At 37.0% G+C, this 65,993-nt stretch overlaps 3 protein-coding genes and 1 non-coding gene across 7 annotated transcripts; 2 read left to right on the forward strand and 2 right to left on the reverse strand.

Annotated features, from left to right (window-relative positions):
- Nucleotides 1-783: 783 nt before the first annotated feature.
- Nucleotides 784-11,628, forward strand: LOC131320124 (putative ABC transporter B family member 8). The gene is made up of 9 exons (XM_058350717.1): nt 784-1,185; nt 1,990-2,044; nt 2,312-2,490; nt 2,654-3,111; nt 6,678-7,218; nt 7,637-7,816; nt 8,416-9,690; nt 10,114-10,520; nt 11,020-11,628. The coding sequence occupies exons 1-9, from the start codon at nt 949-951 to the stop codon at nt 11,372-11,374; spliced, it is 3,687 nt and encodes a 1,228-aa protein (XP_058206700.1). The 5' UTR covers nt 784-948; the 3' UTR covers nt 11,375-11,628.
- Nucleotides 11,629-24,912: 13,284 nt separating this feature from the next.
- On the reverse strand, nt 24,913-32,159 carry LOC131320128 (NADP-dependent malic enzyme). The gene is made up of 19 exons (XM_058350725.1): nt 31,726-32,159; nt 29,619-29,739; nt 29,456-29,530; nt 28,870-29,021; nt 28,683-28,788; nt 28,372-28,437; nt 28,021-28,116; nt 27,852-27,923; nt 27,693-27,776; nt 27,510-27,608; nt 26,988-27,035; nt 26,821-26,874; nt 26,584-26,682; nt 26,413-26,502; nt 26,234-26,311; nt 26,052-26,126; nt 25,874-25,964; nt 25,295-25,423; nt 24,913-25,202 (listed from the first exon to the last, which is right to left on the reverse strand). The coding sequence occupies exons 1-19, from the start codon at nt 31,878-31,880 to the stop codon at nt 25,114-25,116; spliced, it is 1,779 nt and encodes a 592-aa protein (XP_058206708.1). The 5' UTR covers nt 31,881-32,159; the 3' UTR covers nt 24,913-25,113.
- Nucleotides 32,160-35,110: 2,951 nt separating this feature from the next.
- On the reverse strand, nt 35,111-56,039 carry LOC131320125 (probable RNA-dependent RNA polymerase 5). Of its 4 annotated transcripts, none has more exons than XM_058350719.1 (19): nt 55,660-56,039; nt 52,624-52,777; nt 52,321-52,450; nt 49,648-49,722; nt 48,454-48,646; nt 47,515-47,713; nt 47,319-47,406; nt 47,062-47,205; nt 45,912-45,986; nt 45,737-45,808; nt 41,324-41,427; nt 40,300-40,448; nt 39,699-39,924; nt 39,041-39,266; nt 38,754-38,899; nt 38,256-38,418; nt 36,068-36,209; nt 35,682-35,854; nt 35,111-35,604 (listed from the first exon to the last, which is right to left on the reverse strand). In XM_058350719.1, the coding sequence occupies exons 1-19, from the start codon at nt 55,976-55,978 to the stop codon at nt 35,353-35,355; spliced, it is 3,030 nt and encodes a 1,009-aa protein (XP_058206702.1). In that variant the 5' UTR covers nt 55,979-56,039; the 3' UTR covers nt 35,111-35,352. The 4 variants fall into 4 exon arrangements, with proteins under 4 accessions (XP_058206702.1, XP_058206703.1, XP_058206705.1 ...); XM_058350720.1 differs by lacking the exon at nt 55,660-56,039 and adding an exon at nt 54,314-54,734; XM_058350722.1 differs by lacking the exon at nt 55,660-56,039 and adding an exon at nt 54,441-54,569.
- On the forward strand, nt 42,113-42,220 carry LOC131321457 (small nucleolar RNA snoR100). Its single transcript, XR_009198503.1, has one exon. It is a non-coding gene; the product is annotated as a small nucleolar RNA snoR100 (small nucleolar RNA).
- Nucleotides 56,040-65,993: the final 9,954 nt, after the last annotated feature.

A 65,993-nucleotide genomic window follows, 5' to 3' on the forward strand; every position in this document is an offset into this window, starting at 1 on the left:
GTAACCCATCTGATCATGCTGGAACGTACCCTGGATCGATTCCATATTTTTCTTTTCTCTGCAAATAGTTTATACTTTGTTGCTTTGTCCGTTTGATTATGCTCTATACGTTGGTGATGTAATGTGGATTTTCTGATGCTTTGGTCATCTTTTTGGTTGGTGCCATATTTATATAGTGTATATATAGTACCAACAACAATATTGCTCGGGATCGCTGACCACATTTGGTCGGGTGGTATATATATATATGTGGCAAATAAATTGGGATATATTAAGCCAAAAAGTTAATCAAACACAATACCATACGAAACTGTGTCTAGAGTCATTCAATGAACGTGAATTCATGTGCATCAAACGACTCTTAACACAATTGTGTCCAAAATTATGAACATAGACCTATGTGTATCAAACGACTCTGAACACAATTATATCCAAAATTATATTTTAAAATTGTATAATTAGCGTTACTCCTTCTAAAACAGCAATTGCCGTATTACATGGTACACCCGGTCAATATCTATGCTCTCACGGTCACTGTCTTCCCTTTCCCTTTCGAATATATATATATATATATATATAGAGAGAGAGAGAGAGAGAGAGAGAGAGAGAGAGAGAGTCAACTAAGCTTCTGCGTAAGCAAGATTTGGAAAAGGGTTGATGCAGGCAGATTTGTTTCTGAGAATAAAACTCCTATAAAGAAAAAAAAATTGTTAAAGAACTGACAAGATAAACTGCCGAGACACCAATTGGCAATAAATCCTCAGCCACTTGCTCCATACACAAATATATATATACACACAAACAGAGATGTCAATATACTCTCTCATGGGTCATTAACTGTTCGAGCAAACCAAGGCCGGCAATACATACAATCTGCTCCATTTCTCTCTCACCTCTTGCTCTGTTCAGCAAATCGATCAGTTTTCATTTTGCAATTCAGCAAAAAAAATGAGCAAAACGAAAGAAGACGACAAGAAGGGGCCGGGAGACAGCCCGCCCGATAAACCCATAGCAATATCTGTGCTCTTCGGATGCGCTGATTCCACGGACGTTATGCTGATGGTGCTGGGCACTGTGGGAGCTGTCGGAGATGGAGCGTCCTTGCCTACCCTGCTCTTGTTCGTTAGCCACCTTTTCAATAGCTTGGGCCATATAAGTCCTGGGCTCATGCTTAAGGTTGATCAGGTAAGCATGCATTAATCATCTCTCTCTCTCTCTCTCTCTCTCTCTCCTGGGCTCATGCATAAGGTTGATCAGGTAAGCATGCATTAATCATCTCTCTCTCTCTCTCTCTCTCTCTCTCTCTCTCGTAATCTAATGAGCCTGACGATCGGCCTACTCACGGTTCATACATACAATCTGCTCCATGTCATGTAGGAGTACTAATCTTTGTTCCCTAATCTTTTCATAGTATTTTTACAATTTGTATTGGCAAAATCAATGTTGCGTTTCATATGTTATTATAAAACCTTTTGAATGTGTATCCACCCAACCTTGAAATCCTATGTTGTTAAGCTACTCCCCGTTCGACTAAACTTCTTATTTTTTAAGTATTTATTATCATTTTACAAGATAGACCATTCTTTTACAGTACCGCACTTTTAATTTAAAAAATAAGTATTTATTTTAATTTGTAAAACATAAAGAACTTGAAATTAAGCATTTTGGGCTACCTTGTTAGGCTCCACTAAGTTATTGGGCAAGCAAAATCTGGATCCTTAGAAAATGGTGTCAGGGCACAGTTGAGTATGTACGGTGGAAGCTGAGTATTACATCGTGGCCAATCGGAGCAAGGAGAAAATAACAAATTGATATCTATAGCACGTTGGTAGGGTTCGAAGAAGTTTCCATGAAATATGAGGGATCACCCCTTATGATCAAATAACTTGGACAAAATCCGTTTTAATTTGATAGTTATTTTTTTAATTAGGCTTCATTAATAAGTTAATACATCTCAGTAAAGAGTTTTTCCCGTGTGTGCTTTTGCAGATTGCCCTCGACTTAACATACCTAGCCGTTGCTGTCTTGTTCGCGGCATTCATGGGTGAGTATCCTTTTTTTTCCTGGATTTTCTGGGATCAAACCGTTCTTTTTATTTTCAAACTGCACCGAGACACAAAAGAAAATATCACTTTCTCGATCAGATGAGCTCATTCTTGCGAAACCCCGAAATAAATCCAACTTTGGACTGGTATTAGGGCTCCAAAACAAGTTGGGTTTTTGTTCCTTTCTGAGAGGTTGGCCTAATAAATAGGAGTATTTGTTTAACTAATTAAGAAAATTAATAGTAGTAATGAATTTGTGCATGCAGAGGGTTATTGCTGGAGTAAAACCAGCGAGCGACAGGTTTTGAAGATGCGATACAAGTATTTGGAAGCAGTTCTAAGGCAAGAAGTGGCCTTCTTCGACTCCCAAGAAGCAACTACTGCTGAAGTCGTTGATAGCATATCGAAAGATACTGCTCTCATACAAGAAGTTCTCAGTGAGAAGGTATATTAATTAGGATCGATCAACGTGCGCGGATATATATATATGTGTGTGTGTGTGGGTGTGTCTAGGTTTTTTATGTAATTAAGAGAGAGAAGGGCGCGCGGAACTGAATCCGACGAAATTGAACTTATCATGATACGTAGTATATCGTATTTCCTTGCAGATGCCGCTATTTTTGTTTCACACATCACAGTTCTTCTCTGGACTTACATACGCGACCTACTTTGCATGGAGACTGTCTTTAGCAGCATTCCCTGCTCTCATTCTCTTAGCACTTCCTGGAATTGCTTATGGCAAATACCTTCTCCATTTATCCCACAAATCCTTCGCAGAATACAGCAAAGCGAACACCATAGCCGAGCAGGCTCTTAGCTCCATTAAAACTGTATATGCGTCCACTGCGGAGAGGAATATAGTCGAAAGATATGCATCAATCCTCTATCACACAACGAAGCTGGGTACGAAGAAAGGATTGGCAAAGGGCTTCGCGGTTGGGAGCTCGGGGCTTACTTTCGCGATATGGGCGTTAGTTGCTTGGTATGGGAGCCTTTTGATCATGCAACACGGAGCGCAAGGAGGCCAAATTTATGCGGCCGGCCTTTCTATCGTTACGGCTGGACAGTGAGTAAACTCTATTCTTTCTTTTCATCGATTAAGTGCTACAAAAGAACACACACATGCACACTTATTTAGGTGTATAAAGTATACAATCCTTGAATCATTTTTAATTCTTAACATGACTATACATATATAGAGTATACACTCCTTGAACCATTTTTTATTTGTAACATGACTATATATAGAAATTCATTACCTTTGTGTAGAGATTTATAATTTGTGTATAATGAGTTTTCATCGTGATGATATGAAATTTTTATCAAGTGCTATCAATTTCAATTAATGCAAATGTTATGAATTGAAAGTGGTTGTTAATCTTTCAGAAAGTTTGAGGCCACCGCACGCCATGTGGGGCCTACTCCGGACCCCACAAAATACAGAGAAAAAAAAACCCTCATAAATTTTAAAATATTTATTTATGGGACTATATAAAAAATTAGCTCTAACGAATATCGGTAGATATGTTTTCTGAATCGTCGCTTTATGTGTGTTCAATTATTAGAAAAGTTTAAGACCTATAGTTTAAAATTTCTCACTAGAAAATACTTTCTTTCAAAGTAGATCTTGTAAAAGGAACAAGGTCTTAGTTTTTCTACAAAATTTCTTGTTAAGAGACACACAAAAAAATAAGGGAATGACTTCGGTGTCCCCGGTCATTTTGGGGATACCGTAACTTTTGGCATAACAAAATCATTATGAGTATAACCAAAATCCATTACAAGCATAACAGAACCATAACAAAGCATAACCAAAACCACAGTAAGACATAACTTGTTTGTTATGCCTTTGTTGGGTTTAGTTATGCCTTGGTTGGTTTTTTAGATATTCCTTAGTTATGTCTTGTTTGGGTTCTGTTATACTTGTAATGGGTTTTAGTTATACTCATAATGGTAAAATTATATCAAAAATTACGGTGTCCCTAAAATGACCGGAAACACCGTAGCATCATCCAAAAAATAAATTTCATTTGTCTACAACGATTCATGGTTCGGTGGTAAGAAGTTACTGTCTCCCACCTAGGCGTCAGCGATTCGAAACCTGCCATCTACCTTTTGCTTATCCAAATAAATAAATTTTTCTTTACTTCTACCTTCAATTTTTTTTGGAATTCATTTCCCAAACATTTTTTTGTATTACTATAAACGGAGTCTTAGGATTACTATTTAATTATTACTAAAAAATTGGAGACCAATTCTACTTTTCAGATTCGGTTCATCTCAACCATAAAAATTATTGCGGATAGGCTTTTTTATGTTACATAATGACTTTTTTTTGCTCCTGTAAACTATTTATGTGGCCCGGGTGGTATTTTTGTTTGAAATAATGTATCAGGATAGTAACGGATAGCAATAATATGCGCAGAAATTAATTTGAACCCTAGCCTAATTTATGGGGCCGGCTTATAAAAACCCGTATCGTAGGTTTAAGCCCTCTTGCCGTAATTACCCCAGTGAAAGCGAATACCAAATGAACAACAGAGCAGTGGAGAGAGAGAGAGAGGGAGAGAGATGATGATGATGCCCTCGGAGATCGCGAGGTCAAGGATGCGATCTATGCGTGGTTGCGATGGAGATTGGTCTGTTGCAATCGGGTGGCTGGAGGAGGAGGAGGAGACCGTGCGTGATTATAGCAGCGGACGGGCTGTGGTCCTGCGCCCTGACACGGCAGCGAGGGAGGAGAACGGTGGTAGTAATTAAGGTGACACCGGCAAAAAGTGCTACTGGCGGTGCGCCGGAGAGCACAAACTTCTCATGTGCCGTGTACGGAGGGCAGAGAAGAGGGATGCGAAGAGTGCCAAGCTGAGCTTTGTGGTGTTCTAGACGAGTTTGATCATGAGCTTAGCCCGTTTGTAAACGAAAAGAGTCCTTAACAAGCCGACAGCCGAACTTTTCCAAGCTAAGCTGGGCCGAATTTTAGATTATCGAGCTCAACTCGATTATTAAACGAGCGGAGCCAAGCCAAGGTACATAGTTTTGGTGACTCATGTGAAGAACCCTTGCAACAAGTGCACCCCAAGAAACTAGCCTAGCTTGTTTGTTAACCGGATTAGTTTTGGGATTAAATAACAAGAGGGGATAAGAAGAGGATATTGTAGAAGAAGAGATTAATTAAGAGGGAAAAAAACTTTTTATACTTGGTTTGGTTGGTAGTTTATATAAATAATTAAAGTTGGGTGGATGATGCACGAAGTAGATATATTGCGTACTTTCCCTCCAAAGTTTCTTTTGATATCTAAGTTTTGCGGTGGGACGGACAATTGGGAAAGGGGACTAATGGGTATAGTTGTTGGTGGTCATAAATAGTCCTGCTGCAAAAGGACTATTTATTTAGTCTTTGGGATTAAATAGCTCAGGTAGTCAGGTGTGTGCTTACCTGTAACCTTGTTACATGTATCTTTCATTTGGGCTCAAGTACTCATACGAATGTGTTCTACACCGGTATCCTTAAGGTTCAGTTTGGTTTGGTTTACAGAAAAGGAATATCAAATTAGCTAGAAAAGTGATATTTCGAGTATTTCGCATGGACAGGAAATAGCAAAAACATTTTTTTATTAACTTGTGTTTGTGTGTGGGGTTTGTGTGTGAGAGAGAGAAGATGGAAAATTGACGAAGAAGAGATGAGGAAGAAGAATGGCATTTTTATAAATTTCAAGATAGGTTAGGTTATTTCTACCTCGAAATACCTATTCTATTCATTCCCACGCTCAAAAGAGTCGTGAAAGTCTCACTTCCTGTTAACTTGGATCGAAATATAAGCCATGCACTTAGGTCCAACAACCATGGGGTGGTTTTGTGCTGATAATCAAATGTGAGAGGGTGGAACTGCACATGGATCAAACAACTAGGGGTTAAACTGAATTTTTCCGTATGATTTGAGGTAGATAATCTGAAAAAAAATTATGCAATATATGATACACAAGTGTTCAGTACGTGTTCCCGTACCTATACCCAAGTTGGAGACACATATCCCAGTTTCCTAATATTTAAGTTCGGTCTTGCTATTGTCAGCCCACTGGGCTGACGATAAACACACTAAAAGACAAGAAAAACACGTATTTCTGTTCACTTTTTACATCTTTTAATACACATTCACACACCTACTATTGTCAGCCCATTGGGCTGATTTTAGAATTTTCCATTTAAGTTTTAGGAAGGTTCGACATTTGTACTTGCACCCGCAACCGATATTCACAACCGAGTCTACGTAACATAGGTGCTTACCAAACATGGGATTACTAGTTCATGCAAATATTCTATCCAACCAAACAGCTACAATTAGCTCACAGTGCTTTGGATTCATCCCAATCCTCGGGTATTGTAAGATGCTAAGAAGTGAACCAGGCTAAGGGTGTTTCAAACAGGAAGAATCCTTGCTTGCATTCAAAACTTCTTAAAAAACGTCTGATAATCCTACACACTTCTTGAATAACCTCTACTTTCTGCAAATGCATCACAAATCATTTGAACAGCTTCCATTTTCCGTTCTATTATAAGTTGCTTGACTACTATTTTAATCCTTTGCCAATAACTCTTTCCAAAATCAACCAAATTCTACTAACTGTTACGCAGATCCCTTGGAGTGGCCTTCCCTGAAGTTAAGCACTTGGCAGAAGCCTCAATTGCAGCCGCACATATCTTTGATCGAATCAACCGAGTTCCAAAAATTGACGGTCAAGATACAAAGGGAATTATATTAGAAAATATACGTGGAGAAGTAGAATTTGAGCATATCAAATTCACATACCCTTCACGGCCCGATTCCATTGTCCTGAACGATTTCAACCTTAGAATTGAAGCAGGAAAAACCGTTGCTCTTGTTGGTTCAAGTGGGAGTGGAAAATCAACCGCGATCGCCTTGCTCCAGAGGTTTTACGATGCAAATAGTGGAATTGTGCGGATCGATGGTGTTGGTATAAAGGGACTTCAGTTGAAATGGTTGAGAGGACAGATGGGGCTTGTTAGTCAAGACCATGCGCTGTTTGGGACATCAATAAAGGAGAATATCAAGTTTGGGAAACTCAATGCTACGATGGATGAAGTGATGACTGCTGCTATGGCTGCAAATGCCCATGATTTCATTAGGCAGCTTCCAGAAGGGTATGACACCAAGGTATATCAAGGCTTTAGCACCTTTCTGTGGTATAACTATGACTGATGTTCATGAAACTACTAAAGCCTTATTGACATTATTCCAACTAGTTTTCTTTTATCTTTGGTATTGTTTTCTTGCTCATCCCTAAATTATTGACAAGTCCAAACACACTAAACATTTTAGTTATTATACAAAAATTCAAAACATCTTTTTCGACTTTCGTGCTTCCTGGAAGATAAGTTGTTTCCAGAAGATTCCCCAAAGAGAGTTTTTAGCAACAATTCAATAACAATTTATTTGGGTTTTCGACAAACTAAAAGTGGAAAACCAAAAAAAAAAATTGACAACCGTACCGCACAGGTTTAGTAGTGCTTTCTTGAACTTTCGGTTGGTAAAAGTTGGGATTTTGTAGTTTTGATTTGATCAGATGTAACAGGTTGGTGAACGTGGAGCACTCTTATCGGGCGGGCAGAAGCAGAGAATTTCTATTGCAAGAGCCATTATCAAGAACCCTGTCATTCTTCTACTTGACGAAGCAACAAGCGCACTTGACTCGGAATCGGAGGCAATTGTGCAAAGTTCCCTGGAGCAAGCCTCTGTGGGAAGAACCACACTGGTAATGTGCCCCTTTTGCTAGTGAAAAAATGGGTTCTTTGAACAGTAATCCAACGCCTTATGAATCACTTTTTCCATAAGAAGGATACTGTAACGTTGTGTTTGGATCATGGATTTAGGAAAGATGTACGTATAGGTAAACCAACAAATTAGATTTTGCCTCTTTCCTTGTTAATTTCTTTTGCATTTCCGCCATTAATCTCTCCTCTAATCGATGATCCAAAAGACGAGCAAAGTCCAACACATGACCACGCACTCATCCAATATACAAGCCGTATCCCATGCAACGCACAGGAAACAGATAAATAAATCTTTTATAGCGTAGAAATTTATAAACTTAGCTTCTCATATTGGAGAGTGAAATCCCATAATTACGATTCACGTTGTCGAAAAGAAAAACTAATTCTTCGTACCTAACTAGAAAATGTATGATGTTAACTTATCTTTAGTATATAGATTTGAAGTATAGATGTGCTCATGTGCAACTATCCAATTTTGTATTATAACCCATAGCTTAATTACACGATTGATATCTTCATAATCTTTCCCCTTCGGATATTATCAAATCTTCATTCTCTTACTGATATTGAACTTGATCAGGTTGTTGCCCACAAACTTTCTACAGTGAGAAACGCTGATGTCATTGCAGTCATGAGTGCCGGTCGTGTCATTGAAATGGGCTCACACGATGACCTAATCGACAAACCAAATGGGCATTATGCAAATTTGGCGAATCTACAGAATCAGCTCAGCAATGAGGAGCAAGACCAACATCACAATGAATCTCGCTTTTCGTCTGCGGCAAGAAGCAGTGGCAGTAGGATGAGCAATGCGAGCCCATCTGTCTTTGGTACACCGCTCCTTGGTTATCCGGAACCGGATGCCATATCTTACCCTCCACCTTCCTTTACCAGGCTCCTTGGTTTGAACGCTCCAGAATGGAAACAAGGGCTAATTGGAGGCTTCTCTGCTATGGCCTCTGGTTTTATTACACCCATCTATGCCATCACCATCGGTGGCATGATTACTGACTTTTTCATGACTGATCATGGTGAAATGCGCAATGCGATCCGTTCAAAATGTCTAACTTTCGCTTCCCTCTCTGTAATTGCAATGATTATGAGTCCCTTGCAACACTTCAATTTTGCCTACATGGGTGAACACCTGACAAAAAGGGTCAGAATTAAAATGCTCGAGAAAGTCTTGACTTTTGAACCAGCATGGTTCGATGACGAGAAGAACAACAGTGGGGCCTTATGTGGTAGATTGAGCAATGAAGCTGCCTTAGTGAAATCCCTGGTTGCGGACAGAGTTTCCCTTTTAGTCCAGACAATTTCAGCCGTGGTGTTGGCAGTGATCCTGGGATTAGTTGTCGCTTGGAAGCTTGCAGTTGTTATGATCGCTGTGCAACCCCTCACAATCCTATGTTTCTATGGGCGGAAAGTTATATTATCTTCTGTTAACACAAAATTTGTAAGGGCTCAGAATATAAGTACTCAAATAGCTATCGAGGCAGTGTACAACCATAGGATTGTGACTTCATTTGGAAGCGTAAAGAAAGTTCTTGAGATTTTTGACGACGCCCAAAATGAGCCGAGGAAGGAGGGGGACAAGAAGGCGTGGCTAGCTGGAATTGGGATCGGTTCGGCCCAGTGTATAACTTACATGTGTTGGGCATTGGATTTTTGGTATGGTGGGAAGCTAGTGACTGAACAACAGATAACAGGTGGGCAAGTGTTCAAGACTTTCTTTATATTGGTGAGTACTGGAAAAGTTATAGGTGAAGCTGGGAGCATGACTTCTGATCTAGCCAAAGGGGCCACTGCTGTGGCATCTGTGTTCTCTATTCTTGATCGGCGATCACTAATTTGCAGTGTAAGTAAGATTTTTCATTTTTACTTCGTGAGTCTATATTCTTGGGTAGTCACAGTTTAACCCTCATGGTTTGGCACATGACCCTCATCTGATTCAAAGGGGAACATAAAGCTCATATGTTCAATGAACTAAACTAAAGTGCCAAGTCTAACTCCCTCAAGGTTTTCTTTTCCAGAAAGCTCATATTTTCTTCGTTTTATTGGAAGTGAACTAATGTTAAAAGATGATTATTGAAAAGCATTATAATGTAGCATCTAAAATCTCGGTTTTCTTCAGCCATTTTAAGGGTTTTTTTTTTTGGGAGGGGGGGTGGGGGGGCCCATAAGCCGAATGAAGTGGTTGTTCCTAACAGATGTGTCACATGTTACTCGTTATTTTTTTGTTAGTTTTGTTCCCAACATTGGTTTGAATTGTCATGCATAGCCGGAGAACGAAACCGAGTTACAGAAATTGTTCGGTGGCATAGAGATGAAAGGAGTTGATTTCGCATACCCAGGACGGCCCGACAACCTAATATTGTGCCAACTTCGCCTGGAAGTGAAACCTGGGGCAAGCATTGGACTCGTGGGGAACAGTGGGTGCGGGAAATCTACAGTCATATCACTGATTCAGAGATTTTACGATGCTGATAAGGGGACAGTGAAGGTCGATGGGGTCGATATAAGGTCTCTCAATATTGGTTGGTATAGAAGGCAAATGGCGCTTGTTGGCCAAGAACCGGTGCTCTATTCTGGCAGCATTCGTGACAATATTATGTTTGGGAAGCTTGATGCGTCGGAGACTGAGGTTGTGGAAGCTGCCAAGGCTGCCAATGCTCATGATTTCATCTCGTAAGTTTTCCTGTACCACGACTCTACACCCATGTTTTACCACGATGCATACCTATTGGGGATCTGGAACAACCGTAAATTTATTAAAACTCAGTAGCAAAGCCCCTCAAATGCAATTTTAGACATGTTTTGACTCTTTTGTGGTGGGTTCGCCCAGTTTTCTGTATTGAAAATGGGTCTATGAAGCCTTATCAGGGAAGGTCCATTTTCTGTCTGGTTAGCATAGAAATTTACAAAAGTTTAACCGATAAAGTTATATTTGGATATACATTCTCATTTATAGAACATTCATAATTAGTTTTGAAAAGAATAACAGTTTTAAGAAATTTACCTAAATGTATCGGCAGACACAGTTATAAATCACACATCACAACATGTATCGCCTGTTATGGGTGACGACCGAGACTATGTGTTATGTTCAGTTAAAACTATAAGTGCAGGCGAGATGCACTAATCCCAAGCTCATGATATAACTTTTCCTTTTCTTCCTTTGTTGCAGATCACTAAAAGATGGGTATCAAACTGAATGTGGAGAGAGGGGAGTGCAACTATCAGGAGGACAAAAGCAAAGAATTGCCATAGCAAGAGCAATCATCCGAAAACCAACTATTTTGCTACTAGATGAAGCGACTAGTGCTCTTGATGTCCATTCGGAGCAGATAGTGCAAGAAGCGTTGGACCGGATCATGGTCGGAAGGACAACGGTGGTGGTTGCCCACAGGCTCAACACCATCAAGAATCTCGACTCCATCGCTTTTCTTGCCAACGGGAAGGTGCTGGAACGAGGAACCTTTGCTCACCTCAAGAGCAAGCGCGGCGCCTTCTACAACCTTGCCAAGCTCCACGATACCTAGAGGGCGTTTGGCACAGTACCCCTTTCTTGTTTTTCGTCCAAGGATGAGTCTTAATGATAGTTGCATTCACCGGTTTTCGCAATAATAGCGCATGGTCAAGAGCAAATTAACTGCATATTATTTTGGTGAATTTTAGATATTCTGTATTGTAGATTGCCGATCCCGGATTATGAAAAACTTATAACTAGAACTTGTAAAAGTGTTTGGTGAAAGTTTGAAATATAAATCACGAATATGTGTGGTATTTTGAAGTATAATCAAATTACTGAATTGTGGATGAAGATTAGACGATAATGCCAATGGTTCTATATCAAGAAACGTAGTATTATATTTTTGCAGACATTAGAAGAATTATTTAAATTTTACACAATATAAATATATGTACTATTGTGTTTATTTAAATAGTATAGTTATATTACAAATTGATCTAATCTTACAATGCTAATAACCAAATAATACCGCAAAAGATCTCCCTCCTTTTACATTGACAAATAATTAAATACATATAGATATGTGCATGAATATTTAACTACTATTTAAAGAGTGATTCTATTTTAACCCAAAATAAATCTTCCTTTCCACACCCATTTAAAAATATGATGTTATCCTAAAATACCCTCATCTTCAACAAACCCCCAAAACCCTAATTTTGCTAAACTCGTCTCATCCCCATCCACCTCCTCGACATAACCTTAACACCACCATCATATTGAATAAGATCAAGTGAACTCATTAGGAGCCTTAAGTGGATTTTCCTTGTATTATCAAACACAAATGGCGGTGAAATCGAGTCAATAAATCTCTGAAAAATTAGTCCATCTCTAAAAATTTAGATTAATTGGAGTAACTCACAGAATGATCGAGGCAGCGCAATCCCATTTCCTTTTTAGACTATGCACGAGATTTCTACCGGGATTTAAAAATGTAAAGGATCCAAATCAAGTTATTTTCCCTCATTTTAATATGGTTAGATATTTTTAGATACTTTGATATAGTGAATTTTTTATTAAAGCCCTTATTGTTCTTCGGAAAGGAAAAAATAACCTTAATTATTATATCGTTCAAGCACAAGTGTGAACAAATTGTCAACTTGTTAGACTCCAGTAATAAAAAAAAACGACAAAATAACTTCCAGCAAAGCCATGAATTTTTTTTTTTATCGGCAAAAGACATGAATTATTTAATAACTTACACGAGATCAGACAGTGATTTAGGATGTGATATGTCACCTATTATTACTTTTTAAAAGCTGATATTGTCACACGGTTTTCAGAACCGTCCATGCACGATTTTCTAATAAAAAATTTATCGACTTATTACTAATTTCTATATCTACGTTTCTTAACTTACCCAAAAAAAAAAACTCATTCAAAATTTTTACCAAACTATTGTCACTGACACGGATAATATTATACGACCAAGAGTTTCTTTCTTCAAAACACGCGCACATATATAACCAATTGAAGGAGTAGTTTTGAAAAATCCAAACTTGTAATTTGCATACATATGTGTGTGTGAAAATTAGATTGATCGGACATTGGTAGCAATTTTACAATTTTGCATTTTCTTCGAGAAAAATGGACTATTAAAATTCTTCATGTTATCCAATTGATTTGAATAAAAAAAACTTATCAATATCATATCAGTTTGATTTTTTGCATGAATGATATATGCGTCTAGAGTTATAAAATGAGCGACTCGGATCGTTAAAATATGTTATGGGACGTCTAAATATTGGGTGGTGTGTAGACGGTGTGTTTGAAATGGTGTCTACGTAGCAAAGCCCTAAAAGTTCTTTGCTTAGATGAAAATTTAATCAATTTGTGTAAGCAAAAATGTTACTTCAAAGAGTTTAGCCAAGTGATTGTGAGAAAGCAATAGGTGTTTCTCCATAAGGTCACAAGTTTCGTTCTTACGGAGGCCAAATATTCCAAATCTTGAGACCATTAGGGGTTATGTCCAGTCATTATCTTTAAGGCCCCGGAATTAGTCACAAATTATATTAAATTAAAAATACCCTTTATTATACTTTGGATATGTACAATAAATTATCCATTAATAACTAGTGTTGTGTCCCGTTTGATGTATGAAACAATGAAAAAATTTCAACCCAATGTTTTTTCGCTGCCCCGTGCATGGAACGGGACACAACGCTAGTATATATTTATATGTGTGTGCACACATCCACTTTGTGATCAAGTAGTTTCTAATGAATTATTTATATTTAATGGAAATCGGGTTGATTAATAATGCATAAAATAGGTCATCCAACATTAATGTCCATGTCTTTTTCTTCTTTTTTTTCTCACTCTTCCAAAAAAAAAATTATCTGTTTTATTTTTTAGATTGCATTGCTTCCTTCACCTTCTGTTAACATTTTCTGCGAGTTACGTACGTTTGCCACTTGATGGAAAATTTTAAACAATCATTTCGGTGTTTTGATCCATATGTTTATTGGTTATATACGTCTCTCTCTCTCTCTCTCTCTCTCTCTCTCTCTCTCTCTACAAGGGTTGACTCGTTTTTTACAACCCATCTGCACACATCCAGTTTGTGGTTGATCGATTCTTTTAATGAATTCTTTATTCAGTAATTTCGATGAAACCAATTGAAAATGTATCTAATGCAAAAAGCCGGTCATCGAACAATTAATCAGGTAGCTCAGTGGGTAGGGTGTCCTTCATTTTCATGTGAGACTCGGTTTCAAGTCTTGCCAGTGACAAAGGGGTGTGGGGGGTAAACATTTATGTTCACTTGTACTTCGGTAGTGCTGTGGTGACGGTGTGCCTTCTCGGACAATATCTATAACTCAAACCAGACATTTCACAGCTGGTAAGAAGCCTTTATAGTCACGCCCAAGGGAGTTGCTAGTTGCTACACTGGTCGCTCCTTCCCACTCTCTTTTTTGATCAAAAAATAATAATAATTAATAACCTTACTTATGGTTAACAAAAGAACAATGTCCATAGCCAAGGGCGGCTGTTAAAAAAAAAATAGCCAAGGGCGGGGCTATGTTGAGCCCAGCAGACCCGGCTCGAGTTTTAAAATTATTATTATATACTATATCTAATTTTAAATATTAGTGATAATATTAGTATATAGCTATTTATAATTTTAATAATTTTTGTTTGGCTTGATAGAAAATAGGTTATCTCCCCATCTAATTCCATTAATCTCCAACCACCAGAAAAACACACTCTCTCTCTCTCTCTCTCTCCCTCCTTGACCATAATAACACCCCTCCCAATGTAAATCTCTCTCTCTCTCTCTCTCTCTCTCTCTCTCTCTCTCTCCTTGACCATAATAACACCCCTCCCAATGCAAATCTCGATAAATTGGAATAATTTTTCAGTCCCTTTTTAAGTGTCAACTACGATTATGCGTGTTATTTTCAATCATCTATATCTGTTAATGTATATTGTTTAAAATATGTAATATGGATCTTGTTTGATAAGTTTTAATTATTTTTATAAGACAATAATTTTAAAAACACAATATATGTCGAGAGATATATGTCATTGAAAAATTAAATGCAGAACCGCAATGGACGCTCTTAAAAATGGATAGAGAAAGCACTATAACTCCACCTACAATTCATTTACCCATACACCAAATCTTTTTTTTTTTTTTTGATATTCTCCTCTGCAATTTTATTCCAACCTTCACCAAATTAAAGCTCAAATCAGCTAACTGATGAAAAATACATGATGCATGCTACAATATTTTTTCTTTTGCAATATTTTTCATGATTAAGTTCGTTAGTTGATTGAACATTACTCATTGAGCATAGTCGGAAGTTTTTTATTTTTTATTATTGAACTGAACTAATCGAAAGTGTTAGATCGCTACTTTTTTGGTTAAGTTTCATCATCTCCAAGGGTTTTTTTTTTTAACGGGGAAAGAAAAATTTTACTCCATTAATCTTTAAAAGATTACAAAGACCAAAGGGAGCAAGGAAAAAGACAACAGATGCTCAACCGAGATCCAAATCCTTGATTGGCAAGATGTCAATCAAGGAGATACCCCAAGAGACCCAAACCTTCATCATCTCCAACGGTTGACTTAATTAATTTTTCCCCTACCATACCTTCAATTATGTTTGATGATTTTTTTTATTATGAATTCTTTCTATTATTATTGAAAGAGATTGATCAATAATGCATGAAGTAGGTCTCCATTAATTATCAACCTGTGCTCTTTGTTAATGGACAACCATGCATGTTCATATTCGTTCTTCTGAGTTGTTTTTGGGACTGCATGAATTGATTCCTTGAGTGACATTTTCTATATATGGATTTTTTTTCTTATTTTCCAAAAAAAAAAAGGAAAAAATTGTTTGACTTTTATATTGCATTGCTTCCTTCACCTTCTATAACATTTTCTACGAGTTACGTTTGCCACTTGATGGAAAATTTTAAACAATCATTTGGGTCTTTTCATCCACATGTTTATTTTTATTTTTTTTTATCCACATGTTTATTGGTTTATATACCTCTCTCTCTCTCTCTCTCTCTCTCTCTCTCTCTCCCTCTCACGAACACAGAGAGAGTGCAAGGGTTGACTCGATTTTTTACCCCATCTGCCGTAGAAACTTTACATCCATCCATCTCAAAATCAATTGACAATGATTGAAGAAATCTTAGATATTATTCAGTGATCACTCATTCCACCCCCAAACAATGTAGAATTTATTTTCTTAACATCCCCCCTTACGTGCAGCCGTGTTTAAGGTCTGTCACGGGTGACTACTTATTGGGTCCTATCATCGTGCAGCTTTTTTGCTGGTCTGTCATCGTGGGGTGTGGATTGTGAATTTTTTTAAAATGTGGGGTGGAACGGGCTCCGCTCTGATACCATGTGAAAACTTTATATCCATCTCAAAATCAATTGGCAATGAGTGAAAATGTCTCAAATGTTATTAAGTGATCACTCATTTCACTCCTAAGTAACGTAGGACTTTATTTCCTTAACATCTGCACACATCCAGTTTGTGGTTGATCGATTCTTCTAATGAATTCTTTAAAATTTCCATGAAACCAATTGAAAACATATCTAATGCAAAACGCCGGCCAGTCATCGAATAATCAGCCTTACTTACGAATGGTTGACAAAAGAATAATGTCCATCGCCAATGGTGGAGCTATGTTGAGCCAGACAGATCCGGCCCCCAAATTTTAAAATTATTACGTATTAGTATTGGGTATCTAATTTTGAATATTAGTGATAATATTAGTATATAACTACTTATAATCTTAATAATTTTTGTTCCGCTTGATAGAAAATAGGTCATCTCCACATCCAATTTCCATTAATCTCCAACCACCATCTCCACATCCAATTTCCATTAATCTCCAACCACCAACACCTCTCTCTCTCTCTCTCGCTCTCTCTCTCTCTACTTGACCATGAAATGCAAATCCTGATAAAATCACAATACTTCCTCCGTCCTTTTTTAAGTATCAATTACGATTATGCGTGTTATTATTAATTGTCTATATCTGTCAATATATATTATTTAAAATATGTAATATAAATCTTATTTGATAATTTTTAATTATTTTTATAAGACAATAACTTCAAAAACATAATATACGTCAAAAGATACAAGTCATTGAAAAATTGATCGCAGAACCGCAATTGACGCTCTTAAAAATGGATAGAAGGAGTACTATTACTCCACCACGTACAATTCATTTACCCATACACCAAATCTTTTTTTTTAATATTCTCCTCTGTAATTTTATTCCAACCTTCACCAAATTAATGCTCAAATCAGCAAGAATAACTAATGAAAAATACAGGATGCATGCTACAATATTTTTTTTCTTTTGCAATATTTTTCATGAATTAAGTTCATTAGTTGATTGAACATTACTCATTGAGCATATTCGGAAGTGTGTTTTTTTTTTTTTTTTTTTTGAACTGAACTGACATATTCGGAAGTTTTTTTTTTTTTTTTTTGGACACATTCAGAAGTGTTAGATCGCTACATTTTGGTTAAGTTTCATCATCTCCAAGTGTTGACTTAATATTTTCCCCCACCATACACCTTCAATTATATGTTTGATGGTTTTTTTTTTTATGAATTCTTTCTATTTTTAGTGAAAGCGATTGATCAATAATGCATGAAGTAGGTCTCCAATTATAAATAAACCCATGCTCTTTGTTAATGGACAGCCATGCATGTTCATATTCGTGCTTCTGAGTTGTTTTTGGGACTGCATGAATTTGATTCCTTGAGTAACATTTTCTATAGATTAAGTTTTTTAATAGTAGTTTGATACAAAACTAATCATCCATCGGGTGTAAGATATGCAGAAAACACAACTGTACTCCATTTTTTTTTATAAAACTCAGGTGTCTGGACTAGCTTACCCGCACAATACTACATTACAATTGAACATATTTATTTTTCCTCTCTCTTTCTTTTTGCGGCGTGTTTTGTTCAAAGTTTTTTGTTAAGGGATCCTAAAACTAGATTGGCATGGTTTCGATTTTTTTTTTTCCCTTGTATCTGTATTTCTATAGATACAAATAGCTAGATAGGAAGAATTTCCGAAGTACCAAAATAAATACTACTCCACATAGGAAGAGAACAATTAAATATTTCTAGTTTTATGATGGACGTACATAATTAAGGATGCTACAGATGGATTAATAAAGCAAGATTTAATTATATGTTTCAATTCTGAAAAAGAGTTATTACTCTGAGATGTAGAGTAATAAATTCTACTTGAACCAATTGAACACCTGTTGATATATTCGATCGATCAATACGATTTTGCTAATTTGGGTTGTTTTAGCGGTTGTTTCGGTTTGGTGTTTTTTATGTGGTGTACGTTGGCTCTTTGCCTTCCTTTGGGTTTGATTCTCAGGTGGCCTTTTGCCGGTGTATCTGTGATCCGTTAAAGCTTTGTAATCTTTTTCAAAGATTTATAAGATTTTCTTTTGCTCATTAAAAAAAAAAAAAACCCATTGCAGAGGGATCGTTTACTTTTTCATCGAAACTTTGTGACAACCTTTTCATCGAAACTTTAAGATAACCTTTTTGGTAGCAATTCTACTGACATTGCATTTTGATGCCGCATTTTTTGCTCCATAGACGCAGGTGTGATGGGAATGTGGGATCCACACCAACCCACCGCACCTGTGTCTATAAAGTAAAAAGTACGGTGTTACCGATCACTTTCAAATTAATTGAAAATTGAACGCAGTGATAATATAATATACATTAAAAAGGGAAGGTGATGGTAGCTAGGTGGACCATGCAACACACATGAGAGGCAATAACTAGCTAGGTCCAACCTTTTTAATACTACTAACAATTGTCCTTATCAACTCATTTTCACGAAAAATATTGTGCGAATTAAATAGATTGACGTACGTACGTACACAAACAAAAATCTTGCAAAAAAAAAAGAAAAGAAATTCATACGTAGCTTTGATTCAATTTGAGGGGTTGTTCTCAATGCACAGAGTATACGAACCAGTCGTTCATCTTTTGTTTAGCTCCGCGTGATCTTAATTTCACTAGTGAGCAAAATACGACATATACATATGCGTGCTAACCGTACGTATGAGAGTATTTTTTTTAATACAAATTTGGTAATTACGACCCAAATTAATATGAAAAAAAATAGCAACATACTACTAAACATAAAATTATTGACTTGTTCATCTATATACGCTGTGCATTGAGAACAAATTGTATCCAAGTACGTATCAATACTAAGAGGAATTGAAAAGTACTATAAAAATTGTACGTTGAAATTGAAAAAAAATCATATAAAACGACAAAAAAAATACCAGTTGTTTGGTATTTTTCGTCTTTAATGAACTTTCTTTTTTTTCATTTTTCACCATAATGTTTTAACTTTAAGACCCCGTTCCGTTTTCTTCAAAAACCTTTAAATTCAAACTCAAATATAATCAAAATAAAAAATAATTTTTTGATTTTTTTCGCACCGTTTAAAAGATCTCAATGAGATCTATCAAACAAGATCTATATTGGTAGAAAAATTATTTACATTAACACATAATTTTTGAACTTGAAATTACCTTCTTTTTTAAAAAGAAGGTTTATATAGAAAGTGAAACGGCTTATAAGCCTCTTTTTGTCAAGACGAATGATTAATAAAAAAAATAAAATGTGAATTTACCAAAAATTTAGAAAAGACGACAAAAATACTGGTGGGCCTTTTCCAAAAACTTGGATGTAAAAAATAAATAAATAAATCCTTAATCCTGAGACCTTTTCTTTAAAAATCTTTATCACTTTTAATAAACAAAACAAAAAAAACACTGGTGGGCCTTCTCCAAAAACTTGGCTATAAAAAGTGATTCAGCAGCTCCCCTGTTTTGGCAAAAATCTCTCTCTCTCTCTCTCTCTCTCTCTCTCTCTCTCAATTCTCAAAGCATGGCGAATTCATCAATCGACCAAATGTTCGACCTCGACTTAGCTTTGACCATGGAGGACTACTCTCTCTCTCAAAGCACGGCGAATTCCTCAATCGACCAAATGTTCGACCTCGACCTAGCTTTGACCATGGAGGATTACTCAACCCACCGGATCAAAAGCCCAGACTCTTCTCTGGCATCGTCACACCAGAAACAGAGCAGCAGTAATTTTTCCAAACCGGAGGAGTTATTACTGGCTGCGGTTACCGCTCCGGCTGGTGGTAATTGTACGGTGTGCATGGAAGGCTTCCAATCGGGTACAACTGGTAAGCAAACCCCGTGTGGACACGTATACCACTCCGATTGTATCGCCACGTGGCTCTCTCTCCAAAACTCTTGCCCTCTTTGCCGGTGCAATTTTTCCGGCCGCCGGGAAAGTGCCTGAATCTTACTTAATTAGGTCGGTGTTAGTTTATTTTTGCCATGAAGAGATGAATCCTACTTTTTTACTGATCGTTTATTGGTTTGGAAGTAGAGGTTTATTCAACAGCCGCATGTAATTGTTGTGTTAAATGAATTTTAGTTTCAAGATTGAGATTGAATTTTCGGGGTTTTTTTATTTGTTCTTGATTGTTATGCAAGTTGAATTAGGTTGGGTTTCGGTTGGATTATGTTGGAAAAAGATATACGCACAAATTTTCATAAGCGGATCAAGATTAGACACATGCGATGCAAGTCTACACTTCATTATTTTGAGAGATCCATGTGTGTGGAACATTTTCAAACGCTTCAGTGTATGGATCTTTGCGGATTATCTAACCTAAGGGTTAGTAAGGTACCTGTAATGTGAATGGGGGTTTCGAAGTTTGTTTTTCAATTGACCCATTCCAATAACCGCGGTGGCATTTTTTTCTATTGTTTTCTTACCGGTCTTTGCGTTGTAGTATGATTCTATGTACGCAGCGTTATTTACCTCCGTGTACGTCACATGGTTGGTTTATCGGTCGGTTTCTGTGAAAAAGTTCATCACTAGTGGAACCACTGTTGCAATTGTTAATCTACGCTTTGCTAGCGCATCTCTGACATCGTCTCGCCTTATTAATGTTCGCTGCTGGTGTATCCTTTGTTTATCGTCGCGTTCTTTTTTATATTGTAGTGTCATCGGTGGTCCCTTCTGTGTGGAATAGGTCTTTATTATTCATGTTGTAATCATATTATTGATGTTGTAATTATTGCAAACGGTAAATTATAACTTTGTTGTTATTATGTTATATATTTCTTGTCACTTAAACCAGAAAATTTCTGGCAGAAATATAGGAAGAATTAGTCAATGATTTGCGAATTTGATGTGGTTGCATCAATATATAACATTTGTTTATTAATTTGCCAAAAAATTGCATTGGGTTTTGTTGATAACACTCTCAATCCGTCCCTTTAAGTTTATCAATTTGTGATGATTGTGTCTGTTTTCAATCGCACACATCTTAATAGGATCTCAAAAAACATGAAATATAGTCTTATTTGATAGTTTTCCATTAGTTTTATTATAAAAAAAAATTCGATATCATAAAAATTTTATTACAAAATTAAGATATAATCAATAATCAGAAAATCTAAGGGACCCACGAGTTACTTACCGAAATCGTACCGACGGTCGCTCCAGGCCGTCTCCGGCCACCGGACAGCCGATTCGAACCGTCCAAAAATTCTATAAAAAAAAAAGAGAAGCCCACGTTGGAATCAATAGCATCCGATGTGTGTAACACCCTATTTTTTTGTGTATATTCGTGCTGGTATGATTTCGGTAAGGAACCCGTTCATCCCTATAGCAAGACTTATCAATAATAGACAAACAAATTGAAACGAAAAAATATAGTAGGATTTTTCTCTTCCATGCGGTCAGCTGGCCCCACAACTCCATCCACATGTGTTGTCGCCCCTGCACCGTCTCATATATAATATGATCATCTACAGTAATTATCTTGGATTTTGCATTTGTGACTAAAACTAATCAAATTAGGTTCTGTTACATTAAGGTTTTTATTTTTTTAAATACTTATTTTTCGTTTTACAAGACGGATTATTCTCTGACAATACATCACCTTTATTAGAGTCGACTAACTTGATTATATGGTTTTTTATTTTCCCTATTCAGTCACAATTATTTGTTTATGAATATTCTCAGTTGTATTAATTACGTCCAGAACCTCCTTTTTAACAACTAGTTGTTTTTTTCGAAACACTTTCGGGATAAATTTTCTTGGTACCTAGCATTATTCTATATATGATCCTCGGCCAAAAAAATGAACAGTCGTTGACCAATTCTTTTCTCTTCCACTCAAAAATTGATTCGACACGAGTGGAGTGGTCTTCAAGAAGATTTGAATTCTATGTCTAGGGGCCATGGCTAATAAAACAGTTTACGAATTGCAAATTGATAGAGGCTATAATAAGATCAAGTTTGATTAGCATTTGACGATATGAATACGCAGAGATTTCTCCCTTCAAAGTTGAGTCATTGACCAAGATTCGTAAACTGTTTTGCTCTTGTATTTATGGATGATCAAACTAATTTTTTACGTGAATGACCTACTTGAAGAGCTCTGGGTATCGAACTAATCTCGATGGCCCACCCGCCCAAGCGCCTAAACTGGACCGGACTGGATGGAAACCCGATCCTGCGTCGTCGGCCGAAATTAGTGTTGTCCTGTCTGATCAATATCCCAGTTGATGAAACCATCTAAATCCAGCGTGACCCTTTACGCAAGCTATAGTGGACTTGGAATTAAGAAATCAAAGTCAACGTTATGCCCTTTCGGCTTAGAACTCGTTTGCCTAATGAAAATTTAGGAAATTCAGATGGGAAAACAAAACAATGGCCACTGGCATAATCGGCCGTCTGGGAGTTTAGAAAATTCTCAGTTGACAAGTAGTAGTATCTCCTATGAATTAGGATATGGGGTTAATGCGCATAGCATGGGATTCGGAGTTAAATAAATTTTCACCGTCCAATAATTTGGTACTTGCAGTTTCCGAGAATCAAAATAATAATCGTAATAACAATAATAATTTGGTACTTCGAGAAAGTTAGAATGGAACTCGACATTGACCGCGAGAAAGTGTGAGCTAGGAGTGCCAGGAGAGGGGCAAGACGGAAGGTGACGGTGACGGTGGTGGAAATGGAAGTGGATGGTGGTAGTCCGGAGAGGGGAGGGTGTATGAAGCAAACTTTTAACTTTTTCATATTTAAGGGTTCTCTTTGGTCTTTAGTTGTAATTTGGTTTGGTATTAAAATTCAAAAAAGTTTAATTCTGATGAGTTAGGGCATCCACAACAATCCTAGGCCCCAAAAAAAAATTAGTTAGAAAGGTACTTTTTCAATTTAGCTAGTTGGTTTTTATTCGAGATCTTCAATAAGTTCTTTACCTCTTTATTTGAGCCGCCTCCGAACCCCCTTGGCTCGCTTCTATGTTCCTTCCATATGAAATTTAAGATCTAAATGGGAGGACCAAGATATCACCATCACTTCACGTGGTCAATGGTGGGATTATAATCATCATAATTTTGAACCCAATTGCACCGTTTGCTGTGCTTTTTACAAGTTACAGTAACAGCAAGTTAAAAGCAACGAACAGTACTATGCATATTCTCTTGTAGGAAAATCATTTGCAGGTTGTAGCTCTGTTCTCTCGAATTGTTCTTAGATCTACGATCTTTATTTTGTTTTTGTAATTTTGTACATGTCAAACGTTCTTGTAATAAAATAGTTCATAATTCGTTGACTAAGCGATCCCTATAATAAAGACCATTCTCTTCCCGTGTTTAAAAAAAAAAATTCTCAAAACACCGCTTTAATTTAATGAAATGAGAAACATATGTGCTCATTTTTTTATTCTTGGTTTTTACCATTTACTTTACTTTACTTTCCTTTTTCTTTTCCTTTTCCTTTTTTTTAACTAATCCAACAACAAACAAACATAGCACAAAATGTCCAAGAATGTTGTTACTATAATCTTAACCGGAGGCCAAACATTCTAAATCTTAGGACCACTAGAGAGTTCGTCCGGTTGGTAATTTCAGAGCTCCGAAATTAGTCAAGGTGCGCTTAAATTGGCCTGTTCATCCAACTAAAAAAAAACCTTGACTCTTTGTCTTGTGAAACCCTTATTGGTTGTTCCGTGTTAGTCTTAGGTTGTATGAATGGCTTTTGACTTTCATCGTTCACATTGCTTTTTGGTTTTTTTGTTTTTTTCCCCCCTTTATACAAATACAATGACATGTTGCGTGGCTTGCAGTTCCATACTTCCATCGCACAGGCTATTGGGACGCTCTGACGGTAGTCAAGTCCGTCCGGACTGTCAGTCGAACACAAGAAGTTCCATCCGAACGATGGTTAAGGTGCTGCTCCACTTTCTTTTTAAACCTTTTTTTTTCAAAAATAAGATAATTTCAAGCTCAAATATAAAGAAAATAAAAAAATAATTTTTTTTTTTGCACCATTTAAAAGATCTCAATGAGATCTATCAAATAAGATACATATTGGTAGAAAAATTATTTACGTAAACACATGATTTTTGAACTTGAAATTACTTTCATTTTCTAAAAACTCCATTTTAAAGAAAGCGGAACGGGGCCTAAGTCCATCATGACGCACTGTATCTCTATAAATTAATATGTATCTTATATACGTTTTAAGGTTTCTAAACAATTTTTTTTTTTTTTTTTTGAGAGAGATGCTTTTATAAGAGAGAAGCAAAATTGTGATAAGATCGGAGAGCTTGTAATCCTTATTGATTACAGTTATCATTCCCTTCCCAAGTGGGGGAGATATAAAGCATGTGCATGTGTCAAACCACGTAATTCTTATGTAACTGTGTTCTTCTGTTTATTTCTTCGGTCAATTTTCATTTATTTTCATATTTCGGTTTAATCGTGCATCCGCATAAACATGACAAATGAGCAAAACCAAAATATGCAAAATTGTTTGGTTATTCATTTCTTATTTGTTTAGTCCTTGTTGGTTTTCCTTGATAAGCAATTCGGCAATCTAGGAGCTGCCAAACTAATTCCTAAAAGATTTGAAACTAAAAAAGCATCAGGAAAAAGAGGAAATTCGTGCTGATCTGAATTCAAACACAAACTGAATCTTGAACACAGGCTCTGTTACGTTTATAACATTATTAAAAATACATTATTCAAGTATTACAATCGAGCAGGAAAATTACGAAAGATACATCCTCAAGAGGGGAGACCTAGAGGTAGATTTCATAAGGAAAACACAAAGGACACTACTTCAGTTAAACACAATAAGTAAAAACAAGCTGTAGATTTCAATCACAATATCACCGGTAGGTTCTGTAGTTGGGAGTATACATGCAGCTTTCGGCATACTTCACCAGATTCTCGGGTCGAGGGAGTCTTGATGCCAACCCTACAAAAGGATTGTGCAATTTACCAAATAAGAAACACATTCTCTTCTTTGAGGGAACAAGAAAATTATACGAGGAAGAAATGGTTTCTCACCGAGTTCATATGCTTTAGCAGCTACATTAGCAGCAATATGGGCAGAGATCTTTCTGATATTACAGAATGGCGGATAGATCAAACCCTTTTCACAGTTCTCTTTCGTTACTTGCCCAGCCAAACCCTCCGCTGCAAAAAACAAAAGAGTAATAAAATACACGGTGAAAAAAAGTGCAAGCCAATGTACCCATTCTTTTTTCTGGGTAGTATATCAATCTACTCATTTGTCATGTCCGTTGCAAAGCTGTGATTCAACACGACCTGTTTTATGTTTTGCAATATTCTTCACACAAGTGATTGCACATCAGAAACTCCCCGTTTATGTTGTTTAGTTATCTGGTTCTACCTCTCAAACCATTTACGTACCATACATACTGAATGGAGATTTATTAGATATTCAATGTAATTCTTAAACCAATTCATAATTCAGCGAAGTAAACAAAAGAATAAAAAAACAAAAGCAAAGTAAAACGTACGTAAACAAAAAAAACATAAAGGAAAAGGAGAATAGATTCTTTGGTTCTTAATTAGCAAGTTTATCCAATTTGAAACGTATAACTCTTAATTTTGTGTACTTACAGGCTGCCAGAAGCATGTCATCGTGAACCCGAATTGCACCAGAAATGACCAAACCTAAACCCAATCCAGGAAAAATGTACGCATTGTTTGCCTGTATTGATCACAAAAAAGTCATTAATACCCCATAAGTTTATTGGAGGATAGGGCAGCACAAACGAGATATATCAAGTTATATGACCTGGCCAGGTACGTGAACTTTTCCATTGTATTCAACAGGATCAAACGGACTTCCACTGGCATAAATTGCACGGCCCTTATGTCAAAACAGGGGCAAAAAAGACAGAATTATGTTAGTTTTGCATACAAATATCAAGCATTATCATGAATAATATGAGATGAGAAACTGCATCTCTTTTTTACCTGAGTCCATTTGTATGCTTCTTCAGCAGTGCACTCAGATTGCGAGGTCGGGTTGGAGAGGGCCAAAATAAGAGGTTTCTGCATGCCATTCGTTTATAATCTTACTTCAGTTAAACACTGGACACCCATGCACATGCGCATGTGCGCGCACGCACAGAGAGAGAGAGAGAGAGAGAGACCTCATTGAATTCTGCCATGGCCTCAACCACCTCTTTTGTAAATGTGCTTCCTACTCCAGATGTTCCAATTAGAACCGTTGGCTTGATAGCCTGATGACAATGGATACCGAAACACTTTGAAAACTACTATCTTCTTATGACAATGTATAGACACAAGGGGAGTCATCCAACCTTGACAGCATCTAAAAGAGTCGTTGCGGGTGGATGTTCATGAGCCCAAGGCTTCTTGAAGTGCTGAAGGGAATCCTTACGAGAACTAACAATTAATCCCTGCAAGAGGAATGCCAACTTATTTAAACGCAGATGCAAACACCAAAATCATCAAGTATAAATCAGAGTTTAAAGATCATTATAGTTATCTAAAAGTATATAATCAACTGTTTAGCAAGAAACTTAGGCTGGACTTACTTTTGAGTCGACAAGCCATATATTCTTGCGGGTCTCTTCCACAGGAGCTTTAGTCTGAAACAGAAAAATGGAAGAAGAGAAACACCAACCACCATTTAGATGTTGCTCATTTTTGCATCCAATGATAAAAGCCACACGCAAACATACATGTGGTAGTAAATCGGTACCTGTTTTGACATCTCAAGAGCTATAAGTTCCGCTATTCCAGTTCCAGCCTGCAATTCCAGACAATAAAAAGTGAGATAGGTAAACTTCATGATGCATTCTTCTTTCGATGAGAAACAACAACAGAATCATTGCAGGGAATCACTACTGGAGAAGATGGGTGAAAAAAGCTCGAAAAATATAACTCCCAAGGAAAAAGATGAATAATGGTAAAAAAGTAAAATGAAAAGGCCAACTGAATTAACAAGCAATCATGTTCCCCTAGAATACATGTTCTTGTTTTTATGCGTTTCTTTCCCTCTCTGTTTTTGCATGTTTTTTGGGTAAAGATCGAAGGGCATTTTCTGTGAAAAAGAACAATAGGTTTAGCATTGTCATCAAACAAATATTTATTCATAATAAAACAGAAATTCGCTGCCTAGTTATCCACTTTAACTTTCCCACCTCTATTCATTTTGTTTTTTTTGTTCCACACAGGGTGCCAAAATATAGATTATATGAAGAAGGAAGAAGATTAAACTCACTTCCCCGGCACCAAGAAATAAAAATTTGTGGTCACCCAAGGTACCACCAAGTAACTTGAGTGCACCAACAAGCCCTGCAAGAACCACAGCTGCTGTCCCCTGCAAAATTGGGGAGGAAACATGAGAGAAGAACACGGGATTCCACAAGGTTCAAAAAAAGGTTCACCGTGATATTATTAATACCTGTATATCATCATTGAAGACAAGATGAGTAGTACTATATTTTGCTAGCAGATCAAAAGCATTGTGGTTTGCAAAATCTTCAAACTGTGGAGTATGGAAACAAATTAACCCATGGAACAAAATCAGGCAAGGTTAAGAAAACAATGAAGCCGACTCTACCTGAATGAGTACTTTTTCACCATAGTTCTGCTTGACAGCACTCATGAATTCCTCAAGAAGGTCTGCATATTCCTGAAACCAATTTTACAAACTGCAATTTGGTAAGAGAGTTAAATAATACATTTTCATGCCTGAAACGAAGCACAATAAAACACTGAAACCATTGGACCTTCCCAGTTGCCCTCCTTTGTTTGAGCCCGATGTAAAACTCATCGTTCAACAACTTCTCATTATTTGTCCCCACATCAATGGTTATGGGCAGACACTGCACAGGAAAGTTAAAAAAGTCATGACTGAAATGGTAAAAGAAGAAGATAGTGCAAATATCAATCAAGATTAGCAATCAAGTAAACAAGTAAACAAGGCCTCGACTTTTCTTCAAACAGTACCACATACAAGTGGACGCGACCACATACATATTATCGTTATCTCTGTGGGTAATGAAGTGAAGGTTTAAAGAATGTGACAATGTGAACATCTGCACAGAACATAGTGTATATCAAGAGCTGGTGATACTTACCGAAGAAGGTCTAACCCCTCCAAGTGCTGTGTACAGAGCCAGTTTGCCAACAGGTATTCCCATTCCCTGATAACAATCTAAGCATGTCATTGCATATAAATGCCTTTTTTGACAATCATAACCCACAAAAGAAGGGCATATGAACCAAAACGAAAAAAACGTACTAATAAACGGACACACTTTCCAACTAATAACCTAAAAAATGAGTTGTATGACAACATGGAAGCACTGAGAAAAATCCAAAGTAGATCATCCAAATTCCTGGCTCGTAACTAATCATGCAGTTAAAGAAAAGGATAATGCACATTCACCTGGCAGCCAAGATCTCCAAGTCCTAAAATTCGCTCACCATCAGTCACGACAATAACTTGAATGCTCCTCTCAGGCCAGTTTTTCAACACCTCGAGAATCTTTCCTCTGCAAAAGCAAGATGCTCTTATGATGGAGTTTAAAAGGTAAACTTATGAGCCTTGTAAATACAGCTTAACAAAGTCATACTTCTCCTTTAAGCTAATGTAGAGGCCCTGAGGGCGTTGAAAAATGCTCCCATATTTCTGGCAAGCCTCGCCAACAGTTGGTGTATAGACAACTGGAAGAAGTTCCTCGACATTGTCAATAAGAAGCTTGTAGAACAGCCTCTCGTTCCTCTCCTGTAAACAAACACAATTAGAAAGGACAAAATACTCACAAAAAGGTAGAAATCTCCATTCCCGCAGCATTTTTTAATATTTCAAAGCAACATTGAATGACATTATCTCAAGTAAAAACACACAGAGACACACAGCCAAAGGGGGAAAGGGGTGGATCACAAGAAAAACAGTAGGAAGGACGCGGGGGGGGGGGGGGGGGGGGGGGGGGGGGAGGGGGAAGTGGAATGAAAATTGAAGGGTATCTCAAACCAAAGAGTATATGATTAAAAAAAGTAATTGCTCATCCAAGATACTAACTAACAGAATAACAACTCATCAGATGCTATAGGGTTAGGTGCGTGGGATAGCAATCATAATATACTCATGCTGAGCATCTAAGCAGTATGCACCAACAGCTTCAACAACTGGGAAGCAATGTGGGGTTAAAAAATCACCGCAAGGTCCATCATGGCCGTGTACTTCTGCAGTGGGAGTTGATACTGGCGGATATTGTGCAACAGTTTCTTCTCCTGAATAAGTCAAATTGGAAAAGATCAACAGAATGATAATAACCAGTGATAGGCTAAAGCTCCAAAACACAGAGCTGATATGCCTAACCTGAAGCTCCTGACTCATAACCACTGGTGGCAGCAGACCACGTATGTAATGAGCATCCCTCTCCTTCAAAGTGAATGCTAGCCCCTTGTTATGGTGCGGGTCTCTCAACAAACTATACCCGCTGGAGCACACAATCAAGAGGAGAAATATCAGACGAATTTGCAATCGGAAGACCAATACATCAGCAATTCAAGCATGAGGCATGCCAGACACACGTACATACATACATGCAAAGAATGCTCTATTAATTCATCTGTCTAATCGGCTTTTTTAAATCATGGCCATTAAAAATCACCTATTGGAAGAAAATCAAAAGAACGAATAATAATCTGGAAGTTATAAGTACTTATCGAGTATGTTGACCAGCACTGAAGCTGTACATAATCAGTGGATGAACACAAGCTGTGGGATATTGAATGAGTAAAAAGGGGGTAGTGGATCACGCACAATCTGGTGTTCATATACCAGTAGCAAGATGCTTATGGGCATCATTGATACGGCCATGTATCTGCCAATAAGAAAAACTATCGCCCAATTTATCGAGCACTAGCAGTATGATGGTCCAAACTTCTCATTCCTGCCACTATTAAAACCCTTGGCACAAGTACAAATAAGCAGAGACAACTAGAGGTATTAGATCCTAGTTGGGCAAAAGTCAATGGGACTAACACCATAAAAAAATCATAGCAAATGAACCAAAAGATTACGTAACAAACCCAACCATTGAAACATCTGTAACACATGAACCAAAACATTCGTAACAACTACCCATAAAATTTGTACCTAACAATAAATATGCATAACTTCACTTTTCTACAGCACACACTTGTTCTTTACTGTACTACTTAAAATATGTATGTAACATTGCTATTATCCACAACATGTGTACATAACTTTCTCCCGAACCTTTTCCTTCTACTTTTATGGGGTGGTTTGGCTAAATAATCTTTCCAGAATATTTTTGTTTGTATTCAATTTTTTTTCCAACTTTTTTAGTTTTGCTTTAAATTTTTGTGGATTATTGATTCATCTCGACGAAAGAAATTTATAATTCTAGAATTATGAAAAAGAACTTTCATATCTTGAATAAAACAAAAATAATCTAAAAACATCTATCTGTTTTAGATTATTTTTGTCTTTAGCAATTTTTTTTTTAAAAATTTATCTTAAATTTTTACTTTGTAAATTTCTCTCATCGTGACAGACCAATAATTCACAAAAAAGAAAAAAACCTATACTGCAAAACTAACAAAAGCAAAAGAATTTCAAATAAAGATAATTCACAAAAATTATTAATTATTAAGCCAAAACACCCCAATACTCTCCTTGTCGGTGTGCTTAGCATTTTCGCTAATTAATAGAGCTAATGGATACTAATCGTGGTGGTGGGTCGTGGCAGCACTGATAGTAGGGATGGAGTAGTTGTGGTGGTGGGGGGTTGTGGCAGCACTGATAATTGTAGGGACGGAGTAGTAGTGGTGATGTGACAGTAGTACAGTTGATTCCGAAAAGCTTTTGTAGAAGTACTAGAAACTAGTACTACTTTTCTGTGTCAGATTTGGTTCATTTCTCCCTTGATCTTTCGTTGACTTTTATTTAATCCGGTCTTTTCGGAGAAATTTCATTTGCCCAAACAAACCAAGCGTGAGTTAGATATTTAAGTACTAGTCCATGTCGATCTAATAAGAGAAAGCCCAAATCCCAGTAAATAACATAGGTTAGTAGGATCTAAACAAGGTTTTAAAAATCTTATCGGCACATGCACGTAACGATATAACGGCATTGGAATATCGAAGGATACATATAAGAATCACGGTTGAGTATCAGCCGCAAACCAGTTCATAAATTGGAAGCAAACGATCAATTCGTAGCAGGAACCAGCCTATACACTAGCGATTTCCTATCTCCCCGGTTAATATGGGTACATAGAGATGTCTAAGGTATCAGAAAGCTAAAAAATGTCACCATGTACCAGCCAAAACGCAACAGTAAGATATTTAGGACAACATCAGATCTAAACAAGCAGCAGTGAAAAAACGATGAAGACGCGCGATCGGTCTAAGTAACAAGTAGTACTACGATGAAGCATGAATGAATTGGATAGAACCTAGCAACGGTGATAGTCCAGGGGGTGACTAGTTGATCCTCTGTGGCACGATCCTCGCCGTAAGCATCCTCAACGCCGCCCCCAACGGTGGACTTGAGGTCGAAATCGAGCACCGACGCGCCACCCGGCCTCACTTTCTTCGTAGTACTATCCATCTCAGAGTCAGATTCAAGTCTCTGTCTCTCTCTCAAGTAGTCTCTGTCTCTCTCTTAAGTATCTTTCTCTCAAGTAGTACAATTATACTGAAGGGTTCCTTGATCTTCTGCCCTGGTTCGTTGGAGTAGGTACTAAGTGAGGAGAGAATATCCAAAACAGATAAGACGTGGGAGTACAATTATTGGTTCTCTCTTTCCACCGTGTCGGAATCCAAAAAAAGACATCACAGAAGAAATAATAACGGAAAAAGGTGTCGGCCGTGGATTTGAGCAAGTGGAACTACAGAGAGAGGCGCACACGGGGAAGTTATTACTACTTGCTATTGGATTGCGGGTGGGCACGGCAACGTGGTGCCCGTGCGCGCATCTCAGCTGTCCAAACGTGTTTTAAAAGGTTCAGATTTGTTTGAATTTGAAAGGGTGTTTTAGTAATTTTGCACTAAAAAACTATCCAAAAAAATCTGGGCCGTCCAAACGTGATACGTGCACGGGCACCACGTGACCGTGTCCACCAGCCACTGAAAAGTTTCTCTACTACCACACATCCACGTGGGGCCAAGGACTAAGGGGCTTTTTTTGGGCTAAATAAGCCACTTCGTTTTGTTTTTTTTTTATTCAAATTTTTTTAGTATTCGTTATTTTTGCAACAATTTTTTTTTTTTTTAGATTATTGGTCCAAATCGACGAGAGAAATCGAAAAAATAAAAAATTATTACCCAAACCTAAATTTTTTTGAATAAAGAATAAGCCTATCGACTTATTTAGAAAAAAAACAAAAACCTAAATGTATAAATTCCACGTAAATTGCTTTTCCCACCCCCCCTGACACCACACCCCTCCCGGTCCCACATCTTTTTTCCTCTTTTACCCTTCCTCAGCCCTTTTAATTACCTCTCTCCGCCATTTTAATTGGTCTGGGCTCTGCTAGCCCCAAACGGCGACGTTTGGGTTAAAAAAAAATTCTCACCATCAATTTGCAATCCTATGGAGCAAAAACGTAATTATGAGAGCCTTAGAGACAAAATTTGATTATGTCTCTTTAGAATAATATGATCAAAATAAAAAGATCTTCACACCTATTCAAACGCATTAAAAATTGAAGTACTTAATTTTTTAATTATATTTTTTAATATATAAACGGTCTAAAAAAATTAATTGCTCAAATTTTCCATCCGTTTGAATCGGTGCAAAGATCTTGTTATTCTTATTATATTGACAAGATCTTTGCACCCTTTCAAACGGAGCGAAAATTTAAGCACTTAATTTTTTTAGACCTTTTATATATATTAAAAAATATGGTTAAAAAATTAAGTGCTTCAATTTTTAATGCGTTTGAACGGGTGTGAAGATTTTTTTATTCTGATCATATTATTTTAATTTATTTCTTTATTTAATTACTCATATCTTTTTAAGGCCTTTCAACAAAACACCCTAAGACTTATTTTTTAGTTCTAAGACTCTCTTAGGATGTCCATTGAAAGGCTTTGGAACCAAAAATTTATTACGACCATTTAGGATGAAATGATCAGAAAAAATAGCATCTTTGTACTGATTCAAACGGATTGAAAATTGAAATACTTATTTTCGTAACTATATTTTTTAATCTATAAAGGACAAAAAAAAAAAAAAAAACAGTCGTATAAACATGATCAATTGAAACATTTTTTTTTTCTTAATTACTTTACAAAGCCTAAAATTAGACTCGAACCTATTAAGAGAAAAAAAAATTCAAACTAGAAAGAAAGAAAATGAAAAAAAAAATTAAACTGGAAAGAAAAGGAAAAGAAAGAAAGAAAGAAAGAAACTGTAAAGAAAGAAAGAAGAAAAAGAAGAAAGAGAGAGAGAGAGAGAGAAAGGGGCGGGGTAATTCCGGAAAAGGGGTGGTGGGGCCGGGAGGGGTGTGTGTCAGGGGAGGGGGGAATAGCAGCTCTCAAATTCCACATAGTGGTACAGGCTAACACCGAGTAGGGATGCTCCTGAAACAACTAAATAATCACTCAGTGTCCAAGGTTGACAAACTGTACAAATCAGGAAGCCACAGGTGCATGTTTTTTTTTGGGTAAAGACATCTGTATATAGTTCTGTATAAATTAAAGATTCTGTCTTTTATCAGTTTTCTTCTTCCTTTTTAGAAAATTCTAAAATCAGATCAATAGGCTGATAATAATGAGTATATAAATGTGTATCAAAGGATGTATAAAGTACACAGAAATACATATTTTCTTTGTCTTTTACTAGCATGTTTATTGCCAGTAGCAAGACCGTTTTAATAATTTGGTTTTGGGATCAGTTTATTACTGGGAGATGAATTGCCGTATTCGGGGAGTTTATTGCGGAGATAATTGAGAGAGAGAGACGCTTGGACTCGTCTTTTTCTAGACAGTGCAGTAAAGATAGGTGGGAAAGGACCCAAGTGGAGAGATTTCGGGATCTAATCTCCTCTGTTCTGAAAATTTCTATACTTTTGTGCCGAGAAATTTTTCAACTGTTGAATTGTACTATTTTTTTATGTTTTAAATCCAACGACAAGAAAACCTTCCCATCAGAATGCCTCTACAATCGTAGTCGGCATTCTAAGCTAGGAGGAGGCAAGCAATTTAAGCAAATGAAGGGAGGCATTACAGGCCGACTACAAGAAGCAAAGCTTTGTAGACTCAAATCCCTCGGCATAAAGGTTTTCGGCACAAAGAATTCTACCTCTAAAATTTTTTGTCACCACGCAATAGCGGAATATATAACAAAAAAAAATTATTAGGGCAATTTTATATGTATGGAATCACTTTTGCAGTCCCCATCTCTTATTTTGTGGAGTGACTTTAGAGTCTGTGCCCAAGGTACTTGATCAATGCACATGTACCAGGAATATTCTTTACTAGTCAATTTTTTTCCTTAACGACAAGTGGCGATTACGTCATCGTGACAAAGAAAATAAACACAACACGTAGTGTGCATCTTATACAACTAGAAAAAACAAAAAAACACCATATCGCACGCGTCTTAGTCTTGAACTAGAGCAAATGGGATTGAGCACCGGTCAAAAAATAAAATATCGAAGATGCTTTTGATTTGCATACACACACTTGATCGGCAACCTCGTTAAACAACCACACATTCACGTGGAATTCATACCATTTGTGTTGAATTTCACGTGAACGTGTGATGGTGAAAACCCTGTGAACACCCCAGGACGGTGCTCCGGAGAAATTAATAATGAGAGGGGGGCCATGCGGTTGATTCGAGCTTCATCCTTAACCACCTGTAGGGGAGTAATGCAGTTAAATAATAGGAGTAGTTTACAAAGATGAAGATGCTCTGGACTTGGACTTGTTGGATCAGTGCGAGCTGGCCTATTCTATTTGGACTGACTTCTAGCAGTTACATTCTCGTAAAATATACATACAACACAAACAAAATTACATTGTTATGTACATGCATAGACATATATACATCAACCTCAACCAGATACAGTTCTTCACTTGAATAACTTCTGCAGGACAGTTGGTGAACAAAGAAAAGGATTTTTCACCTTCTCAGTTTCAGTATTCTTCAGGAGATAGAGTTTCAAGAGGGCCGGGCCGGCCACTTTCCAAGCAAATCTGCATCTACCGATATCTCCAACTTTCTCTGCATATTCATAAACGACATTGTAAATCGCAAGGGCGTCTCTGTATATTTCTTCAACATCCCTCTTGCTTTCTTCAAACTCCGGGGCACGATAGAGCAACTAAATTCAAACGATGTTTAATCAACAAGGTGCCGGAAATAAATTGAGCTATGGGAAAACATGAAATCGATCATTACCTGTTTGAAATTGTTTGTCACTGCGTTTGCGGCCACGTTCTTTGCATCTTCGTCTTCCAACTTCACAGCCGCCGACATCTCGTTTCTGTAGTCCTCATACCTCTTGCCCCACAACATCCAGCTGTCCTTTGAGAGTGGAACATCGAAAAAGGGTAATTTCAAGATTTCTACATCTACAAAGCAAGGAGAACACAGAGGTCATTCTACTAAACTATAAATCATAATCCCCTCTGACCGTAATGTTTTGTAGGACATTCAAGACATGGCAAAAAAAAATCCACAACCTCAATCTTGTCCCGTTAAGTCGATGTCTAGTGATGGAACCCAGGACCAAAAATATCATCATCAAGGAATTTAAGCGCAAGGACTATTTAAATAACTCTCACCATTCGCTGGAAGATCTTCGGATTGCAAGAACTTTTCTACAGTGTCGTAAATAAGTCCTAAAACAGAAGTGGAGTGGTAGCTGTTTGCCCTTCCCATGTAGTGGGGAAACTTTTCCGCCTTCAATTCATCTGGAATTACCACCTGTTTCGAAAGGAAACGAGAGGGTTTAGGGAAAGAACTGCTGACATCAAGAACACAATTAAACAATCTTTTTGAAGGGTAATATTGTGAAGTATTGTTAATCATAATCCAACTCACTCCAACGCACAACCCCTCCCATGTCCTTGCACAAACTGGCCAACGTTGGAGTGAACCACAAAAAGCGAATAGCAAGTATAGCCGTTAACTAGACACATGGGCATACATAACTAAGGATGTATATATTTATGTACTTTAGCCATATTACAAGGAAAGCAAATCAAGTTCTCTTGTAAGACACTTGGCACTTAGACGAGGGGGTGGGAATAATGGGATATCTGTTTGATCCTTTCCATCCGACACCGGTTGCATAATTGAATTTAACATTGTCATTATGTAAACCTTGTATACACAGGATTGCTGTAAATTAAGTTTATGCCTTCTTCTAAACAATATGCCTATTACTACCATTTTATCTCACAAACGCAGCTAACATATGTTCTAAAAGCCGCTAGGCGCTAGTCAGACAGTCGGCCACCTTTGAGAGATTAATCGGACTAATCAGCAATTAATCGGACTAATCAGCGATTAATTGGTGCATATTAATTAGTAATTGGCAATTAATCGTTAGTCGGACCTAATCAGATGGGCCCGCCAGCGATTAATTCCTTGTTTTAGAACACAATTAATTATTTCAACTGGATTAGAGGTTGTAAATTAATCGTTAGTCGGATCTAATCAGATAGGCCCCGCTAGCGATTAATTCCTTGTTTTAGAAAACAATTGATTAGTTCAACTGGATTTGAGTAGTTACAACCTCTGTATACACCCATACCCACACCCAGCACCCGCACACCAGTCGGTGTAAAAAATCTTAGTAACACTAATTTCCTTTACAGTTAAATGAAAGATAGACCAAGTTGTTCTCAATCTTCTTCACGAGAGGAGAAGCAATAACCCATTTATTCGATTCCTCTTGTCTACTTATCTTTTACCCAAATAAGATACGTCCCACTGCTTAATAGGATCCCATCCACTATGCAATGAGCTTCTTTTCTTTCTTCACACATGAAGCCTCTCAATCATGTGGATCCAATACACCGCAAAAGAGAAGGATCGTACTCCTAGTCCAAAGTCAAGAGGGCAACAGCCCAGATTGAACGCTAAGGTCTCTCTTGTCTCGTATGTGGATTATTAAATCTTGAAGGGGGCAATAACAGTTCCAACAGTTTAATCACCATTCACCAAGATGCATAAACATTTTTCATTTTTGTTTCCTAATGATTCTTTTCCTACTTAATCTTCAACAGGTTTCTATTCAAAAAGTAGAGTATGAGAAACTAATGTCTAAAAGTTGGACTTGGCAAAAATAGTATTGACCAATATGCAAAAAGCTACATGCAAGATTGCAGGGGATGATGTTACATTTTTTCCACTTTTTGGAGCATCTAAAGCATCATAGTATGTATCTACCCGCACACCAGTTGGTGTAACAAGGAATCTTGGTAACACTAATTTCCTTACAGTTAAATGAAAGATGGACCAAGCTGTTCTCAATCTTCTTCACATAAGGAGAAGCAATAACCCACTTATTCAATTCCTCTTGTCAACGCATCTTTTACCCGGTTAAAAAACGTCCCAAGCACTGCTTAAAAGGATCCCATCCACTATGCAATGAGCTTCTTTTCTTTCTTCACACATGAAGCCTCTCAATCATGTGGATCCAATACAGCGCAACAGAAGAGAAGGATTGTACTCCTAGTCCAAAGTCAAGGGAGCAACAGCCCAGATCGTATCGTATGTGGATTATTAAATCTTGAAGGGGCAATATAACAGTTGGACAGTTTAATCACCATTCACTAAGATGCATATCATTTTGTTTCTTACTGATTCTTTCCTACTTAATCTTTTCCTTCAAGAGGTTTCTGTTTGAAAAGTAGAGTATGAGAAACTAATGTCTAAAAGGTGGACTTGGCAAAAAATAGTATTGGCCAAGATGCAAAAAGCCACATGCAAGATTGCAGGGGATGATGTAAGTTCAAGACTTACCTTTTTTCCACTTTTCGGAGCATCTAAAGCATCATAGTATGTATCTACCAATTGATGCATTGTCACTTTCATTCGTTCTGTCTCCTCAGCACAACTGTCCCCCAGAATAAGAAGTCGGTCCATAAATGCAGTCCAACTATCAGCAGCCACACCCATAGAGTTACTGGAGAAGCAGAAATTACATAGAAACATTAGCAAAACGGATAAATTCTTAGCCCCGCTTGTTTGATTGGAGTAATAGTAAAGGGGCATATAATCCCATAGAATGACTAAATCATGCAGGAATAACTGATAGGATTAGAAAAACCAATCTCACACAATGTGGTACATACAACACCAAGATAAGGTATTAATTCACTGAACCATCAATGGCATGGGTTTAAATAAATGCTCATTACAGTCTCACCAATGACCAATCAAGCATGGCCTACGGTTATATAACTAGACAAACAAATGTTTCCTTAGAGATAATATGAAGTAAGAACTACATCTGCATACCTCTGTTGAAACCTGGTTTTTTTGAACAACTTAAAGAGCTCGTGTTCTAACTCCTCCTCGGAAAGCTCGTTTGGCATTTTACTACGAACGCTTGGTGTGGAATAGATACGCCTCCAAGGTTCACTCACTTTGAAACTTTCCAACAGCTGGATAATGCAACCAAAACGTCAAATAGTTAACAGTCATATTTTCCAATTTCAGATGAAACTCAACAAAGGACATATAATTTCCATCAAATGTTTATTGGAATTTGAACAACAGCACACATGCAGAATATAAATTGCAACCTCAGGGTTCCTAGAGATCCAGTACGTGTCCCCATCAAAATCGCCATTTGCAATTTCATTAGCTACAGATCTCTCACCCTTGGTTGAAAAGAATATGGCGTACTTGGCATTTCCAACAGTCTCTTCCAACTCTTTCACATAAACAGCTTCCAAACGATGAATGTCTCCAAAATGAAGACCAGGGTTGCGGTAGACTAACAATTCTCCCGAAATTTGACCATTGTCTCTGCAGATCACATTAGAACAGCAAAGGAATGAATGATCAGCTTTTCAATAGATCTGAATTCTAATATCCTTGTATAAAAGAGTTACAACAGTTTCAACTGCATCTACATGCATAAGAGCTAAAAATCTAACTCTTGTATGAAAACATTTTGATGCAAAAAGATTTGATATGTGCTTGCCCATGGAAAGCTTATTTCATTTAAGTACACCCATTTTAGCCACCAGTACCGGGATCTCGGGGTTTAGATTGGGTCAAGACCTATCATCAGCAATATATGCACAAAGTGGGTGCCTTCACGTTCGAACCTACAACCTCAAAGTTAACTGCCCTCAGGACATCCAACTTTTTTTGTTGTCTCACCTTCCCATTATTCCATTACCCCTGATTACTTTCATCAATTAAATTCCATTCCACAACCATGAATATACATACAGGATGACACAAACTTGATGGCTCTTTAATTTTCCAGTTGGATCCGTCGTGCCCATTAAGTAGAAGCTTTCTGTAACAGGAAGCTTGCCGCCTTTTAGCGCCTTTCTTTCATCCTTTGCCAAGTCACATAGACGATACTGCAGGTATGGTTCGTTTAGAGGAACTCCAGATAAGATCATTCTTGCCAAAGTAAAATCGTCATCTCTTTCTCCATGGTTCAAGGCAGCTGCATCAAGAAAACGCATAAGCAAAATGCAACTCAGAAAGTATCAGCAATTCAGCCATCAAGGTAAAGTGGGAATTAACATAGTACGGAGTAAAGGCGGGCCAAATTATCCGAACTGGACTGCAGTGGATCACTTTCTGAAAATTTAGTAGAGTTCTCATGGAAGAAGGGAAGGAAATGAAAAACAGAAAAGAAAAAAAAGAGAACATTACCACATAAACAAATAACCCTCTAAAAGACTCATCAATAAGAATGGAAGTCTTCAGACTTATGTCAAGAGCAGCAATTATATATGGTCTCATCAGAAGGAAAAAAGGATTAGAAATTTAGAATGTGCAACAACCATACAACAGCAAATTGGATCCTGAAAATTACCTCTTAATGCGGCACGCGTTTCGGAGTAAGCACTCCCAGTATCCTTCAACTCATTTTCCAGGATTTTTAGAAAAAACTCTTCAGGGACTCCTCCATAGCTAAGAAGTGCAATCAAGTTTTTCGACAGAAAAGCTCTCTTCGGTTTATGGCTGACATGAAGAATGAAAGTTGAAACTATCACCTTTAACAACAGAGGGAATTTTTCCTGGATACTTGACACCACTCATGTTAAAAATGATATAATCCTAATTACGTACTACAACAGTAGCAACAATTGTCATTTAGTTCCGAAGTCCTGAATGAATAATTAGATTGTTTGCCAAATTCGAGTAAATGATAATTCATGGTAACCAAGGCACCAACATCAGCAGCAGCAATAATTTTGACCAACAAATCAAGTATTGTAACCCCATAAACTATACGAAAGGCATAAAATTTGAACCCTAAATTGATCATGTGACATCCATGGAATTTGAAAAGGACCAATTTTAACCAATTGGAGCTAAGCTTAGATGGCTGGAATTCTTTTTCCTCACAAAGAGGTCAAGGCTTCAGATGTTGACACGGGCAAGATCCCCATCCCATGGCTATGACCTTCGATGTACAAAAAAAGTGCATCAACTTTTCCATTAATTTGAAGACAAGTCCCAGCACCCAGCATAGGGCCTACTTCCTGCACATCATTTTACTCTTCTTCAAGGTGGGGTTCCCATTAAATGGAAATTTTTCTTCTGCTGACTTCCGAGACACCATTCTTGGTAGACAAGCTCGTCAATTTTCCCACAAGCAGCTATGCACCATATGTTTCATTTACACAACATCTCAATTTTGTACATATCCAAGAAGCATATTGACTTTACACTGGGCCGGCAGAAAGGATGCATCATGGCAATATTTCAACTGAACTAAGATATAGTCAAGCACGTCCTAATCATGCATGACCATGGAGGAAAGCCAATTTCACAAAACTTCAAAAAAATGAGAACATACAACTAATTAACCAGATGTTTTGAACGATGGGTACCTGACTGCAACAATCTCCAGGGAGTTAAAAGATTGTGCATTTATAAGTCTCGGATCAGGTTCAACCTTAATCATCGAGGGCCTAATTTGAATTGTGTTTTGAAGCTGCAAATATCAAGAGACAGGAAAGTAATCAACTTGAAAAAGCTGTACCAGGAACTTTAACCAGTACGCAAGATGTGAGAATAAAATGGTAAATAGCAACAATACAACATTTAACAACATGAATTCTACAAACCTTTCCTTCTGGGACAAAAGCAGAAACTATTTTTTGAAACCTCAAGTGCATGAACTACGAGTCCTCAATAGATTTCTAATTTTCATCCTACTCTACGTCTCTACCTCTCCCATCCACTCCACAATCAAAACTCTATTGCACCTCATGCTCATCAACAAAGAATAGCTGGATCTCTGAGTGGGTTGATATTTGACATACAAATCATCTGATTAGAGTTTCACACATAATAACCCACTCCCAGCACTGTTGCGCAAATACAACTCAACGAAATCAGCCTCTCCACAAAAAGGTGAGGGGAATGCCGCCTACTACTCACTTTCCAGAACCCGCTGCAAGTGGGAGCTTTGTTAACTGCAAATGACCTGTTCACTAAGTCCTATTCAAAACAACAAAATAAAAAAAAGCTTAACTTTGGTTGACAGGGTGGTGAACTGCTGGTTTGATATTCAAATGTATTCTTTGTTTGAATTTGGTTCAAAACTTCAATAAGAAGGATAAGGCATCCATGTTCTGCATTTCTTTAGTTTTGTGCATACCGATGCTCTGGACTATCAATGAAGGAAGCATGGTAATGTGCACAAAAATTGAATTAGGTCTCTAGGCCTACCCTCTCTGATGTAATTTGGCTTTGATTTAGAGGCATGGTTCCAAGGCAAAATAGGTATAGGGGGCATTGTTTCAGTGGTATTCTGAGAGCAGCCACATTGTGCATATTGCCAAAGGTTAGGTCTGTTTCCAATCCTCCCCCACCCATACCCCCAATGATTGGGAATTACATGGATTCTATTGTTGTTGCTTGAGGGGAAAGAGAGAGAGAGAGAGAGAAAAGAAGGGGAAGACTATTTTAGTTTAAAGTCATTATAGTGAGGGTTTTGTGTGGCACAAAGTAACTAGAGGTTCCTACTTTTTTATGCCAGAGGATTCCATGTAAAGACAAGCCACAAGGGAAATATATAATGTAGATGTACAGATAGCATATAGCATAACAAAGATTGCAAGATTATTCCTGGAGAGTGCCTAGCGTCACAACATAGACTTATGGTGTTAGATATTTGCTTGAAAGGACAACATAGAATAATGAAGGAGACTGGACGCCCACGAACTAGATGGTGGTCTCTAAGAGAAGAGAAACTAGAGTTCGAGGGCAAGATGCTTCAACAAGCAGGGTGGGCGTTTGAGGGTGATAGTAATAGTATGTGGAATACAATGGCGGATATTGAAAGAAGTTCTTGGAGAGTCAAAGGGTAAAGGTTTTATAACTAAAGAAACTTGGTGGAATGATGAGGTTCAAAACATTGTAAAAGCAAAAAAGGAATGCTTTAAAATGTGGCAAAAGGATCGGAATGAGGATACTTAATAGTTATAAACAAGCTTGCAAGGAAGCTAAGAGAGCCATTAGGGATGCTAAGATGGGAGGTTATGATGATTTTTATGCTAGACTAGATAGTAAAGATGGAGAGAATAACATTTATAAACTCGCCAAGCTGAGAGAGAAGAAAACTATAGACTTCTCTCAAGTTAAGTGTATAAAAGTTGATGATTCGAGGGTGTTGGGTGAAAGATGAGGAGATCAAGGATAGATGGAAAATGTATTTCGAGAAGCTGTTGAATGAGAAACACTTGGACATCTTTGGCAAGGAGGGATTTCGTGGCCTTAGTGAGAGTCTAGAATACGAGTTTTATCGTCGGATACAAAAGTCTGAAGTGGCCAATGCTTTGAAGCATATGAGAATAGGTAAGGCCATAGGGCCCGATGGTATTCCTAATGAAGTGTGGAAAAGCCTAGGTGCAATGGGGGTGTCTTGGTTGACAAAGTTATTCAACAAGATTATTATGACTAGAAGATGCCTGACGAGTGGAAGAGGAGCACCTAAATGCTTATATTTTTTTAAGAATAAAGGGGATATTCAAAGTTGCAACAACTATAGAGGCACTAAGTTGGTGAGCCATACAATGAAGCTATGAGAGAGTTATTGAGCATCGCTTGAGAATGGTGACAACAATGTCGGAGAAGCAATTTGGATTTATGCTGGAGAGACAATGAAAGCAATTTATTTGTTAAGGAGGTTGGTAAAAGAGTACAGGGAGAAGAAGAGGGATCTCCATATGATTTTTATAGACTTAGAAAAAGCCTATAATAAAGTACCCAGGGATATCATTTGGTGGGTTTTAGAGCGAAATGGAGTGACAAAAGGATATATCGATGCGGATAGGGACATGTATGAAGGTGTAGATCTCCACTAGGAGAAAAAAGTGAATTCCCAATTACAGTAGGGCTACACCAAGAGTCAGCTTTGAGCCCTTACCTTTTTGCCTTAGTTACGGTTGAATTGACTAGACATATTCAAGATGATATTCTGTGATGTATGTTGTTTGCAGATGATATTGTCCAAGTGGATGAAACTGCAAGGGGGGGTAATGCTAAATTAGAAATTTGGAAAGAAGCATTGGAGTCCAAAGCATTTAGGATAAGTAGGAGTAAAACTGAGTACATGCACAGTAAGCTTAGCGACAATAGAAGTGACCAAGCAGGAGAAGTGAGGATTTAGGATCAAGAGATACCAAAAAGTGAGCATTTTAGGTATTTACGTTCAATTTTTAGCAAGGATGGAGAGATTATGGACGATGTAACCCATGGAATCCAAGTTGGGTGGCTCAAGTGGAGAGCCGCTTCCGTTGTATCGTGTGATCGAAGGATACCTAACAAATTGAAAGAAAAATTTTACAAACTGCTTTTCAACTAGTGATGCTTTAAGGGACAGAGTGTTAGGATAAGTGGGAAAAAAACTAAGTACATGCACGGTAAGTTTAGCGACAATAGAAGTGCCAGGCAGGAGAAATGAGGATTCAGGATCAAGAGATACCAAAAAGTGAGCATTTTAGGTATTTACGTTCAATTTTTAGCAAGGATGGAGAGATTATGGACGATGTAACCCATTGCATCCAAGTTGGGTGGCTCAAGCGGAGAGCCGCTTCCGTTGTATTGTGTAATCGAAGGATACCAAACAAATTGAAAGAAAAAATTTACAAACTGCTTTTCAACTAGTGATGCTTTAAGGGATGGAGTGTTAGCCTATCAAGAAGCAACAAGTGAATATGATGAGTGTAGTTGAAATGAGGATGTTGAAGTGGATGTGTGGTAAGACTAGGAGTGACAGACTTAGAAACAAAACTATTCATGAGACGGTAGTTGTACCTAAACTGACATGGATGTCGTGATACGAAAGTACTTGGGCTTACTAAATCTAAGAAGAGGTAGTCATAGACAGAGCTCAATGGAAAAATAGGATTCATGTAACCTACCCCAATTGATTGGGCCACAATGCTCGGTTTGGTTAGGCTTGGTTGGTTTACAAATAATAAAAGGTGGCATTGTTGAATTTTAGGAAAGATTCATTATATATTATTCCATCCGCCCCTTCAATTTAGTTCATTTTGGGAATTCAAAACTGTTAAGGAGACATGTAGCAACTGCATTCATAACAAAATTGAAAGAACCCTTTATTCTCAACTTTGAATATATTCACATTCATTTGTTACAGAAAGGATAATATTGAAAACTAAATACATAATTTGACTTTTCAAAGATAACTAACAATCCCGAATGGAAAGATGGACCAACCATTTGGAGCAAACGGATAATTTTTCTAAGGTGAGATTTCTTTTCGTCGTACAGAGGCCTAAAAACAAGTGTTCTAAAACAAGGAATTAATCACCCGTTGGTGGAGGCCTATCCAATTAGGTCCAACTAACGATTAATCGCCGATTACTAATTAATATGCGCCGATTAATCTGATTAATTGCTCGAAGGTGGCAAACCGCCCAACTAGCGCCTAGCAACTTTTAGAACATTGCTAAAAACATCTCCAAGAGAGGAAGGAAAACCTTATACTACCAAATATAGAGTTTTCTCACATGTATACCAAGTTGAAGAGACACTAGAACTAGCGCATAGCATACTTACCCTTTCTTTAGCTTGTAGGGACCCACACTTGGTAAAGGATTACTTGTTTAACGATTAGAATGGAATGTACTAGTGAATCTCATTTCACTACTTCCTTTGGATATAGCTCCAATAGAATCACTGAACAATGAGGATTTTTTCCCTCCGTAGTTCTTGAGACGGGACGCGGGGGATGATATGCTTGAACTGAATAGGAAAAATGTTAAATGTACCTTTTTATTGAGAAGAAGAGTTCCCTTGACGGCAAGCCCATTGCGGAACAAACGAACCTGCATCAGCAAAGGCTAGAAGAAAGTGGAAAAGAGGCATCCAAAAACAAGATTAGGAAGAGGAAAAAACCATGATCCCCAATAGCATATACCACCAGCAGATATTAAAGACACGTACCGGTTCCCTAGTATGAGCTTCGGACCCTTCCAGTTCTGGTGATTTCTCCTCACAGTTAACATGATCGAGAAATCTCTGAAGATTAGAAAGTGTGAAGCCAGATAAGATTGCAAGAGCACAAGAAAAGTACCCCGAGCTGATGTAGGGAAGAGTAGATGGAAAAGAGAGAACAGATACAAAAATTACAAACTCCAACTTTAGCTCAAAAAATTTATAACTTATAGTTGTTATCAACTGTAAACTATCGGGTTCCTCCTTTTTAATGTCTTAAAATGACAACCTGGCATCATTGAAACTAATGACAGAATATCTCTTCAGGAGTATTTCTAATAAAGTTTGACGGAATATCTACTCGAGTATTTCTAGTATCAACTGTAAAGTTTGTTGTATGTTCTGCAATCATGCAACCCCCAAAAATGGCGAGAAAAAGTGGCTCTTCAATAGAAATGCAAGTTGAGAGAAGGTTGGCTTATGGATATGGTCCAAGGCATCATCATTCACCATGAGCAAGTGGCACCCAATTTTAAGTTTGTGTCCGATACTTCGGGTACAGTAGCTCGATAAAACAAGGGAGACAACAAAGAAAGATCATGAATTCCCTATCCACATGTAGCAAACTTAGATGCACAATGAATGAGCAACTATTCGAATTATGCAACCAGTAAACACTGTCCTATTCAAAGCAGTAATAGAGCTATAGAATATACTAATCAAAAGATTTCAAGGAGAGGCACCAACGAGGAATATTCACTAGATCTACTAAGGCCCTGTTCCGCTAAGGGTTCTTAAAAAATAAGTACTTATTTGCAATTGAACAAAAAATTATTTCAGTACGTCCATTATTTTTAAGCTCGAAAATTGCAAATAAGTACTTATTTTTTAAGAACCCTTAGCGGAACACACCCTAATAGCCAAATACTGGGTTAAAACCTTCATGGGAACAGTTAAAAGTAGATGATATACTAAATAGAGAAAATAATTCCCTATTAAACACTGAAATGTACTACAGCCTCTTACGAACAGACTTCATCCTAGAAAGACGCACCAGTTACTTTATTTTGGTAGATTATTAGACTTGCATACAACTTTCCATATAAAAGCACTTCCAATTTAAGTATATGGTCAGAAAAAAACAAGTACAAAACATTACCTCAAAATTTCCATCCTTTATGTACTTAGCTCTAGAAAAATCTTTGGGAATCTTCAAAGCTAAATCTTCTGAAATAAAGCCAGTTCCATCGGTATGTATGAGGCGTTCTCCCTCTTCATCACGGACAATACATTCATTTTCATCCTGTAATTAAAACAGAAAAAACAATTGATCTTCATGGCAAATGGAACAAACTAGAAAAACATAAATGAATAAGGTTGTGTGAATATCAATGGAGAAAAAAGACGAGATTATACACGGCAAGGAGTATCTTCAATTCTTTCAATTGTTACGGAAGCAAGATCAACTTGAAGCTTTATGGTTGTAGATAAAATAAGGGAAAACCTGCATTTTCAACAGTTAACAGAAGCTCCATAACTTCAGAAAAAGGAGTCCTATAAGAACAACAATTACAAACAACCACCAAAAAAAGGAAGTTCTAAATAGTTTAACCTAGCCATATATTTCGCCATTGTAGGGACCATGTTTGCATGCATGAAAAGAGACCTCGCTTCATAGACTGATTTGTTTGCCAAAATATATGGTTCTCTCTCCTCGCAAGGGGCAAGAGACTCGAATCGTACAAAGATGCATTTAACAGACGATGAAGTTTGGTTTTTCTTCTTCTCTTCTTTGCCTCCATCTTTAAACACTGATCAATAACAAAAGTGAGATATGTATGCCATCACAAGAGGAATCTCAGAAAATTAGCATGAACACGCATGCAAAAAGGCAGTAAATCGATTATCGATAGAATAGCTATGAAGTTATTAACAACTCAAAAGCAGCAATTCTATAACTCCTTCCACTGAAATTTCACATTCTATTTCCATTTCCAATACCCCACGTTCCTACCAAGACAACCTACAAATGTTCCAAGTAAAATATTGGAATCCTGGATAGACTACTATTATTACCCTTCTATGACGAGCTCTAGATGAGTTGCTTGGGGTTTTGGATAAATACAAGAGCACTCTTTAGGTTTGATTACAATCAGTCAAGGCTTCTCTGACCATAAGGGCCACATAGGAGCTTTAAGAGGCAAATGGCAACAATCATAATCTGACAAAGTAGCTTAATGGAAATTGAATCCTTGATAACCTATGCCTTTATTCAAACAAAAAAAAAGCTCAAAAATAAAAATAATATTAAACCGCCTCCTTAGGTAAATAAGAACATATGAATCAAACAAGTCTAAAGAAGCGTACAAAATTACTCGGCCAAACTACGGTCCCAGCATATTGCAAAATTAGTTCAACAGAAAATCCAAAGGAATCCCACCTCAGTAATATGTTTCAGAAATTAGGAACAAAGACAGCTATTGGGAGATAAAGAGAAGTAAGATTGAGGATTTAACGTGCTTCGTGCTAAGAGCATGAAAAGGAAAATCACCAAAAAACCGATAGCGCCTCAGGCCAATGAGAATTCCTTGTTTGGCCATCGTATTCAATACAGCATCATAATAACTTGAGCCAACCATCTTATTAGTACATTCGGAGGCCTCTTCCACAAACTTCACAATTAAAACGTTGTCATCACCTAACTTCCTCTGCAGGTGAGTTCTCGTGTTGCCCAAATATGGTCCCTGAGTTATAAAGTCGGTGAGTGTGATGATTGACATGTTCAGTACAAAACAAATCAGAAATTGGTATATTAAAATGAGATTTATTTCACATGTTCCACGAAAGGTAAATGTGGTGTATTTATTGTGCTGGTCATCATAGACTGAAGCCACATAAGGAAAAAAAAAACACATTAAACACCCTTTGTCGCCAACAGTACTGAAACCTACAAAAAGTTATGCGGTTCTATCCTGCCAAGCTATCAAAACCACCACTGAAACAGAAAATCAAGATCCAAAACCAAGAGTAAAGCATGGACCATGTCACCGACTCACCATTAGAATCCAAAGAGAGAGACCGATGGTAATTGTATTCAGCAAGACGAGAATATGTTATAAAAACCAATGCTTCGTAATATAGGCAGTAATCTTAGGCAAACCCTAACAAGTCAGGAAAACTATACTGCCCTTAAATGTAAAAGAAAAATACTCCCTCCGTCCCCATTCTTTTGTCCCTCTCTTATTCCAACCAGATAAAAAACTAATTATAACTTTAATTGGTAATGTTGTTTATATGCAATATGGATCTTGTTATCTCAATGAGCTCTTTTAAACAATGTTTTCAAAATCACCTAAAAGATTATAGATTGAAAGATATAATCAATTGAAAAGTGGCACAAACTCCCAAAAAGGACTAAAGAATTGGGACAGAGGGAGTAACAATAAGGTACATACTACACTCCGTACACAATGTTCCCCAAACTCAGGATAAGAGCGCAAAGAGCGTCGTGTGTTTGCTAACAAGAAAATGAAAACCAGCAGAAACAACTAAATACTGTGCTATAAAGCCAACATGAGTCTAACACGAATTGCATGCATAGTGGATGTGATCACTGATAATTAAGGTGCCTATAAAGATTGGAGAAACAACTGCAGTCTATATGATGGCCTCAAAAGGAAAGCAAAGCTAAACAAACTCACATAACAGTGTGAGTGATGAACCAGGGTTAAAACAAAGGTACTACCTTGAAAGCATAACTGCCATCTTGATGAACATGACAGTGGTATAGATGAGTCTTTCTAGAATCCCAGTCCAGATACTGCAACACAAGAGAGAGAAACAAAGCAGAGTTAGTGCATTGGATGCCAGAATCCACACCAACTGATGCTCCATATATATAAGCTTATGTTTCCCTTGTCATTTGTTTGAAAAATACAACAATCAATTGGTGTTGATTATTGTTCTCTCTAATTTGAAAAATCGAAATTCAATTACACAAATGGGATCATGAGATCCCCAAAGGACAAGGTTCAGTCTAAAAAATACAAAACATCTAAACTATTATTTAAATACTCCAAACACTTGAAACCAAAAGAGTACTTCCAAACAGAGAATAGAACTTAGTTGTTCTATATATAATCAAAAAATTACCAATGTGCTACTTCAAAACCATTTGTGGTGCCATTTTTTGAAAGACTTGAGACCAAGGGCACTTGAGAGCATCTATATTATCTATTTTTATAACTTTCATGAAGTTTTTATTTCTCGAAATAGGTGTTTTATTTTGAATAAATATTTTCCCCCAATATAATTATCTCCACAACATCATATCTACAAATGGTAAATAGTATAATAGTATGTACATATGTTACAATTTCAAACCAAACAGAGATGCAAGTCTTAATCAAGTTGGGTCAACGACATGAATCTGTTTTCTCAATTGAGCTCCAACGAGGGCATATCCGTAATACTCCCTCCGTCCGGATTTAATTGTCCTTTTTGGGAGTTCGTGCCATTTTTCAATCGATTATATCTTGTAATTTATAATATTTTAGGTAATTTTGAAAACATTGTCTTATCTTATAGAGCTAATTGAGATCTATCAAACAAGATCCATATTGGATATAAAATTCATTACCAATTTAAAGATATAACCCATTTTTTATCCGATTAGAATTGAACGAGAGACTACTAAATCCGGACGGAGGGAGTATCATAAAAGTTATATCTTTTCAAACTACCACCCATAAAAAGTCGATTTTGGTCTACCCCTCCCCTAAGTGCTACCATCTACCATAAACATATCACTCCTCTTAACTACACGCAACGATGGGTCTACAATAAGCATAGCCAAGCCGCCTTAATTATTTTTCGCCATCTTATATGGATTGTTGGTGCGAATGAACTGAACAAGTCCAACAGTTGATTGTTCAAGCTCAGTTCAAAAACTCAATGAGATTGACTTGTTTACAAGGTGAGCTAATCTAAAACAAGCTTAAATTGAATCGATCAAAAAAAAATTTAGTCAAACAAGCCAGTAGCTTGTTCGAGCTTGATTTGAAAGCATAACAAGTTCCAAAAGTGTTCAAACTTGGTTTTTTAATGCACCAGACTGAACTCAAATGAGCTTTTAACAAGGGAACACGTGCTCAAACTCAAGCGGTTTGAGCTTGATTTGAAAGCATAACAAGTTCCAAAAGTGTTCAAGCTTGGTTTTTTAATGCACCAGACTGAACTCAAATGAGCTTTTAACAAGGGAACACGTGCTCAAACTCGAGCGGTTTGATTCATTTATCAGTCTTACCTTACCATCTACTCCAACCATATGTTACTATCGCTATTTTAACATATTAAGCATGAAATGATGCAAAAGTTTTGCAAAAGAATGGGGAAGTGGGAAATCAAGTGCATTTTGCGGGAGGTTAGAAATTCACGTGATATTTGATTTATTCCTTGGGAGTTCCGCATGGATTAGTGCCAAATGTTGCAAGAAACATTAAGTATCCCCATGGATTAGCCTGCTCCACTTGGGACAGCACAAAATTTCAATACACAAAACACATAATGAATTGCAAAATACTAACATGTCGTGTAATGGTTGGCCCAGTATAAAACCGGTTCAGAATGTGCAGAGCCAAATTAGTTAATACTGTACATGACTTTATTAATACCATTTGGAGTTTACGCAGAGATCAACTTGGATACGCCAATTTGTGCTTGAATGTTGACATGCCACCCTAGGTGAGCCAATCATGTGACTAAGCTGAAAAGCATGAACACCTTACTTGCTATACCAAAGAGAATCTCAAGACACTTGTACACAGAAGTCAGAACCACATAGAACAAATCTCTATCGATATGCATTTAACAACTTTTCCTCATTGTATTTAGCTATCACTTCTGTTCTAACAAAATCTATAAACAGCACTGAAGTTTTTTTACTGCCAAACCCATCACTAACTTGGTTGGCAAGTATCACAACCAGTGATTGCATTTTGGCCAATAGAAACTGAATTTCACTTTTAAGATTGTGACCAGGAAATGGTATCCAAGTTTCAGAAAAGGAACTCCAAAAGTTCCAAATAGTTGTTGAAAACATATATACTATGAACTAACCAACATTAAAGTAACATAAAATTAGCGAAAGAAACACAAAAATAATGCAGGGAAAGGATTTTTAAGGAGACAACACAGAAAAAAAAATCAATTAGAAATTACAAGCTAAATTAGTTTCCAGACAATTATACTGGCATGTTTTACACTGTAGGTTTGTTACCACTTACAAACCATGAGAATAATGCACTGAGAATTCTCGACTGTTTGAAACAACAATGTTTTTTGGGCAGTTTATCAACTCAAAAAAATTTAACTTCGAAACAAAATCATAATATAGACCAGCAAATGAAATCATAGTCACCTGTATCCGGTCCTCTTTATTGATGTTGTTCTTACCAACGGCATCCCATACTTCCGTCTCAAAATCCCTCATTGGAAGATCTTTGAGCATCATAATGTGATCTACTGTTATGAGCTCCTCCAGCTTCCTCCTGCACACAAAAAGCAGCTGCTTAAAAGAAACAAAGATAATTACACAACCAATCTTCTCATTACCATTATTATCTTCCAGAACCTTTCTTGAGTGAATATCTTTGGAACCTAAAATCTTTTGCACATGCCAATAGACCACAATAATCAGGGACCTGAATAGAGAAAACATTACCTCCCAGCGTAACTCAGTATCAAGAATGCTTTCCTGAACTCCAGGTCATATAGGGCCATCAGGGGATTATTTTCCCCAATGCTTGCTGTCCCCAAATTCGTAGAAGGCGCCAATAGCGCACGCTTTGCGATTGGTGAGTGAGGACTAAAACCATCTGTACCCACACAAAAAAAAAAAAGTGGAAGAACAACTTGATATTCATCCCATCTTACAAACTGCATTAACAATTTTTCAAAAAACGAACGGAGAAAGAAGGAACGAACTCCTCATCATAGTAGATGCATTCAACACAAAACACAATAAAATTCTCATCCCTTTATATCCGTCCTAAAATCTAGATTTTCATACTAAACAAGCTAAATCCGGACATTAGTAGCCAATTTACTTTAAAAATCAAGGATAAAAAAAGAAAGAAGGGACCAAAATGCTTTGAAACATCTGCTCTGATTCCTCTGAATCTCGTCGACATTCTGTAAACCAACGATCCTATATACATACAGCTTTACTTTTTGTAAGACAAACCCAACAAAGCATGTACATCATATCAGTGCGTGCCCTCTTCCAAAACTTGCACCAGAAACACCAGAAATCATGGTAAAAGTTGGCAACAAAGACCCAAACATTAGGATATCTATTTGTAGATGTACACATACAGATGGTACATGCATGTCACATGCTCGAAGGTAATGTATAATATCCCCATGCTTAAGTAGCATAACTAACATACCCATTACCCAATAAATTACTCCACAGGCCATGCTGGAAAATATAAGTATTATTTCCAAAAGAGAATCCCAGTAGGGACCGCCCTCAGTACTACACAAATAGCCACATAAACTATGGTCCCTTAAAATTTTCTCAGGAAAAAAAGAAAAGGAAACCGAAAAAAGAAGAGCTCATCTTCATAACACAAGAAGTGAAAAAAAATCATCACACACACACACACACAAAAAAAAACAGATTTTCTAAAAAAAAAATCGAGGAAACTTGAAAACTAAGATTTAGGCTATGATGGAGATGTTTAAGAAAAATCAGATTTAAAGATTTCTCATAACCTTCTGTAATTTAATTTTCTTTTAGCTTCATAGCTTGTAGTACAAAAACCTCAATTTTTTAGTTTTTCCCACAAGAGGGATCGAAATGATGGTGTTTACGTTAAACTATGTTCATATATGTACAGTTTTACAAGTAGCGTAACAATTTATGAACCAAAAACTGAAAACTAAATACAAAAAAAAAAATCCGGGAACAAAAAAAACTGAGGCTTTTTGTGAAAACAACATAGCCTTCGCCCTTCAGCAGGGACCAGCAGAGTTTCAAAACAAAAACAAAAAAAAAAAGACAAAAAAACCTTGCAACTGCTTAAACCCGCAATAAAATTTTATTATTGAGAAGCAAAACCCACAAATTAAAGATTGTTTTAACAAACAGCTGCTTCAAAAACAACTGAGAACAATGAAGAAGAAGCTAAAAGTTGCTTTTTTCGAGCACGCCCAAAAACATATGAAAGCTTGAGAAAAAGAACAGAAAATTAAGCGTGAGTCTAGCTTTGAACTCCTTAACTCCATTAAGGATTAACTGGAAACTTAATTCCCGCTTTCTGGAGCTCCTGGGAATTAGATTTAAAAAAAAAACCTGGACCGGCCCGTACTTCTCTAGTCTCTAGAAAAAAGAAAGGGTTAGTGCTTACTCGGTGAACCAACGGGACTAGGGCTAATACTAACAGCACTTCGTTTCGAAGGAGAGAGATTTCCAGTTCCTCGACTACGAGCGTTCTTGGCCATGAAAACAATGTCAGCGCTCAGACTTTTTCTTACACTTTGGGTGGAGAACTTCCTGAGTATGTCGAGTGAGGCTTCTTCGCCGAGCTGATCGAGCTGCCATCGGACCGCACCGTCCGGCGGCGTTTGGCATTGCTCTGCGCAGATTCTTTGGATCATTTGTTCGACAGACGGGGGAAGGAGGGGCCCGGTGAGGGTGGAAGAAGGGGAAAGGCTCGACATTATGATGTCTGGTTTGTGAGAAGATTTTGGGGTGGGGTTTTGGCGAGGAGGGACGGGGGTTTTGTTCTGTTTCTCCGGTGAAGTGAAATTGTGGGAAAGGGGCAAGGGGAAGTAAAGTTTTTTTGTTGAGAATAAATTTTTTATACCGTCCGTATAAACATTTGTTTCTTCCAAATCAATTGCATTGCGACATGTGTCAAAATAGTGGTCCTCATTAATAAAATATGGCAACGTGACGTAATACAATTGATTTGGAGGAAACAAATATTTACACCGGCGGGCGGTGCAGAGAATTTATTTTTTTTATTTTTTTATTTTTGATAAGTCAGGGGAAGTAAAGTTTGTTTTGTGGTTTTTTCTTGTTTACCAAACAGAGCCTATAGGTGTGCACTGTTGGCCTTTGTTTTGTGGTTTTTCTTATTTATCTCTATTCACTTTTTTTCATAGTATTTTTTAGTTTTACGCACCATCTTTGTGAATTATTGATTTATTTTTTTCAAAACGAATGATAAAAGTTTTAAAAAAAAATTACAACTTTTATTCAAATATTTTTAAACAATATTTAAGATAAAACCCAAAAAATAGACTTTTAAAATTTTTTCCTTTGATATTTCTATAAAAAAATTGGATAAAAATTTGAAAAAATACATTTTCAATCCCTCCCTTCGAGACAAATTCATAATGCATAAACACAAAACTATCAAAAGCGGGAAAAAAAAAATGAACAAACACAAAACAAGAAAAAGTCAAAAAAAAATACTGACTACATATAGCGACGTTTAAATTCACTGACATGTCCTTCGCCCTTCAGCAGATTTTCAAAACAAAAAAACAAATTTGCAATTGCTTAAAGCCGCAGTAACGTTTAATTATTGAGAAGCAGAACCCACAAACTTAAGATTTTAACAAACACAGCTGCTTCAAAGCAACTGAGAGCAATGAAGAAGAAGCTAAAACTAAAAGTTGTTTTTTTCAAGCACGCCCAAGAACATATGAAAGCTTGAGAAAAAGAAAAGGGTCAGTGCTTGCTTACTCGGTGAACCAACGGGACTGGGGCTAGTACTGACAGCACTCCGGTTGGAAGGAGAGAGATTTCCAGTTCCTTCGCTACGGGCTTTCTTGACCATGACAACAATGTAACCGCTCAAACTTTTCGTAATAGTTCGGGTGGAGATCTTCCTGAGGATGTCGAGTGAGGCTTCCTCGCCGAGCTGATAGAGCTGCCATCGGACCGCGGCGTCCGGCGGCGTCTGGCGTTTCTCTGCGCAGATCCTTTGGATCATTTTTTCGACGGAGGCCGGGAGAGTGGGCCCGGTGAGAGCTGGAGAAGGGCAAGGAGGGCTCCCCGACATTGTCTGTTTTGTTCTTCTGTTTCTCCGGTGAAGGGAAGCTTGTGTTACTTCCTGGAAGGGGAAGTTTGTGGATATATATATATATAGTCAGGAGATGTGGATCGGAGCTCCGGTCCGCACCTTTCTATTTCTCATATTTTCCGATTGAATTTCAATGATCCGAGCCGCTCAATGTGATCAGAACGTGATTTTAAGGGTGCCAACTTGAAATCAGCAAAAAAAATAACCGGAAAAGGCTTGATCTAAGCAGTTTTTTTTTAATTTGAACGGTTCAGAAAAAAACTGCTTAGATCAAATCCTTTCCGGTCATTTTTTTTGCTGATTTCCCTCCGGTACCCTTAAAATCACGTTCTGAACACATTGAACGGTTCGGATCATCTAAATTCAATCGAAAAATGGAAGGTGCAGACGGGTGCGGACCGTAAGGGTGTGGACTTGATCCGGACTCTCTCTATATATATATATATGCGTGCAGTTTTTGTTCCGCTGGGGGGCTTCTGCTTTTTTTTTCTTCAATAATTCTAGTGATACATCCAAATTCACACTCAAATACACATTTATACTCACATGAGGAGTGGGCTCCATACACATACTAAAATGTGTAGTGTGTGTGAAACCCACTACTTATGTGAGTGGACATGAGTGGTGGATATGTGTTTAGGTGTGAATTTGGGTGTGGTACTTGCACCCCTCTTTTTTCTTTGGTCAAGCGGAAAATCAGGGGGCTTCTGCCTTTGTTTCCTTCTTTTTCTACCTCTACTTCTTCTTTTCTTGACCGTTGTTGTTGTAGGTTGATTCTCATGGAGTAATGGCACTGAAACTGGGCCCGACTAGATCAGTTTTCGTATCTCGGAGAATCTTTCGATTAGGCTGATGACGGTGACGAGTTTCCTAAAATCGGATGACCCAACTTTCGGAGCAAATTTATTTTAACTCTTCAAAAATTAATGGAGGAATTTCAAAATGACGTCATTTTGTGTATTAACACAGTTTAATTTTGAAGTTTTTTCATCAATTTTTAGAATGTTAAAATCACAATCCTTTTTTGAAAATTAAATTCTACACTCTGATTGACTCCTCTCCAAATCTTAAAGAATTGGAAAATCCTCTAATTATTTTTTAACGGCTAAGAATATAACATTGAACATAACCTATCTAAATAATTTGAGAATGAGCACTCATAATTCTTTACCTCTCAGCCATTTCAACTACTGCTCCATCGGTATTCCGTCCATTTTAAAAATGTTTGTCTTGTCCGCCAAACAACTTAAAAATAATACTTCCTCCGTTCCTTTTTAAATGTTCTATTTCGTAACTCCAACTTATTAAAAAAACATCATCATTATACCTTTCACATCAACTTTTTTCTCCGTTTTTCCTACTTATCCATTATCATTACACTTTTTATTCACTAACTTTTCAAAATGGAATCTACTTTTAGGGACAAAATAGACAATGTACCAATTTTTACCCACTAACTTTACCAAATGGACACTTATTAAGGGACAGCCCAAAATGAAATACTGAACTATAATAAGAGGACGGAGGGAGTACTTCTTTTTTTCGAAGAAAAATTCAAACTTTTTAAACAAATCAAAAGATTTTATTTTATATAGTAAATTGTTGAAAATTTTTAGAATTTTTCTTGAAAAAAAATGTATTGTTTGTGAGATTTCATTTTACGGAAAAACAAATATTTTGGAACGAGGGGAGTAGTTCACAATTTTGCCTCCGCAAAACATAGCTACTAATTAGTTTTTGTTAACTGTGATGATTAAAGATTTCAAACACCAAATTATTATGGCTAGGGCTAAGCTATCGCGGGAAATGAGTAGTGGGCATAGAGGAAAGGAGGACAAAAGAGGCAGAAAGCAGTGGTGATGGCTAGTGAAGGGTTGAACGAAAATGGAGGGAAGGGGCGGTGATCAATGGTGTCTGGAATAACGAAGGGGAAGTGAAATTATTTGGTGTTTCGCTTGATGACAATGATTATGTGGCAATTAATAATCTTGGCCGTTAGATTTTATAGTTGCCATGTGTTGCCTTATTAATAGGACTTGAGGATCATCAAATTTCCCTAGGATTGAAGAGGAGCCAAACTCACATTTTTTGACATCTACACTGGTTTTTTTTTGTCTTTTAGTAAAAAAATTACATACTCTTTCAACACTAAAATCCAAAAAAAAAAAAGTGTAGATGTCAAAAAATGGAGTGTAAAATTCAATTTCCCAATTTTTTAGAAATTGAATTTGGCACTCCAATTTTAACCACTTCATTCTACTATGTGTCATGATCATGTCAGAAAATAAAACTAAAAGTGGAATGTCAAAATCACATCCTTTAAATTTATTTTATTAAAGATAAAATTCAAAAAAAATCAATTTTTTGAGGTTTTTGGATATTTTTTTTAAACTTTTTCGATTCTTCTTTTTGAGACCAATCAATAATCTACAAAAAAAAAATAGGTGGAAAACTAATAAAAATACAAAAAAATTTAAATAAGAACAAACCAACTGACACTTTTACAAGACATTTCCTGCTCTACCACTCAGGAAAAAAAAGTTGATTTTCTTCCATAGAAACTGAAAAAAATTCGTCATGCTCCCATTGAATATTGACTCGTAAATTGAAAAATATATAAATTACGGTCGTTAGATCAAAATCGCTCCAAAAAATATGAATTTGTTAAAAATGAGATGTTTTCACCATTTTTTTTTTGACAACATATCACAATATTACCTACCATAAAAATAAAGCTCCCAAATCGAGGAGCATCTGCATAGCAATTGCCGGACCTGACACCTTTCTGTAATATGGATTTTTATAATTTCTTACACTGTTTACGCGTCAGCCACTTTTCTTTGCCAGCCCCTGTCAATCGTAGTAAAGGAAACATAAAGTCTACGGCCACCGCACCAAAATGAGGTGGCCGGCCACCGCATTCAATGTGGAGCCCACTCCAGACCTCGAACGGATGATCCGAGTCGTTCAATAATTTAAAAAAAAAATACCAAGTGGATAATGCGATACATCAGCTCGATCCGATATGTGTAGATGCTCAGATCAACCTTCTTATCTTTGGAAAGTCGGAAAAAATGGAAAGATCAATTTTTCTGGTGAGATGAGAAGGTTGATCCGAGCACCTCCACATATCGGATCAAGCTAATGTTCCGTGATACCCACTCGGTATTTTTTTCTAAAATTATTAAACGGCTCAGATCATCCGTGAAAGACCCAGAATGGGCTCCATACGACGTACGGTGGCCTGCCACGGTATTTTGGTGCGGCGGCTGTAGCACTGCTCTAAAGGAAATTTGTGCTTTGTTGAAGTTTTGAGGGATGATAAAAAAAATTAAAAATATACTCCGTATTAAATTTTTTTCACTAGCGGTGAAAAACTTCACTTTTTTACTACCGTCTTTTTTGGTTCTACTGTGTATTTATTGTTGATCTGAACCGTTCATCTTATAGACCCCATATAATATTGTATCTATGAAAAAAATAAACTTGATTGGAGTATCAATGGACACTTTATCTTTATTATTATTGACATAAATCGGATTGTCCATTTTATAAACTAAAATTTTAATTTTGATATATCTATCAACTTTCAATGAAACTGATTTTTTACATGGCAATACTATGCTGCAAGTCTTTAACATGTAGGGGTGTACACGGTCTGAATTGGTCCGGTTCTCTAGAAAACCAGTAACCGGACCATTTCAAATGGTTCAGAAAATTGAGAACCAGAACCTAACCAATATATGATTGGAACCGAACCAGAACCAAACCGCAAAACCGGTCTGGTTTTGGTTCGGCTCCGGTTCCGATTCTATCTAATTAGCATCCAAACCTATCACCGGTGTGTGAGAAAGAGAGACGTGAGATTGAAATTATAAAGACTAATCCGTTAAATAAGGTTGCAAAGAATTAAAAGAATAAGAAGGTAATCTATTAGAATAGAAAAAGAAGAAAGAAAATAAAAACTTTCCTAACGAATGAGATTTCATCTCTAAATAAAGTAAGTTTAGCAAGAAAGAGATTAACTTACCAAATTACACACATATATTTATTTTATATAATTATATATATTAGTTTTAAACGGTCCGGTCCGGTTCTAACCACGGTTCTTTAATTGAGAACCAGTAACCGAACCAAAATTAACGGTTCTTATTTTTTTGGAACCATAACCTGACCGCAGAACCACAGAATCAGACCAAATATGACGGTTCGGTTCGGATAGGACCGGTTTTACGGTTTGGGCGGTTTTCTTGAACACTCCTATTAACATGAACGGTTCAAATTATAATATTTGATGCTTGGTGGGGCGCATAATGGACAGTGGTGAAAAAATGAATTTTTTACACTAGTCGTGGATAAAATTTATTCTAAAAAAATAGTAGAAGTTTTGAGGGATGATTTTGAGATAACTAGTGAAAAGAAATAGATAAATAAATTAGGATAATAATTTGAGAAAAATTGTATTGAAAAACATGTATAGATAGGAGAGGAGTCTAGAGTCCAAAGAGAACAAGCGAACACTGTCTGGGCAAGTAGGTATACGGTGTCTTTGTCCAGCCTAAGTAATTATAGTGACACCATCACGTGGTGCTCAACATCCACATATATATTGACTAGATAATGTGTGGTGGATTGGATTGTTAAGGTATCACATGACAGTGCACCAAGATCACCAAATATATGGACTTCGAGTTTGTGCTATGCAGTCTCTGAGTTGTCGATCGTGTATTCGATGGCTCGGATCTATCTCGGCAACAAACAACTTTCGATCATTGGTTGTCGGGATTCGGGGGTGATGTAGTGCACCCCCTGCACTACACGTGTAATGCGGCTAATGTGGTTGTCCATATCGGCATTAGACGATTCGAATTTTAATCCAAACAATCAACGACTCGTACTACTAAAAGCTCGGATTAAATACGAGCCGTCCATGTCAAAATGGACGGTCGGATCGGCCACCACACTATATGGTGTAGTGGGGATGCACTACAGCTCCTCCCAATCCTGCTTGTCGAGATGAGATTCGAGCCGTTGAATGTACAATCTGACGACTTGGAGGTTCACAGCACAATACTGCATACACTACTGCACAACATCATCCCCAATTCCAAATATATATAATACTCCTAGATTTTTGTCCAACAACTCATAATTATTGTGGGTCCGTAGAATGATGGATTCAAATTGGGTTTTACACACATACGTTGATGATTTGATAATCTATAGTGGATCTCTCCTTTTGGGCCATGGCAAGAAAAAGTGAATATAGATCTAATGGTTGCTAAATAGTCCTCAAGCCCAAAGCAAAGCAATAATGGCATGGATTTACTGATTAAAAAGTATGGAAGGACGATGCTTTCGATCCCTCCGTTTGGACCATGGCAAGGAAAAGCGGATATAGATCTAATGGTCGTTAAACGTTCCTCAAGCCCAAAGCAAAGCAACGATGGCATGGATTTACTGATTAAAAAGTATGGAAGGACGATACTTCTGATCCCTCCTTTTGGGACATGACAAGGAAAAACGGATATAGATCTAACGGTTGTTAAATGATCTTTAAGCCCAAAGCAAAGCAATGATGGCGTGGATTTATCGATTAAAAAGTAAGGAAGGATGATGCTTTTGATCCCTCCTTTTGGGCCATGGCAAGGAAAAGCGGATATAGATCTAAGAGTTGTTAAATGGTTCTCAAGCCCAAAGCAAGCAATGATGACGTTGATTTACCGATTAAAAAGTATGGAAGGACGATGCTTCCGATCCCTCCTTTTGGGCCATGACAAGAAAAAACGGATATAGATCTAATGGTTGTTAAATGGTCCTCAAGCCCATAACAAAATAATGATGGCGTGGATTTACTGATTAAAAAGTAAAGTGGTGCTACAGTTTCCGCCGGGAGGAATTCCGATCGGAATTCCGACGCTCCGCCGGGCACACTTCGGTCACCGGACGATCGATCCAAACCGTCCAAAAATTCTATAAAAAAAAAACCCCGAGTGGGCTTACGCGAGAATAAACGGCATCCGACGTGTGTAGGTGGCCGATCCAAGCACTTCATTTTTTGCCGATCCAAATACTCCATTTTTGGCCAATCCAAACACTTGTCTGGATGGCCATCTACACACGTCAGATGACGTTTATTCCCGCGCAGGCCCACTTTTTTTTTTTTTTATAAAATTTTTGGACGAATCGGATCGGCCGTCCGGTGGCCGGAGTATTCCCGGCGGGGCGTCAGGATTCCGATCGGAATTTTGGATCGGTAAGCTTAGACTTTCCGTAAAAAGTATGAAAGGACTATGCTTCCGTACAAAATTTACGGTGCACATCCACTTGTGCAAAAGTGTTTTTGATATTCCGCTTGACCTAAAAAAAAAAAAGTGTTTGTTTTTAGTACACTAGCATTTTCCAAAGCTCTTTTTGCCTTGTTGCTTTGTACTCCTGCTTACTTTTACTTTTGCAAAGCGTAGTACACTAATACAACAGAAATGATACAGGTACCGACGGTTGAGGAGGGATTTCGTACCGACCAGCCACGCCAGGTCCTCTCCGGCCACCGGACGGCCCATTCAAGCTGTCCAAAAATTCTATAAAAAAAACCGAGGGGCCTTACGTGGGAATCAACGGCATCCGAGATGTGTAGAGTGCTTGATCCGAGCACCCCTTTTTCATGTATACACAAAAAAGGGGTGCTCGGATCAAGCACCCTACACACCTCGGATGCCGTTGATTCCTGCGTAAGGCCCCTCGGTTTTATTTTTTAGAATTTTTGAACGGCTTGGATCGGCCGTCTGGTGGCCGGAGACTGCCCGGCGCGGTTGATCGGTACGAAATCCCTCCTGGCCGGTCGGTACTTATAGCACAACTCCTAATACAAGTATACCAGTCAGGGTGCATTATTTTTAACTTAATTTTATTTGCTCCATTTCTACTACTGTAACAAAAACACTACTGGAGTACTAGTAACTTAAGAGTCCGTTTCAGAACCGAAATAAGAACTTATTTTTTGTCTAATAATAAGGTGTGTTCCACAAAAGGGTGAATAAGTACTTATTTTTTAAAAAGGTAATTTCAAGCTCAAAAATCATGTGCTTACGCAAATAATTTTCCTATCACTATGGATCTCCATATTTGATAGATTTCATTGAGATCTTTAATACGGTGCAAAAAAATTTGAAAAATTATTTTTCATTTACATTATTTTTAAGTTTGAAAATGTGAAAATAAACTGCTTATTTGGATTTTGTGGAATAAAACACCAAAATAAGTAGTTATAAAATAAGAAGGTTTCTGGAACGGGCACTAACTCATTTTTAACTTATTCTTTTGCTAGTTTTGGGTATTTTAATTTTGGTAATGGATAGAGAGAGACATATATTAATAATTGAAGAGAGGGGTAATGAAGAGAGAGATAGAAAGAGAAATGAAAGTAATAATTATAGAAATAGAATAATGATTATAAAATAAAACTAAAACAAAATTAAAAAGTGATACGAACAAAGCCGAAGGCCATCTCGTTTTCACTGACAAAACAAAACAAAAAGGTAAAACAAAGTTACTGTCTCGTTTTCAATGACGAAAATGTTGTCAACTTTTTTTTCTTCTACGGTAACTCTAATTACAAACTCATCAACAACGTATTCACTATCGGAAACACCTAACAACTTCTCAACTACAAATAAAAATTCACAAATTTATCAATACCGGAAACACCCCCTAAGTTTTGTGTATTTTGTTCATCTTTTTTTTGAATTTTTGTTATATTTGCATAATATTTTTTTGATTAATCATTCTTCTCGACAAGGGGAGTCTAAAAAGTATAAAATTATGACCGAAAGCAAAAAAAAAAAAAACTAAAGACAAAAAATATATATCAAACAACTATCTTATTTGTCTAAAGCGTCGTATTATTTGAATTCTTTCAACATCAATCCATATTTTTATACTTTTTCAATTTGTCTCATGGAGACGAACGATTAATTCCAAAAATTATGACGAAAAGTTAAACAAAAAGTTATGAAAAATAAAAAATATCAAAATTAATTTCCGGCCAGACTTAAAAGTTAAAAAGAATGCAGCCTCTATATACATTGTACCTTCGATTTAAATTGTCTTGGCAAACTTTTCAATGGCTTTTTGTCACTATCTTCTTTTTTTTTAGATTTTGGTCTAATTTTTATTTCATATCATTCTACGAGGCAAATAAAACACATAAAATGAAATTGAAAGTTGAAAAAGAATCATTAAAGTCATAAATGTAATATTCTAGTATATATATATATATATATATTTTTTTTTTTTGGCCATATATGAGTTTTTTTTAACTTAGATCTACATTTTGTATCTTTTTTATTTTCCTCGCCGAGCCAAACAGTTAATGTAAAAATAGTACCAAAACCTAGTTAAAAACAACAATCAAATGCACATACAAATTCAGAAGGTGTGCGGGCTCAACCGGACCCGGGGGCTCTGCTGCCCCCTGGGCACAGTTGCCCCTACACAGGGCAAAAAACGTCGCCGTTTCATTTAAAAAAAAAAATTCAACCGCCAATTTGTAATCCTATGGAGCAGAAACGTAATTATGAGAGCCCTAAAAACAAAATTTAATTATGTCTCTTTAGAATAATATGATCAGAATAATAAGATCTTTACGCCCATTCAAACGGATTAAGAATTGAAGCACTTAATTTTTTGAGACGATTTATATATTAAAAAATATAATTAAAAAATTAAATGCTTCAATTTTTAATCAATTTGAATCAATTTGAATGAGTGTGAAGATCTTATTATTCTGATCATATTATTCTAAAAAGACATAATTAAATTTTGTTTTTAGGGCTCTCATAATCACGTTTCTACTCCATAGGATTGCAAATTGGGAGGTGAATTTTTTTTTTAAAATGAAACGGCGACGTTTTTTGCCCTGGGTAGGGGGCAACTGTGCCCAGGGGGCAGCAGAGCCCCGGGTCTGGCTCAACCACGTACCCTATGAGCGTGCGTGCAGATTTTAGTGATGGTAATTTCTTTAATAAAAAAATTTGCTTGGAATTTTCTCCGTTAAATATGTTGGTATAATAAAATATTCGTATGTGTGCAGATTTTAGGAGTAATGATTTTGGATTTCTTTCTAATTTGTTTGGAATTTTCTCCGTTAAATATGTTGGTATAATAAAATATTCGTATGTGTGCAGATTTTAGGAGTAATGATTTTGGAAATTTTCTTTCTTGACCAAAAGGGTAGGTGGATAATAATTCAAAGAAAAAAAAGGCAACCTTGGGGATTTTATCTTTATTTCCTATTTTAAAAGCATAATAGTAGTTAAAGTAAAGTAAAGTTTCTCGATTATCCAATAAACAAGAGTGTAATGTTCACCTATTTTTCAAGTGACTAGGTGAGTGAACAAAATCAAACACAGTCCAAATCGTTAATCTCTCGACTTGGAATCGACTCGATGGTAGTATTATATATTTATATACAAGCTTAGCTCGAACAATATATTTGACTCTTTCAGTAAACAAACAGAATTCAAGTTAGTTATAGCTCGGCTGAAGATCAACTCATTTGTGGAGGCTCATTTACTACTCGAACCGAGTTTAATTTTGAGTTCCAAAGAAAACTTAAGGGGTTGTTCGGCTAAATAAGTCGCTTGACTTATTTTTTTGTTCTTATTCAATTTTTTTCGCATTTATTAGTTTTGGTCAATTTTTGAGGAATTATTATTTTTTCATAACAAGAGAAATCTAATAAGTAAAAAATTATGATCGAAATTCAATTTTTTTTGAATAAAGACGAAAAAATTGACTTATTGACTTATTTTTGTCTTTATTCAAAAAAAAATCAGGTTTCAATCATAATTTTTTACTTTTTAGATTCTTCTTGTCATGACGAAGCAATAATCTCTAAACAATTGACGAAAAATTAATAAATACAAAAAAATTAAAAAAAAAAGAAAAAAGTCAAGCCGAACACCCAACCTGTTTAGGGTGTTCGGACAAATAA

This window comes from Rhododendron vialii, chromosome 3a, assembly GCF_030253575.1.
Source record: "Rhododendron vialii isolate Sample 1 chromosome 3a, ASM3025357v1".
Classification (NCBI taxonomy): Eukaryota; Viridiplantae; Streptophyta; class Magnoliopsida; order Ericales; family Ericaceae; genus Rhododendron; species Rhododendron vialii.

Excerpts from the sequence above, each read along its gene's own strand:
- LOC131320128 (XM_058350725.1), bottom strand. The coding sequence starts at position 31,880 with ATGGATAGTACTACGAAGAAAGTGAGGCCGGGTGGCGCGTCGGTGCTC. Across the intron at positions 29,531-29,618 it reads TTATGAGTCAGGAGCTTCAG|GAGAAGAAACTGTTGCACAA; the intron begins GTTAGGCATATC and ends TGACTTATTCAG. Across the intron at positions 25,203-25,294 it reads TGCTAAAGCATATGAACTCG|GGTTGGCATCAAGACTCCCT; the intron begins GTGAGAAACCAT and ends ATCCTTTTGTAG.
- LOC131320125 (XM_058350719.1), bottom strand. The coding sequence starts at position 55,978 with ATGTCGGGGAGCCCTCCTTGCCCTTCTCCAGCTCTCACCGGGCCCACT. Across the intron at positions 49,723-52,320 it reads ATAAAGAGGACCGGATACAG|TATCTGGACTGGGATTCTAG; the intron begins GTGACTATGATT and ends CTTGTGTTGCAG. Across the intron at positions 36,210-38,255 it reads CTCCGAAAAGTGGAAAAAAG|GTGGTAATTCCAGATGAATT; the intron begins GTAAGTCTTGAA and ends CTTTCGAAACAG.
- LOC131320124 (XM_058350717.1), top strand. The coding sequence starts at position 949 with ATGAGCAAAACGAAAGAAGACGACAAGAAGGGGCCGGGAGACAGCCCG. Across the intron at positions 7,817-8,415 it reads CTGTGGGAAGAACCACACTG|GTTGTTGCCCACAAACTTTC; the intron begins GTAATGTGCCCC and ends GAACTTGATCAG. Across the intron at positions 10,521-11,019 it reads AATGCTCATGATTTCATCTC|ATCACTAAAAGATGGGTATC; the intron begins GTAAGTTTTCCT and ends CCTTTGTTGCAG.